Raw genomic sequence first — 72,089 nt, 5'->3', positions numbered from 1 at the left:
AAGATCTCGAAACCCTAATTTTCTCAGATCTTAACTGCACTGTTTGGAGTTCATACGATTAAACCGTCGCAAAGTTTTCAATTTTGGTCCTCGGCAGCCAAACGCGGCGGTTCTTTGTGCTTTTTGTTCAAGCCGAATAGGGATTTCAGTTTTCCTTTTGATTTTTTTTGGTTCAAATTTTGGCTTAACTCGGTGTGATTTAGGGTTCAAGTTGCTCTACTTTGTAATCAGTTCAGCTGGTTTTTGATGTCATAAGTCTAGTAATTGTATCGGAGTAATTGCATCTTGATTACGAAAATGAAAGTGAAATATTCCGATTTTTGTGATTTTTGGGGCTTTCTGATTGATTAGGATTTTATCGATGAGAGGTTGGTTTTAAATCGAAATGAAATCAATAAAGGAGAGGGAGAAGATAAGAAGAATTCAATGTTTTTGAAATTGTACAAGAAACGTGTGTGTATGCAAATGGACATTACTCTTCGCCATTTCCGCCAATGGGTTTCTCTTCCATCATTAAATGAGGATGGATTTGATTTTAGTAATGGAGACTGGTGTATGGAGTATGATTAGAACTGTTTGTTGGCTGAATGTAACATGTTTTGAGCCTGATAGGTTTGATAGAATTCGTTGTTGTCACCGAACAATTATAAAGAGATGCTGATGATTTTCAATATGTTTTTGGCAGGATATGGATACGTCAAACCCGTCTGTTTTTGTGAATGCAGAGCTGCTGCGGTTGTATGTTGGAAGGCAGGTTCGGGCGTTGATTCAGGTTGTGCAACTGGATGCTGGATCTGTCATTGGCAAATCTACTGATGAAATTCAGTTAATTGTAAAGGGCACCCCACCCTTTCCTCTTACAAAATTTGTTGAGGTCATAGGTATTGCTGACAGCGATAAATCTATCCAAGCTAGCATATGGAACAACTTTGGTGACACAATTGGTATGCATTTTTCCACCCTCCATTTTGCAATTTGTATCTACTAGTGGTTGACACAGATTTTATACTTGATGCCAATTTGTGCTTGGACTGAGTGAAGCTAGTTGTGAATGTTTTTTCTATTCATTGAGTGTGTAAAAGTACTGAGGATTGAAGCTTGTACCAAGGAAATACCAATAAAAGTGGGGTAGACATTAAAACACTGGGTGTGTTAGTTCTTCAAACTACACCATTGGACTTCCTTGTAATTGGTAGTCCAAAAGCAGTTCTTATCAAATTCAGGCTCTTTTATTGCAATCCCTTAAAACTACATTCGGAAGCAGAAATGTGAAATGTAACTCTTGTATGGTTTTATGTTGTGCCTTGCCCTTCAACTTTCACATGTCCTATGGTGTGTTAACGTTTAACTTATTGGTGATAAATTGTATTCGCTAATGCCATTAATGCTTGGTCATTTGGCCTTTTGTACATACTCTTGTGCTGGTTCTCATAGACCTCCATTTTTTCTTGACCTGTTGCAGACACACATGCTTACAATCAGCTTTGCTTGCTCGCAAATGGAGAATTTAAGCACTTGTTCATCTGAGCTAAAACAATCTCTCGTTGTAACCCAGGAAGTCTACAAGCCACAACCTCATCAGATTCAGAACAGGAAGGGGATAGTGTAATGTAGTCAGTCATGTAGCTTTAATACTGTCTTTTGGCAAGTTGGTGAATTTTGAAGAAGTGTAGTGATTAAGATCTAGTTATTAGACATATGCACTAGTCTGGAATGTTTGATCTTTTGTGAATGAACCTGCTGCCTCTATTTACTGGTCATTCAGGATTCAATTCATCATCTGCCTTATTGGTGCGGCTTTCATGTTTTGCAGATTCAGTAAACCCTTTGAAAATTGTATTGACTTGATTAGTTGTGATGCCTTGATTAGCCAAGTGCCTAATCTACTGCAAAGATTAGGAGCTGGGTGGGTAAAGGGTTTTGGATGTTGAACTCGAAAGTGTAGTCGCCTACAACTCCTGTTGCCGTAACGACCCCAAGTAATGATCAATTGATCATTAGATGTGTCTTCTGTCATTACATATATGAAATCTGTTACAACTTTTGGTGGGAAATACTCCATGATAAAATATATTATTTCCCACTGCTCCTAATGCTGGCAGCAAATGCAATGCTATGAAGTTTCTCATGGTTCTCTCGAAAATTATTCGATATGGGAAGCTAAATAATGGCCATCTTTGTGGTGCATTTCATTTTTTGCTCATTGCTAACTGAATAACAATCTAATAGCAAAGTAGAAAAGTGTATCCTTTTGTTCCACATCTGCTATTGTTATTATGATATTATCTTTATGAACCATGTAAACAGAAATAGTTTATTCTTGAGTCTCTACAAAACAAAAATCCTTCACTCATTGTCATTTGATTGCATAAACAAATAAATAGTTTTGGTGAAAATTAATTATCTCAAGATCAATTGTTCATTTGTTTGATGCAATTCAGTGAGTAAAAATTTTCTGTTTACATTGATCTTTTACAGAGATGATAATTAATAGTTAATTTAATTTTTTAACGGTTTGATTATAAATATGTACAGCCAAATTAATGCAAATAAAAGAGAATTTGAAAAACATATATCCATAAGAGTATGGACCTAATTATTTTTGGAGTGCAGCTATTGCCACCCTACATTTTACTTTGTTCACCCTACAACTTTTTGATTTATTGAAAGACTAAAATACCCTAATATAAAATTACAATAATAGACAATCTCTTATTAAAAATTACAATTTTTTTTTTTCTGATTACATCCTACAAAACACGTTCTTAACATTTTCATTCATCGTTAACTCTTTCTTTCTTAGCATTCATCATCTTCAATTGTTCTCATGCTATGCTGACAAGTTTTATGCCTCAAAATATATCATTTTAACGCTAATGGAGTCTGAAAACAACTACTTGGAGCCTGAAAATGAGGTAATCGAGTTGTCCCTTCACTCTCACTTTCACTTTGACATTAATCGATTGCTGCTGAAATATCTACCGTCTTCGATTAATTATTGTCTTGTAGACTTGAATTAAACTGCTCTTTTTTTTTTTTTTTTTGACTTTGTCAAGGGGAACCCAAAGGCTTCCTAGGCCCAAGATAAACCCCTTCGGTGCATGTGAAATGCTCCAACTATGCATTGCAGCACAGTGTCTGGCCACTTTGACAGCTTCGGGATTCGAACCTAAGTTGGGGAGCACACCCAACTAGTCAAGAACCACTACACCACTTGCAATGGTTTGCTCTCTTTCTTTTTACACCAATTCGGTAGACTTGTTGGTCTTCTTCTTCGCTTTTTTAGTTTCTATATTATTGCTGGGTAACTATAATGATCGTGTTTCGTTTTTCAAAAATGGGTTCTTGATTCAGTTTTAATTTGAGTTTGCGTTATAGAAGATATAGTGAGAGCCCATATTTATTCAATTTTGTTTATGTGTTTCCGGCTTTGTCTACTCAGAGGCTTTGAGGATATTTTCGACAGATTGAGGAAGGAATGAGCCCAGAACTTTGATTGGTTTTTTATGCAACTTCTGTTTCCTTTTTCTGCTTCTTTGCTACTGCCTTTGCAGTTTGCATCACTTTAAGAAATGCCCACCATGTCCATATCATTGTAGACTTGAAGTATTTAATATATATATATATATATATATATATATATATATATATATATATATATATATTAAATCCTTAGGACTGGTGGTTGCACGTGTTGATTCTTCTTGTATTTGCATGTTTTTGCTCTTTTCATGGTAACTTGGATACAAATCTGCAAGTGCAGTACATTGCTATTTGTTGAATTGGTTTAGTGGAAATAATTCAAATGTAATGCTTGCCTTGTTGGTATGACGTATTGGTGAGAACAAATAACAGAGATAAAAAAAAAATGTGAGAGTTGAGTTTTGTTTCGTCTCCAAATGTGTTTTTTTTTTTTTTTTTTTTTGTTCTGTAGATGTAGAGTAGTGTCGAATATTGAATAGTTTTTGGTGAATCTATATTGAAATATTGAATATTGATTGGATTCTTTTCTACATCTTTCTTGTAGGGTGAGGCTTTTGTTAAGAGTAGCAGAGTTTCCTAAAACTATCCATTAGACTCTACAAGCATATTCACAACTGACGAGGTAACTTGAAGTTTTAAATGTTGTTATATATTGAAGCCTTCATAGTATTTGAGAGTAGAGATGCAATAACTGAATGGATTCATGCACAAGCAATGCAAAACAATCTAGTAGTGGTTACTATGAGGTCTGATTCTGGAGGTGTTGGAAAAAGACAGAAGAGACCTCGAATAACATTTTGTTATGAAAGAGTGGTGAGTATAGGCCAAGAAACTCTAATCGTACAAATGATACAAATTTTGGTTCTGAAAGTAGGAAAGGGAAGCATCCACGCCCAAGGAAAACTGGTACAAAAAAAAGTAGATGCCCATTCTTATTAAGGGGATTGAATGTTGGCGATGGAAATGAATGGAAGCTAGAAGTTGCATGTGGAGTGCATAATCATAATGCTTCAAAATATCTCCAGGGACATAGTTATGTTGGGAGATTGACTCAAGAACAAAGTTTGCTCTTGGTGGAAATGTCTAAGAATTTCGTGCGACCTAAGCAAATTTTGACCACCATAAAGAATAAAGATGGGTTGAATGTGTCAACAATGAAGACATTATACAATGCTAGACAAAGGTACAAGACAAAAGAGTTGGCTGCAAGAACACAAATGCAGTAATTGTTACGTAAATTGTCTCATCACAACTATATTGAGCATCATAGAAGTATTGGACCCGATCAGGTTCTGTCAGACTTGTTTTGGACTCACCCCACAAATGTTGATATTTTACGTTCATTTCCGCATGTAGTTATAATGGACTACACCTACAAGACTAATAGGTACCGTTTTCCACTATTAGAGATTGTGGGGGTGACCTCAACTAACATCACATTCACTGTTGCATTTGCATACCTTAATTCACAGAAGGAAGATAATTTCACATGGGCTTTGTCTAGGTTGAAGGAGTTGTTTAATGATGATCTTCCTCATGTGTTAGTCACAAATAGAGACTTGGCGCTTATGAATGCTATACGTAAAATATTTCCTACTAGCCATCATATGTTGTGTACATGGCATATTAATAATGGGGTGCTTGCAAAATGCAGCAACATGTTTGATACCAAAGAAAGGTGGGAGATGTTTAATGATTCTTGGCAATTCGTGATCAATTCCAATAATAAGGAGGAGTATCTAGAGAGGCTAAAGTCATTTGAATTTAGATATAAAACATATTCAGATGCTATTACCTACTTGAAGGACACTTGGTTAGTGCACAAGGAAAAGTTTGTATCAGCATGGACAAATAAGTTTCTACATTTTGGTACTACTACTTTAAATAGGTAATTTGAATGTTTTTAAGTCTGTATATATAGTATCTTTTTATGGTAGTTTATTAACTTTTTTTTCTTTTTTTTATAGAGCGGAAAGTGCACATGCAAAGCTAAAGCGACAACTTGGCTCTAGCCAACTTAACTTTGATTCGTCATGGGATAGTATACATTATTTGATAGAGCTGCAACATACCGATATTAAAGCATCATTTGAGAAGAGTCGTTGCATTGTCCAACATTGTGCCAAGCATGAGGAGTTGAGAGAGTTGAGAGGCTTTGTGTCTATCACAGCATTAAACAAATAATTTACGAGTTAAAAAGTTAATATTTTCTTCTTATATTGATCATTTCATACATTTATTCAATATTATATTGATATTAATAAATAAATAGGGCTGGCAATTGTGAAGGAAATATGGATTCATGTCGCTGTACTCTTCGTTAAACACATCAGCTGCCAATGCCATGTGCCCATGAGATTGTCTCATACAAAAGTAGTAACAATCCCATTCCACTTTATTGCATTCATCCTCATTGGAGGAAGTTAGATTTCAGCATTAATCTCCCACCAAGGAGCAATAGCAACAGGTCAAATGTTGTTCATGTGAAACCACATATGATAAGATTTGAGAAGTGGTTTGAGGAACAGAGTGATGAGAATAAGAAACAACTTCTATTGAAGTTAGAAGAGATCATGAATCCGAGTTCTACATCACTTAGAGAGCCACAAGTGAAAATCAATAATCAAGGGCGTCCACGTAAAGAAGATAGTTCCACTAGTCGTTTACCTTCTGCCTTTGAGTATGTGAATGCATTTTCAGGCCATGATAGTCATTTATCGGATCCTACAGTTGGGTCTAGACCTCAAGGGAAAAAATTGAAGAAGCATTCACATAGTCAAAGAGAAGGAGGGACCAAAGAGTCGGCAACATCCATAAAAAGGCAAAACAAAGAGTTTAAAAATTCAAAACAAAATGTATGCACTTACTAACCTAATCCTATACATAGTTTATGTCACTTTGCCTACCAAACAATTTATTATTATTATTTAGGTGTCAAACAAAACTTGCTCAGCGATACCACCCAGATTGACGTACGAATATACAACACTATTTCCTACTATGTATCAGCAATACATTGCAAACCAAGCTGATGTTGATATGGATGAAAATTATGTATATAGAGTCGTTGCTATCTCAATGGGGTTTGGTCATGATGGTTGGCGTACGGTACGTAAAAATTTATTAGATGAGCTTAGAGGGAACCGCACTTTCTATGAAGACCACATTTTTGGGGCTAAACGGTTTCATGAACTAGAGAATTGCCTTGACTATTTTGTTGATGGGTTTGCACCTGAAAACTTTGGATGACCATGCCTAATATGGGACATATTATTGCCACATGTTATGGTGTGACAGTAATCCATTTATTATCCACCATGTGCATTACATTTCTTCCTTTCTATAATAGGAATGAATGTCGAAATGAATATCGTGGTGATTGCGAGGATGGTGAGTTTGCAATTGAATATGTTGGTCGTCATTTTGTTAAGGTAAAATATGGAACAGGTACCAAATTACATATGTTGTTGTCATTTTGTTAATTCATAACTAATATACATTATTGTTCATGCATGTAGGTAAATATACATTATTCCTCCAGTTACTCCTCTATGGCACAGGTACCAAGTTAATAATGGACAGTTGTACAACATGTATGAGCAACACATAGATGAATTCAAGAAACTCGAAAATATGGAAGACGTTGCCACCACATATACATTTGCAGACATTGTGCATCTTGATATCGATTGAAAACGTTGACATGTTGTTAAATTTGAGAGTTCGTTCTTATTCTTTTAGTTCGGATTTTGACCTTAGTGTGGACTTATTTTTTTAGTTGGGATTTTGACCTTACTATTTATTTATACTTTTTAGAATAAATGACATTAATTTTTGGTTTTATTCAAAAGAAACAAAAAGAAATGTAGAAGCCAATATCGATGGAGAATTAAGAATGGGTGAAAGGTTTGTTCATTTGATGATTGAAAGAGCCGGCATTGCAAATTTTATGTTGGAAAAGGGTGAAGCCAAATAGAAAAAGAATTAGAGTTAAACCCTATATTGGAAAAGGAAAATATATTTTGGGAATTGCAAATGGGTGAACAAGGTAAACTTGAAATTTAAAAAATATATGTAGGGTGAGAAAAGAAAGTAGGTGAACAAATTAAACTTGAAATTTAAAAAATAAACGTAGGGTGAGAAAAGAAAGTAAGGTGAACAAAGTAGTTAGTAGGGTGGCTTGAAAAAGGGTATTTTGAGTACTGTAAATAGGTAAACAAAGTAAACTAGAAATTAAAAAAATAATTATAGGGTGAGAAAAGAAAGTAGGGTGAACAAAGTAAATTGTAGGGTGGCAATAGCCGCACCCTTATTTTTGTATTGTTGTCCACACTTCAGCTCGCTTGGCCACTTAGTTTTGATGTAACATACGTTTAGTACTCATCTTTAGTTTCTTTTATTTTTTTTATATTATTTTTGTATGGTTGTCCACACTTCAGCTCGCTTGGCCACTTAGTTTTGATGTAACATGCGTTTAGTACTCATCTTTAGTTTTTTTTTTATATTATTTTTGTATTGTTGTCCACACTTCAGCTCGCTTGGCCACTTAGTTTTGATGTAACATACGTTTAGTACTCATCTTTAGTTCCTTTATTTTATTTTATTTTATTTTATGCTTGTACTTGTTACAATTCATTTGCTAGGCCAATAGAGTTTGCTAGGGTCTTTTCAAGAGAAGCACATTCTTCAATCTTTCGTGAAATAGATTGACAAGATGATCAAGTCTGCGTTGGTTGATGCTACATTGATAGACCTTGTGATCTCGTAGACTCAATGAATCATTGATTTTGGATGATGAACCTACCTTATTTGTTAATAGCTTTATCGACGACTTGTGAAGGTGACCATTTTCAAGGCACCATGGGTCTGAGGCTCCAATGGTCGTGTTCAAATTTGAGAGGTTTGCCTAGGTGGTTTTGCTTCGACCGTTTCTCATGATGGCATACTGTGCGGTGGATAGTGGCGTTTCGACAATCCATGATGGTGTTTGCTCCATAATCCATATGATGATCTCTTGTATCCAGCTCTGGTGTTGCTCAAGGAAAGTTATTCAAATGTTTGTAATTAGTGCAATAAAATAATGAGATGTAAGTAATAAATGTAAGAAAAGAAGAGGGAAAAATGAATTCTTGAGGGTATAGAAGGAATCATGTTTCCCTCTTATTTTTCTTTCTTTAAGAAAAATATTTACTTTCCCGATGCTTCAATTCCGCAAACTAATTGAAGCTTTAGGGTTTTGATCCAACTACATAATATTTATCTTACCCTTAAATTCGAGCTGTTTTGGAAGGATTATTGGCGATACCATAGGTTCAGTGTTTTGGGTTGATAGATTTAGCATGAGTGTTTCTATTGAGACTTCCAAATCTACTCAGTTGACCTCACTCTATTGTGAATTATTAAATGACATATATAACCTCTTATACAATGACTATTAAAGACAATATTTATACAAAAAAAAATATTATATTTAATTTCTCTAGACTTTCTAATTCAATAATATTATATTACATTGTTTATTATTTTCTATTATTTTCCTTATCTATTTTCATTTTCTAATTTCACTACATACTCATTAAAACATTTATATATATTTAATAAGAATTAAAACTATAATCAAGATCATGTGACATAAAAATTCCTATCATCATATATATTGAACGCATATTGGTGAGGGATAACAAAAGAAATCATATTATGACCTAAATCCCAGTCTACCCATTATATTTATATATATAAAAAAAGAGCTAGCAGTAAAAAAAAACCTAAAAACTTATTAAATAATTAATCATGTGTTACAAAAAATAGAGAAAATAATTAAATTAAACATTAAGAAAAATTACTCTTCATTTTTTTTTTTGCACATCTACAAGAGAAAGAAAAAGTAAAAAAAAAAAAAAAACAATTCTTTTTTATTAGAAATTAATTTTTAAAGCCCAATACCTTGTATTTGAGTTTCTTTTTTATTAGATAATCTAGTTAAGGAATGAATATGTAATTAATAGTTTGTTTGCAAATTATATGAGTAAGGTTATTTCAGGAACTTGAGTGAGGTTTAGTGAGTAAATTTAGTATTTGAAAATTTGATAGGAGGTGTAAAAAGTAAGGAGGTCAAGTGAGTAAATTGGAAGGTTCCAATAGAAAAACTTATTCAGTATCCTACTCAATACTCATAGATCTAGTTTTAGGGTTCTAATTAAGCTTCATATTTCAAGCATGGTAGTAAATCGATGAGGTTTAAATTTGCACCAATAATGAAGGTCGAGATTTGTTTATGTTCAAGTCAATTATGGTTTTGACTTCTGGCCTTTAAAGTAGCACCCCCTCAACATTATTTGATGGGGATGTCCTCAGCGGTTAGCCCACGATCTCATTTCTCTTCTCCATCAACTTTTTTTCTACTTTCATCTTCTTCTTTTTCTGTTACAATAAAGGCACAAGGCAAAAAAAAGAAGGGTGGTTCTAGTTGGACTTCCAAATTTGCTATTTGAACCTCTCATACTTAGTACACCTCTAATTTACCTTTTAGAATACTTAAAAAGCTAAGTAGTCCTCCTTATTTTTACTAAAACACTCTTGAATATAAGATACAACAATCTATTACTCGACCTTTTATCTGTATCTTCAACCATGAGAAGAAGAATGAATCAAAATCACATAATCTCTTATGAGTGAGACTCTATTCCACCAAAATTAATTAGAGGGTTGGTTCTCGATTTTGATATGTTGCTGGAATCCCTTTGAATTTGCTAAAAGAAGGTTAGAAGATCAAGTAATAACTATATCATAATATTCAATGAATTTAGTTTAAGGAAATTCCAAATCATATTGTTTTGAATTTACTTTTGTATTGAATGATGGGTCATCTATAGAAATTATTATTTTTACTTAATTGTCCATCTAAAGAAATATTAAATTTACTTAATTGTTTTAGGTAAATTATAAAACTATATAGGCAATATAAGGAAATTTCGGAAAGAAAAAAAAAATTTAATTGAATGTTATATTTGGGGTAGGTAAGAAGAGCATTTTTTTTTTCTTTTCATTTTTCTCTCTTTATCCTTACTTGTCTTTTCATATGACTTTTTTGAATCGAAGGAGGTCAGCTAATTTATAATTCAGCAAGCAGTACAAAAAACGATACACCCCTGAGGGGCCGACAGAAAGAGCCGTCTTTTAGGACATACAAAGGACCTATTCTAAAAAACAGAAACCTCGCACTCCCGGGTACACCCACCTTTGAAGGAGATTTACGCACCTTTATTCTAACAAAACCTAGAATCTCAGAAGAAGTTTAAATAAAAGTTACAATCGAGCACTAGATTTTGCGACCTATAACATTTAAGCACTAATATGGGCCAAAGAGACCCAAATCTTCCAAAACTACATCAGATGGGCAGTCTAAATCCGGTAGAGACTGGCCCAGGACAGCCCAACACAAGGAAACCCTAGCATCCTTTCCCATTCACCAGCCGTCGTCGTAGACCATCCCACTGTCGCCGACCTTGCCATCTCAATCACAGGCCCGCTGACGACGGTACAACACCAGCCAGCCGTCGCCAGAAAAGTCCATCCGGCCACCACTGTAACTAACGCAGCCACCTTGCATATCCGGACCAGCCAAATCGCCCTGACCCTCGCCACCAGGTTATCCCCACCACCACCATCGAACAGGAATCCCAACAAGAACAATGGTCCACCCGAAACCAAGTCAACCAAATTCCATGCCCGAGTAGAGCCCCACCACTGTCGACAAACCTCAGTCGCCACAGCCCAAAGCATCATCAAGCAGCAATCACCATCATCCACTTCAACAACGAACCCGCTTCCACAGATCCAGTTCTGGTAAGGCACCAGATCATCCCCATGGCCAACATCCGGGGCTTGAGAAAGGAAATTAGGAAGATGTCGTCGGACTACCCCGCCTTCACCACCACAGTTTAGATCACACAAGGAGGATAACCCATCCTGCCAGATCGTAGATATCCTACCTCCACCAGCCAAGAAGAGAGACGGAGGAGAAAACTCTCTTACGAGAGGCAGAAGCATAGCCATATGTAATGTAATGCCTAAGAGTATGAGTAGAACCACGTGATGATTCATATTTTCATATGACTTAACAAAGTCTATTAATAATTGAAAAAAGTTGGAGGTCCAAATATCAAATTTGAAGGTCCAACTAAAACCACCCAAAAAAGAAATTGAAAAAGAAATAAAAAAAAAAAAACCCAACCAACCGCAACTGTTACAAAAAATTTAGGTCTAACGTCTAATTAGCCATCAATGTCATCCAAAACTATTTGATTGATTGATAAAGATAGGAAGATTTGACAATTATCCATTTATATGTTTATCTTTGCTAAGGAATGAATCACTATGTTTGTCTCCCTATGAACATGATTGATAAAGTAGGAATCAAAATACAATATCTTTTATAGAGGGCCCTTCCACTAAATGATTTTTTTTCTTCCATTCTATGAGCATATTAGCTAAATTGCTAATCGTGAAGTTACTGAATTAGATCAAATTAATGGAGAAACCAAATCAATAAACTTGAACCGTTTATATTCATTTATGACTATGAATAGCCAAACTATCATCAATTTGGCTGAAAATTTAGAAAATTAATCTACTCATAAAGATCTGAAAACTGAACGGTCGAGATGTCAATATGTGATCAAAAAAGTGAATTCCACATATGATCTCTTTAAATGGCCAAAAAAAAAAAAAATTGAATCTCTCACTAAAACGACCCCTGATCTCTTATATAATGCGTCAGGGTTGATTAATATGTATAATTTCATTTTATTAATACAATTTCCGTTTTTACTAAAAAGAGAAAGAAAAAAAAAATTAATTCCTTGAAACAATTGATCAAGTTTCCGAATTTAGACTCTCGTAATTGTTTTCAAGTGTTTAATAATAAAAAAACAAAAGGGATTTGGACTTTGTAGGAGAAATACGCAAAAGACGACATCGAAAACACAGAAAGCGATTCCGAGAGAGAGAGAGAGAGAGAGAGACAGAGAGCTCCTCCTCCTACTAAGGCAGCGATTTAGGGTTTCCAAGTTCCGAACAAATTTTCCCAGCACCAATTTAGGTACTACTTCCTCTCTCTCTCTCTCTCTCTCTCTCTATATCAACCTTTACATTGCTTCCTTCAAATTCCATTCTTTCTTCCTCTCCTAATTTTCTTCACTTGGATTTTACACTAAAAGTGTAATCTTTGTGGGTACAGTTTCTGTGCAATTGCAACGTTCTGATTTCAAATGTTTAGGAGAGAAAAAAAATGAAGGAGTAAATTTAAATTTCCAAGGAAGGGAATGCTTAATGGGTTCTAGGTTATGGAAATTGGAAAACTTGGGGCCCTTTTGGGTTCGTTACATAAAGATTTCCGAGTTTGATTCTCAAATTGTAAAACTTGAGGGGTTTAGTTGGTTTATTTGGGTGGATTGGATTTTACCCTTTTTTTCAAGTAACCCAATTTTCGAAGAAGGGAGTTACTGTTTCAATGCTGCTGGGAATTACTGTTTCTCATACATGCTAGTCTCTTGGGATTGAAATTGGTTCAACTGATTCAGCTGTTTGTTGTGCAATATGTTTGTTTCTATGATTTCGACTATATGTTGTTTGGGTTCTTATTCGTGTTTTTTCCTTTTGTTTTTTTTTTTCTTTTTGGTTCTCTTTGTGAATGAAATTCTCCAGATAGATAGTTAAACGATTACACCAATCCATATACTGTCGGTGTCTAAATATTCGAGAAACTCACTGTGTCATGTATATTTGGCCTGCTGAGCATCATCATCACCCTCTTGATAATCATGCAGAAATCTTCTCTTGCCTGTCTCTATTACAAATTTTTTTACGATATGATGACCCCTTATTTGAAAATCATTGACTTTGCAAGTCCTTGAATCCATCATACCTCATGGCACAGATTCATTCGAAAAATTCTTACTCTGCAACCTCGTTTGGCCTCTCATGTTGTTTCCACCTTTCGCTATCTGTATTCTTTCTTCTCTCAATGCTTCTGGCTGCTGTGGTTTCTTCACAGTTGCCTTGCAAGCTTGTTTTTCTAGATTTATAAGATGCCGAAAACAAGGGAAATTGCTGCCGGAGATGCACCTGGAAGGCCTGTAGAATCCGAGGAGCGGGTGGACCTTGATGAAGACAATGATCCTGAGGAAACAATAGAAGAAGAGGTTGAGTATGAAGAAGTAGAGGAAGAGGAGGAAGTGGAAGAAGAAGAGGAAGAGGAAGAGGAAGATCCAGAAGAGGAGGAAGAGGATGAAAACAAGGGAGGTGATATAGAATCTAATGGGAAAAAAAGCGCAGATGGTGATGTAGAGATGAAAGTTACAGACACAGAGGAGGAAGAGGATAAAAAGAAACATGCGGAGCTTCTTGCACTCCCTCAGCATGGGTCAGAGGTGTATCTTGGTGGCATTCCTCATGATGCATCTGAAGAGGATTTAAGGGGCTTTTGTGAATCTATTGGGGAAGTGACTGAGGTAACTTCCCTTTGTTGACTGTAAAGCTTCTGTCTGCATCTTTTATTTTTAGCCGGTTCATATTTCTATTTGCTGTCAACAGGTTAGAATAATGAAGGGAAAAGATTCGGGTGAGGCCAAAGGTTATGCTTTTGTAACATTCAGAAACAAGGAACTAGCTTCTAAGGCAATAGAGGAACTGAATAACTCTCAATTAAAGGTAATATCAACTTTTGGGTCAATTATCTTCCCCAATATTTGTTACGGTATGAATTCTGGGTTCTGGTTGGCTGGTGTGCAACCACTTTCGTTTATGCCTTACCTTTCAGATTTATTGCTCGAATCCTTTTATGTTTTCCTCAGTTTTCTGAAAAGCTGAGTTTATCCTTGTTGTAACGTTTCCGTTGGTTTTTCCAGGGAAAAAAGATCAAGTGTTCTACATCGCAAGCCAAGCATCGGCTGTTCATTGGAAATGTTCCTAGAAATTGGGGAGAGGACGATATGAAGAAAGCTGTAACAGATACAGGGCCAGGAGTTATCTCTGTTGAACTGTTGAAGGTATAGATGATATTTAATTGGGCTTATTCATGTTTTTATCCATATTTCATTTTATAACCTCTGTTTCGTACTATTTGCAAATCTACAGTTTTCTTATTTGCATGATGATTTTTCATTGTATTAATCTAGTTGTTGGTTGCATGTTCTTGATGCAGGACCCACAGAACTCCAGTCGGAACCGTGGATTTGCTTTCATCGAGTATTATAATCATGCATGTGCAGACTACTCTAGACAAAAGATGTCAACCTCAAAGTTCAAGCTTGATACTAATGCTCCAACTGTGAGTTGGGCGGATCCCAAGAATGCAGAATCCTCTGCCTCCTCTCAGGTTAGCAAATATAGTTCTGTTACGGCTCTCTTTTTCGCTTTTCTTGTTTTCACTTATTTATTGTGTTAGGGACACAAGTATAGCCTACACCCTTCCACCACTTTCTGCCCAAAATTCATCACTATTCTTATTATCCTTCCCATTTTGTTAGACTTTGTCTTATTAGATGCATTTCTGCTTTAGGTTTCATCACACAGGTGCCTGGTGTTGTTGGCTGTTTATTTTATTGAAAAAGAAAAGAGAAGATTAGCAAACTGGTAGCTGTAAATGAGTATTACTTGGTCATAGATTACTGTTGCTCCTTTACAGTTTGAAATCTGAAATAAATTTGGGTCTGAGTATTCCATCCCATTATATTCCACCACATTAATTCTCTGGTTTTTATGTGCAGCAATATTAGGCCTGTCACTTTGTTTTCCAGTGTATTGTACGTGAGAGCTGTTGATGTTTGAGTTAAGTTAATTACTCAATCTTGATTGATACAGGTTAAGGCAGTGTATGTCAAGAATCTACCAAAAGACATTACTCAGGATGATCTAAAAGAGCTTTTTGACCATCATGGAAAGATCACAAAGGTCGTTCTCCCACCTGCAAAAGCCGGACAGGAAAGGAGCAGATTTGGTTTTGTGCACTTTGCAGACAGGTCCAGTGCCATGAAGGCATTGAAGAACACTGAAAAATATGAAATTGGTGGTAAGTGTCTTATGCACTTGTAGCCCTTCATTATCCCAAGTATACTTGTTTTTGGTATATTCTCCATTCCTAATCTTGTCTGTTTCATAGGTCAAGTTTTGGAGTGTTCTTTGGCAAAGCCTCAAGCAGATCAGAAATCTTCTGGTGCATCAAATCATCAAAAGTCAGCCCCACTTCCAACCTACCCACCACATATTGGTTATGGCATGGTAGGGACTGGGCCATATGGTCCCTTAGGTGCTGGATATGGTGGTGGTGCAGGATTTTCACAAGTAAGATTTAAACTGTAATTTTTTCATTGCATGGAATATCAAATATAGGTCTAGTTAGAGAGCCTGTTACCTAACAGGTCCATTCCTACTACCCATCTTGTTCAAACAGGAATTTTTCTTGTGTGCATTCAGGACCTGCAAACCCAACACCAATCATAGTAGTTGGCATATGTTATTCTGTTTCCCAGTGTTTAACTTAATAGTTTAGAGCCCATAACCAGTCTCTAATGAAATTATAATACTGGCACTTCCTTTGTCTTAAGGATAACATTGAAGGTTATTTCCAGGCTCTGTTACTGCATATGTGCCAATTACCAAGCTGAAAATACCAATCCTATGGAAACCATCTTATAAGCAGACAGGAAAGAAATAACTTATTGCTTATCAGGGAAAGATAGTAAATGCATTACTTGTAGCAACTTTTACTCTCATTACTTATGGATGCCAATTGCTTGCAGCCACTGATCTATGGGAGGGGACCCACTCCTGCTGGCATGGCGATGATGCCTATGCTTTTGCCTGATGGAAGAATTGGATATGTCCTGTAAGTATTATATCTTGCAATTTAGAATTTTGCATATCTTGCCTGATGGAAGAGGTGGTTTTCACATTTTGGAAATGGACATGGCCTGAAGCATTATAATGTTCCCTTACGGATGAAGTGGTTTTCTGTTAGTCCATTATTTATTGCTCATCAAACAGCCATGTTATACCCCCTTTGAAAAGCTGCTTGTTCCGTCATTCCACTGACTTTTAGTTTCCTGCCATTTTGAAGTGATGAATTGTTTGTGGCCCCTTGCTTTTGTAATTCCCATTCTCATTCCTCTAACCTAACCTCTGGAACAGGCAACAGCCTGGAGTACAACCTCATGCCCCTCCACCGCAGTCCCGAGGTGGAAGAAGTGGTGGCAGCTCAAGTGGTGGAAGGCGCAGCAATGACAGCAACCGTGGCCGTAGTCGTTACAACCCATATTAATCAAGTCTTTGCCTCTTGTTGCTGGTAAAGAGGAGGGACAGCGTCTGGACAAAACAATTATTTGTTTGGGCCTGGGAGCTATGTAGACATGAGGATGTTTAGTTCAAATGTAGCCAGTTCTGTAAAAGAAAGAATTGCTAGGAACTGATCCACTTTGTAGTTTGCCTAAACTAAATTAAACTTACTCTTTACTGTGGAATTGATGCTTTAATACTGACTTAAGGAGTTAAGGTTATGCCAACACTTCAGTTGAGAAGGGTGGATTTAAGTTCAGTCGAGATCATAAACATTAAATGGAAATAATTTTTTTATTTTAATAAAAATTTAGATTGTTATCATAGCACAGCCCCTTGCTATACATCTTAAATCGTACTGTGCTTCAGTTTTGTATTATTAATGTCAATAACGCTTCACATACGTTCCATCTCTCGAATGAGCTGGTGTAATGCTTAGGATAACTGCCTCATACACAATTCCAACGAAGAAATTTGTAACTTTCTACAAATTTCTTACTTAAAAGAATGCAGTCTGCAGCTCAGACGGACTAGACCCTAGTAGCATGGACAACTATTGACAATGAAGATTTTTCTTGATCGGAACTTGTTTATAGCTTTATTAGTTTAGACATACTAGCATCTTGCAGTGCTTCTGAAGATGTCAAAACACTTTTCTCCCTATCTCAAACCTGTCCTGGAGATTACTTGCACAAAGTAAAAGAGATATTCTCAGTTCTGAAAAATGGATTCTTTGCAGGGCACTGTTAGTGTCAAAGAAACCAGATAAACTGTAAGACAAGGATATAAAACTGTGTTGCATAGATTATATAACTCTGAGATAACTAGTACACAAAGAAACAGAAGTTTAAAACAAGTTCTCAAACGAGTACAACAAACAAGAGTTGCATAAACCATCTACAGCACAACATCCAATAAAACTAGCATACTGAACTTTCTATTAGAAACTTGATTGCTTGAAGCTTGAGAACTCTTTATTCATTGAAGCTTGAGAGTCTGCGTTAGTTGAAGCCTGAGAAGTCTTCAGGTGGTTCAATCCAAATGGTCTTGAAAGGATCTTGCTCTCCCCAGTCATGGCACTCATTGCGAGGATGATATCTACCATCTACAAGTGAGTATGATATGCACTGCCTTCCATAAAAACGAACTTTAGAGAAGTAAATACTGTTTCTCTTTATTGCAGGGAGGTCAATGTTTGTATGAGTTGTCAAGAAACTAGCAAAAACAGTCGCACCATCTAGGGTTTTCAGCTCTTCCCAAGCCATGTTCCTCTGGTCCAACTTGAATGCAATTGGGTTTTCAGTAGAACATGTATATATAACTAATATATCTCCATCCTTCTCAGTCATAAACTTACCTTTCCACCAACTTTTAGCGAAAAATTTCTCAGGGCATTTCGGAGGAGGAACTGAAAGGACACTCCAAGTTCGTTCATGTGGGTTGAATACACCCACCCAACCTGTGAGGCTTTGACAATAGAAGAGGTCATTACAGAAAACAAGCTTGTTCCAAATGCTACTCACAAAGGGCAAACGGTTTTGATACTGAACAGTAGTCCACTGTTCTGCCCCAGGATGACAAGTGCTAATAGCAACAACTGTGGGATTGACATGTTTTATGGTAAAAACCATGCAGCTTGTAGAAGTTGGGGCACAAGAGAACGCAACAATCTGATAATTCAACTCAAATCTTGGTAACTTGACCACCTCCTGAGTAAAAGGATTGAAAAAGAACACACGGAAAGTTTTGGGTCTGTATAGCAACAACCAACCATCTTTGGTGTAGCAAACCCTAGACCCAATCAGCTGAGGAATCTCCACAAAGTGGATTTTGCGCTGTGATGGATCATAGAATTCAAACAGGCTACCATATTTTGGAAAGTACATCAGTAGGGGTGCTCGGTTGACTACCCGCACAGAAACGGCAGCTGAATGCCATCTCTTGCATACAGCAGATGCTCGAATATTATCTTCTAGAGATAAACGAGATGCAATGATTTCCACAAGTTCTATGGGGAGCTCTGACCAGGTTTGAAGCTCCAAATTCTCATTCTTCCTGAATCTAGCTCTTCCTGTACCAGTTGACGCTGTTTCAGATAACCTATAGCATAAGTACTGTTAGTGCTGATAAAGAACATATAAAACTCATGATTGGGCAAATAATTCCAGAATGAATTGCCAAAATACAGATTACTTCATTTAATATAAGAGAACCATCATCATCTTCATATTAGAAGTGCTTACTATTGCAAATTCAAGAGCACAAATTAAAAATCACATGAATATAATTCTACACAGCTAAAACCTTTTAGTTCTTGATAAAAACGCATGGCATACTACATTTCTAGGAGAGACTAATCTAAAGATGCCCATGATCTTAACCCCAACTGTTAAAACTTCAAATTATTCCTTACCCCAAAAACATGTTGACAATATTATTAGCCTCATATTGCACCCATTTTTGTAATCTCCATTTGTCCAAGCAACAGCTATAACCCCTATCTCAAAAACCCATCCAAACTTTTCATGATTGGTTTAAAATTAACAACAATCAAATCCTAGTCCTGACTAAAAACATATCCACTATTCAGAAACCTTTCCCAAAACCCAAATTCTCTAGACCCCAGATTAAGTTTCATGCCGCAGCTATAAACCCCATTTCACAAACCTATCTAAATTCTCATGATTGAGTTCAATTCTCAACAATTAAACCTTATTCCTGACCTCAAAATCATACCGGGTATTCTAACAATCCTTTCCTAAACCTAAACCTGATAAAAAGTTATAGTATTTACAATCATTTCCTAACCCCATACTGAAAAAAAACAACAAATTGAAACATGCAAACTACAAATGTGAACTAACAAAGATCAAATCTTACAGTTTCAGCTTCCTCTTCCTGACAGTCATGATGAACACCCAGTTGAAGCTTCCCCACACAGACAGATTGGAAGACAGGAGATGAGAGAGCTGGGAGAGGTGGGACGCTATATATACCACTCGTCACTACTACACGTGGAAAATGATCCCCCAAGGTAAATCAGGTCCATTGCTTTCAACATTTTTTGACAGGGAATTTTTGACTGACTGGTTACTTTGGAAATATGAATCATGGTTGGCAGGTTCCTACTGGGCATTTCTTACTGGTCATGACAGGAAAGTAACTTTGAGGGTAAGATAAACTAAGAAAGTAAAAACGGCTTGACTGCACGAAACCCACAGTTCTGATAAAGCATGAATAGCGTGTTACCCAGATTCTCATTTAGATTTCTTCCGTTTTTTCTTTGCTGGAGCATGAAATAATTATGACTCTGGATTTCGTTACAATTTTGCATGAGCTTTTCTCAAAACAAAAGTACATGGCTTAGGAAAACTGACACAGAAAAGTGGATTATATCTACATTCATAAGCATGACCCTAGATTTCATTTCGATTTTGCATGAGCTTTTATCAAAACAAAAGTACATCATTTAGGAAAACCGACACAAAAAAGGGATTTATATCTATATTCATAAGTTTCTAATGCACTAAGATAATCTGAAAAATTCTTAGGTAGGACAAACGTACTAGCCACGTGGTACGCCCGACCAATCATATCTCTCTATTATTTAATTGATTCTAAAACTACCCATGTTTAATTATAATGAAATACCCAAAACACTCTCATGCATAGGCAATGATTGCCTGAGCGTACGGCCACGTGACACGCCTACTCTACCTAAAAATCTTTAAGATAATCCACGATCATATTTCACTTTGTTGACACCTAAAACACTTGAGATAAACAAGCTAAACAAGCATTTTGGCCCAGCATTACCCTTGGGCTACCGTAGCCCATGTCACTATCAAAAAGCCTGTTATACTAAATAAAGGCACTTCCATTTTCTTTTCTTTTGGTGGTACCTAGCCTTCATGTCCCAAATGTGGCTACTTCCACATTTGCTCATTTTTGGAGCTTATAAACATGGTGTGGTGTTAAGGGTAACAAAACCATGTAACGTCTATCTCAATGTAACTTTCGACTTTAAGCACAAAATTTAAGTCCACTATATAAATCCAACATATGAAGTGCATAAAAGAATCGGTCTCACTACCAATATAAAGCCTAAAATCAAACCAAACTTCAGAATTCTATTTCTAATGTCTCCCTCAGTATCAACATCAACTTCTTCCCATCGAAACCTAGAATGTTCTAGCTTCCCAGAATCCCTAAGTTCAAGGAATGTTTTTTTAGTTGGGTAGAAATTAGTTGGGTAGAAATAATGTTCATATATCTTGAGCGCTATAGCCAATATGTAGTTTCAGCCAAAACCGACTTACTCAACAAACTTATAGACATCACAACAACAACAAAATTCTATTTTTCATCATCCTTTACAAGTAAAGGTCCGATCCTTTGAGCTTAGGAGAAAGACAGGCATAAATTGGAAAATAAATAAGTAAATAAATAAATGTAAAGTCATCCCAAGGCTTTGGATTGGAGCCTATAGAAAGAGAGTAGTAGTGAAGAGTTTTATTCAGCAACATCCAAGCTTATAAAGAAACTCAAGCATAAACCAACACCCCAAAGTCTTAGTTATTTCGTAAATCCTAAAGAAAACCCATTTTCTTTCTAACCTACAACAACAGTACTCCCCACAACTCCCATTCTCATAGAACTTACTAACATTCTAATTCTCATTACAGATATAGGAAAATACTATGGTACATCAACGTATAGGTACATTAAATGTAAATCAATTATTACAGTAGACCAGCTCCATAGAGTCGTAAACTAATTCAAGATCAGATAAGTAAGTCTACTAATGGATGAAACTAGTCAACCTCTATATCGAATTAGTCTACTTTATGTATCGATACATTAATATATCGTAGACGAATATATGGATAATTACAAACAATTTTCTTCAAGTTGGTTGGAAACTAGTATGGATACCAATATATAATGAATTTTTTTTTTATCAAAATAATTTGTGATTTTATCCATTATGAGAATTTTAGAATGTTAATGAATTAAAGACTTATTCGCATTTTCGGTGAACTAGTACAAAGTTGACCTTACAATTTCATAATTTCACATTTTATTTAATAAATTATAATTTGAATATTATTAATACACAAACTCCATCATATCAAAAATCTCTAACCATTCAATTTTGTCAAGTAAAATGGACGATTCTAGCAACAATAAATATGTAAAAAAAATTGATGGAATTGCAGTAAAACTGGAGAGCAAAATAACATTGTAATATCGCTGAAAATACAAAGAACAATCATGATGATAAAATAGCATAAAGTTAAGAAAATTAGTATATGCTTTTTTATAGAAAACTTACCAAGTCAAGGCATGCAAAGCATATCTTAATAGAAGATTTGTCCTTTATAGCACGAGTGTTTCTATTGGGACATCTAAATCTGTTCACTTGACCTTACTCTATTATGAAATGTTAAATTACATATATAACCTCTTATAAAATGACTATTAAGGAAAATAATTATACCAAAAAAATATTTTATTTATTTTCTCTAGACTTTCCAATTCAATAATATTAGATTGTATTCTTTATTATTTTCCTTATCTATTTTCATTTTCCAATTTCACTACATACTCATTAAAGCATTTTGTTTAAGGATATCTCTATTTGTGTTTGGCCCAAACTCTAGGTTACTTGACCTAGTGGTAATAGGGTTGAATTAGAAGGATCTAGATTCCTATTCAATGTACGATTACTTTCCTTGTATGATTGAGATTCTATACATTGTAATCCTCTATATAAAGAGGCCCCTATTATCAATGAGAACACACAGCAAATTCCTCTCAATTTCAGTTTCTCTACAACACGTTATCAGCACGAAGCCCTAACCCTGAAACCCTAAATTTGTAGCCTTCAAATCCCAGAAACCACTACCACCCACCTTGAAGGTTTCAACCCCAGGAGTCTAGAACCGGCGGCACCACCACAAGAACCGGCCGGAAAAATACCGAATCGGCCCTCAGAAGTACCAGAAACCCCTCTGCCCGATTTAAGGCTTTTTCCTCCGCCTCTGACAGCCGTACTCCATCACCTGCAGCGCCTCAAACCCAGATTGCCGGAACCGGAAAAATAACCACCGGAACCGGCCTGAAAATCGACGAACCGGCCACCAGAAGGTCATCCACGTTGAACCGCCGCCTGAAATTCATCCTTGGAGTTTTCTCTCTGCCTCTGTCAGTCCAATCCAGAAAAAAGAAACAAGCCCAGCCCAAGCAACAGAGCAGCCCTAAGCCCAGAAGCAAAGGACCAGCCCACGGCCCAGAAGGAAGAAACCGACCCGAAGCCCAACCAGTCAACCCACTGACGTCAGCATAGAAACCTGCCACATCAGCACCCAATCTGCACTGCCACGTCAGTGTCCAGTCAGCACTAGCGTGTGCGTCAGCAGCCACGTCAGCAGAGGACCCAGCGCCATGTCAGCACCGGTCAACGCCGGTTGACCATTTCCGGTCAACTTTCCGGCCACTATTCCGGTTGCCGCCGGGCACTTTCGGGCGACTTTTTCCGCCATTTTCCGACGACTTTTTCCGGCCAAATTTTCCGGCGACCTATTCCAAGGTATTTTTTACTAAACATTCCCGTTTTTTAGAGTTTTTAAATTCAATTTCTCTTCTTTTCCGGGGACTTGCAAACTCCATTCTTCTACCCCCCTTTCTTCATCATAGGGGAGACCTGATTAAGCCGAACTATGGGGGTTCGTGCTCACTCCAAGCTTAAAGCTTGTAGAGTCCTCCAAACTTAAAGTTTGTTGAGAAGTTAAGATCGACCACAAACATATCATTGTTTCGATCTAATCCAACCCCTCTTGGAATCGAATTTCTTGGAAGCGACTATGCTCAGAAATTCCTAATTTCTTGGAAGCGACTACGCTCAGAAATTTTATATGTTTTCGTGGTAGCCTTTTTACTCTCCGAAACTAACCATAATTTCTTGTTCTCTTTCAGGATGAGTAACCTGAACAAATTGGACTTTGCTCCATTGGGAACAACTGACTCTGGATATCACAGGTGGGTTCGTGATGTCCGCCAGCATCCCAAGGCTGATGGAATCCTGGATATGATTCTCGAGCCTAGCCAGGATGTGCTAACTGTTGAGCAAGCTCAAGCTTTGGAAGCAAATAGAGCAGCTAAGGCGAAAGCCATTATCCTAATGACTCGTCATATGGATGATTCGCTCCAGTACGAGTGTATGAATGAAGAAGACCCCAGAAGGCTGTGGGTCTCACTCGAAGAAAGATTTAGCAACGTCCGTGACTCCCTGCTTCCTGACCTAGAAGTGAGATGGCATAGCCTCCGCTTCTGTGATTTCAAGTCAGTTCTTGACTACAACTCGGAAGCACTTCGCATTAAATCCTTAATGGAATTCTGTGGTAAAGAGATCACAGATGCGATGTTGATTGAGAATACTCTCTCTACCTTCCCCGTCTCTGCATTGATGGTTGCTAAGAACTATCGAATCGATGTTACTGGAGGACGGATCACAAGATTTCATGAGCTCATTGGAGCTATGAATGTCGCTGAAAAGCATGACAACATCCTTGTGAAGAACTATAATTCAAGATGCGTGGGAACAGAGCATATTCCGGAATCCAATTATAGTCGCTCCCCAAAGATAGGGCGCCAAGAGCGAAACCCTAATCTTAGGGATACTTTTGGACGTTCTGGTCCATATAATCGCTCTACTTGGGAAGGTAACCGCCAAAATAGGCGAACACGGAATCGAAGAGGTCAACGTGGAAAGAGAGAGGGAGGCAACGCCTCTGGCCATGTTGGTGGCGCCACCAACACTAAGAGCCATCTAAATGACGCTTTCAAAGCGCCTCAATCAATGGAGTTCGAGCAAAGAGATGTATGTTCTCGATGTGGAGTGTCTGATCATTGGGCACACATTTGTAGAGCTCGTGAAGAACTTGTCACCGCCTACAAAGCATATTGTGAAGCAAGAGAAGCTCACTATGTGGAACAAGAAGATCAAGAAGATGATCTAGAGTGAAGGGTTGAAGACTACAAATCTGGCTGGGATCAATAGATCGCCAATTCTGTTTAACTCTTTATTTTTCCAAGAGATGTAATAGGCAATTGCCATATATTTTTGTAGTAAATGCCAATGGTTTGGTCTTTCTTCAAAGTTGGCTCACCCAAAGTAAGTGTGATGTCTAGGAAGGTTCTGAGATTAGTGGTACTTAAGCGAGCCTTGCTCCACTGACATCTCTCTACTCACCTGGTCACATTTATTTTGGAATCACCGAAAGAAGTTAGACGACTACCATTGTTTTGCATTAGCTAGCATTTTGGATTAGATTTTCTTTGGTCAAAGAAACAATGATGTAACTCCGTTGGCTTATGAATAAAATTTCGAGTTCTTTTCATTATGACTCAATTTTGATTCTGAGCATATTACTTTGTGACTACGATGGCTGGGCCATCGGTAGTAATTCAAGGACATGGAATAGCCCAAGTTCCACTTGCCAAATGACACCTTGATTACTGTCACAGAAACTCTTTACGCTCTTAGGGCAAATCGTACCCTATAGCCAACGGATTCCATGCAAAAACGCATGTAGAGAACGGAAATGAGTTCCTTTGCAATACCTCTAATGATTGCGAACAAAAGCGCATCTTAGAGAAGTTTATGTGTCTCTCTAGTGGACTTTATGTCACTATTCGAGCTATTAATCCAATAAAAGTTATGAGAGAAGATCTCTTGGATTTAGACACATATTGGCTTTGTCACGACAGGATAGATCATCCTAGTCATGATATGATGATCCGTCTACTAAAGACTTCACATGGACATCATTTCTTTCGAGCGAAATGAAGCATGAATCAAAAGTTGATTTTTGGACTACGTGTGACCGACGCAGCTGCCTAGGGCACCGCCTCCGTCCACCACTAGCCTAGGGCTGGCGCAGTCCCTATCCATGACGCCATGGATGGCGTCCATCATGGTGATGGCGCCCTAGGTGATGCTACAATCACCAACTTGCTTCAAATAGCGTTTCAGACGCTCAGGCCTAACCAAAATTCTCATTGGTTGCTTCTAAAGCCTCTTGCTCGTTTTACAAAGCCTGTTCCTTATGGAAATTAGGACTGAGACCGTCCTATGCAAAGGATATGAAAATACTCATTATGTTCATACATAGAATCCGTGGGGATTATGTGGACTGATTCAACCAACTTGCGGACGTATAAATATCTCATGATATTGGTTGACATGCAAACACGCTGGTCACGTGTTGTGCCATTATCCACCTATAAATGCTACTTATGCTACACTCCTAGCACATATCATATGACAACGGGCTCACTCCCCGAATCATCCTATTCAGTCAATTGGATTTGACTATGCTAGAAAGTTTACATTGAAGACTTTCGATGGTTATTGCAATGGGACTGATGTTGGACATCATATTCCCAAGAACACACCCAAATGGTCTCGCGGAAACGACTACGATGATAGTCCGGACATTGGTAATGCGCACCAACCTCCTTATATCCTCTTGGGGTGATGCAATATCGCATGCAGTTATGCTAATTTGTCTACAACCCACCGCCACTCAATGTACCTCTGCGTTACAGCTAGTGACTGGGTACAAGTATCGTACTTTCGCATATTTGAGTGAGCCATTTATGTGCCGATTGCGCTGCCACAGCGCCCTATGATGGGTCCTTACAGACGAATGGGCAACTACGTTGGATTTGAGACTCCAACAATCGTCCGCCACTTAATGCCCTTGCAAGGCGATCTCATTACCGTTAGATTTGCGGGTTGTCACTTTGATGAGACAGTCTTCCCGTCGTTAGGGGGAGATAAGAACACAGATGTTCAGCAGGAACGACAGGAATTGTCGTGGTCTGTCCCCACTATGTCTCATCTCGATCCCTACTAAAGTGACGAGATCACACATCTGCTACTAAAGTGACGAGATCACACATCTGCTGCAAATATGCCTGCAAGGAAGTACGTCCCTAAGAGATGACGTAGCGCCACCCTACACCCTACACGGAGGTAGGCATGGCGCCAATGCCAAAGAGAGTGGCACTCTGGAGTTACAGGCCATGGCCCCAGCTAGGATGCGTGGGAGGCCCGTGAGTTCGAAGGATACTTTGGCACATTTCAATCCTTTGATCATCAATACTCAAAATCTGTCTTATGAGAATCTTCCGGGTTATGGTTATCATTAGGGGACGTCTCAACGTCAGAACCTATTCCTGAGAATATAGAGCTCTATGAAAATTACACTAGTGTACATGAGACGTGGGATAGAAACTCCATCATAATTGATGATGTAGCTGCGTATTTCGTTGCGCATGAGTTTGTTGAGTCCGATGATATCGAACCACGGTCCGTTGATGAATGAATGCCAACGTAGAGAAATTTGGCCTAAATGGAAATATGCGATCCAGGTTAAGATGGATTCTCAAACGAAGAGGAAGGTTGATGTGCTCATATTTTCCTATATTTCTTTGCCTCTTAATCTTAGTATTTATGCTTAGTCCTCCTTATTTCGAGTCATTTATGTTGTTATAGTGTTTTTGTAGGTTTGTCTCATAAAGAGAAGAAAAGAAGCTAAAATGAGCTAACTAGGATTGAAAGACGCCCAGGTCCCAGAATCTGCCTGTGCAGAACATCCAACTTCACCGAATTACTGGGAAATTCTCAGATCGAATCAGACAATGAGCCTTATATCATTGGAAAGCTACGGATGTCAACTTTCTGTAGAATTTTACGGATCTCGATTTCGATTCTTCTAGAGCAAGTTATGATTATTTGAGTGAAGATAGGTCGGACAGGAAATCTGCTCGGGAATTTACAACCATTCGTGGGGAACTCAAGTTCCATGGCACAAGATCATCAATCCTAATGTTTCAAGGAAGTTAATTCAGATGAGTATTCAATGAGGAACTTATTCCTACTTTTACAAGAGATATTTCAAGCTTTTCCCATTCCAAATGAAGAAAGGAATCTAAATCCAAGTTTTACAAGGAAACATGAAGCCAAAGATGAGCAGAAATCTTCCCTATATAAGGGAGCACGAATTTACATGAGAAGGGAGTCTCGGGAGCACAATGTAGATGCCTATGGAGCGGAGACCACTCATCCATCTTTCCCTTCTTTTCCCCTTCCATTCTTTTTATGTTTTTCCTATGTTTTACTTAGTTATCTTTTGTTAAACCTTTTTCTAGGGTTAAGATGATGCCTTAGCATGATTGTTTATGTACTTTGATGATTTATTGATGGATTTATAGTTTCTTTATGATGAATTCTTAGTCACTATCTGAATTGATGCTTTATGTTTAAGTTCTTTGATTGATCACCTTAGGGCTTTGCATCTAGTAATTAGAAGATGAATTTGAGGCGTACCTGCAATATAATTCAAATTAGCTTCTTGTGATTAAGAATTGTGAATTACATTATTGTCGTACCTGAAGTAATGGTTTGCATGATTCTCTTGTTTTCTAGAACGTAATGAGTCCTAAGTGTTAAATTTATGCCGTACCTGGATAAACTGCATGTTAGGATATACGACCTCTGCCGTACCTGGAGAGAATCATACACTTAAGGAAAGCTACGGTCTAAGTGCTGTACCTGGACTTAGATACGGGAATTGTCATCAAAAGGAACAAAAGAATCTGTTAATTACATTGAAACATAAATAGAATTGTTAGTGGTTGATTTCGAAACCCTAGGTTTTATCATTAGTTGTTTGATTCTTTAATTTTCAAATTATTTGTTTATTGAAAAAACCTTAAAACCATATCTTCTTTAGTTTGATTGTTTATGTGATTTTGTGTTTGGATTAATTGAGTTAGGATTTAAATTGATTATCAATCCTCAGTTGGAACAACCTCGTACTTGCACACTATACTAACGACGATTCGTGCGCTTGCGAGTTTTGATTAAAATTTCACAACAAAGGTTTTCGAGCTAGTGATGCCAACACCTCCTAACATAAAACCTATTGAATAATGGGTCTTCGTTAGAAAGCGTGATGAGAAAAAGAGATGGCAATCTCACCTTATGGCGCAAGGCTTCTCACAAAACGCCTTGGAATCGACTACGATGAGACATATTCTCTCGTAATGGATGTAATTGCACTCCACTACCCTGTCAGTTTGGTAGTTTCCGAACAATTGAACATGCAGCTTACAAATGTGGTCACTACGTATCTCTATGGGATCTAGATACGGAATGTACATGAAGGTTCATGGTGAACTTCATTTACCCAAGTCAAGTAGCTCTAGACCTTGGAGCGCGTTTACAATAAGGTTAAAACGCTCACTAAGATGACTACTTGATTGGGAAGGGATATGCCCGCGAGTTTCCATAACAAGTTTCGGATTCTATCGCGGTTCGTGTTGGATATGATCTTCATTAGAAGCCCTTAAAGAGTTAAGGGAAACCGCTGAACACTTGAAATCTGAGTTTGAGATGAAGGATTTTGGGAGAACACGATTATGTATCGGTTTGGAACTTGAGCATCGTGTTGATAGATGCTTAGGCATTTTGACAAGGTCAAACCTTCAAGCACCCCCATAATCGTTCGTAGTCTTGATCCTGAAAATGATCCTCTTCGTCCAAAGGATGATGACGAAGATGTGCTAGAGGCAGGAGTGCCTTACTTGAGTACAATAGGCGCATTATTGTACTTAGCTCAATGCACAAGACCGGACATCTCATTTGCAGTGAACTTGTTAGCTAGATATAGCTTTGCGCCAACGCGACGCCATTGGATTGGTGTAAAATATATCTTTCGATACTTGAGATGTATGATTGATATGGGCTTGTTCTATCCCTACGAAAAGATGATGGATTCGGACCCATCACACACCAGGAACGTCGCCAACACTGGCCTGCGTCCATTATCCCCATCCCAAAACAACATGTGTTTTGGAAGGTTTTGCTGATATTGGGTATCTCTCTGACCCACACAAAGGTCATTCCCAATCCGGTTAAGTGTTCACCATGGGAAAAGACCGTGATATCTTGGAGGTCTACAGAATAGACCCTAGTCGCTATATCTTCGAACAATGCAGAGATCATTGCTCTTCACGAAGTGGTTCGTGAATGTATATGGATTGGATCCATAATTACGCATGTTCGAACAATTGTGGTTTGAAGTCTACCACAGATGAGCCTACGAGCATTTAGGATAATGCTGCTTGTTTTGAACAAATGAGGCAAGGCTACATAAAAAGCGATAACACCAAGCATAATCAACAACAACAGACTCTCCTCGAGATCAAAGTGAACTAGGTTCAATCTGAGGACGGTGTGGCAGACTTACTCACTAAGTCATTGCCTAAATTCCACATTCGAGAGACATGTTGGTAGCATCGTTTGCGGAAGTTACCCTAACTCCCATGACCGTAGTCATCAGGGGGAGATGCAGACATCAGGGGGAGATGTCTACATGTATGGTCTTGAAACGTGAAGGGTGTGTTGTGCTCTTTTTCCCCTTCGACCGAGGTTATTTTTGTCCTACTGGGTTTTTGTTACTCGGCAAGGTTTTTAACGAGGCAACGAGAGAAGCACCGCGTTTGGACAACACAAGGGGGAGTGTTTAAGGATATCTCTATTTGTGTTTGGCCCAAACTCTAGGTTACTTGACCTAGTGGTAATAGGGTTGAATTAGAATGATCTAGATTCCTATTCAATGTACAATTACTTTCCTTGTATGATTGAGATTCTATACATTGTAATCCTCTATATAAAGAGGCCCCTATTATCAATGAGAACACACATCAAATTCCTCTCAATTTCAGTTTCTCTACAACACATTCATATATATTTAATAAGAACTAAAACTATGATTTAGATCATGTGACATAAAAATGTATGATATACATGTTGAACGCATATTGGTGAAGGAAAACAAAATAAATCGTATTATGACCTAAATCTAAGTCTATCCATTATATTTACAAAAAAAAAAAAAAAAAAGAGCTAGCAATTAAAAAAAACCTAAAAAAATATTTAAATAATTAATCATGAGGTACAGAAAATGGAGAGAAACAAAATTAACGTTAAGAAAAAAGATTAATCTTCATTTCTTTTTGCATAGCTAAAAGAGAAAAAAAAAACACATAATAGTTCATGTTATTTTCTTGTTATTAATTTTTTTTTTTTGATCAAATTGTTATTAATTGTTAAAAACTCAATATATAATTATATATAGCTTGTGTTTGATTTCTTTTTATTGGATAAGAGATTTATATTGTCTAATTATGGAATAGACATGTAATTAAGATTTATAGAGTAATTAAATCATTTAAATGACTAAGTTTTTATTATAAAGATATTAGTTTGTTTGCAAATTATCTGAGTGAGGTTATTTGAGGAACTTTAGTGAGGTTTATGAGTAAATTTAGTATTCAAAAATTTGATAGGAGGTGTAAAAAACATAGAAGGTCAAGTGACTAAATTTAGAGGTTCCAATAGAAAACCTCTTATAGCATAGAGTTGAGTAATGATATTCCCTCAAGATTCAACAACTCCTCAATCTTCGTTGTGGTATTTGGCCAGTACGATTATATAAGAGAGTGTTTATAAAGGATTGCCTCATCTCTACATCTTTTATATCCACATGATCCGACATATAATTCAGATAGCCCACAAATATGTATCATTGTATGTCATCCAAATCTCTCCTTCATCCATTATATAGCTAAAACTACTAAGCTTATTAAGGTCATCATTAGCCTCATTACTCATAAAAAAACATAAATAATAACGATATAAAAACATAAAACCATTAAAAATCATAAATAAAATTTAAAATTACTCTCACATAAATGAAGAAAAAAATTAAAATAAACTTTAATCTTAAATCACAAAAGTTCCAACAACAAGATCATCAAGATAAACCCACCAATTTATTTGTCACACATGGATGTGGCAAAGATATCTAATTCCATTGATTAACACACACACACACACACACACACACACAGAGTCTTGCTCATCTAAGAGACAGTTTTAAGGGACTGTGAGGGAAAACGCTTCTCAACTAGAGGTGGCAAACGGGCCACTAAGCACGAGCACGGCACGGGCCCGGCACGCTTAAAAGCGGCCCGGCACGGCCCAAGCCCGTTAGTGGCCCGGCACGACCCGAGCACGTTAGAATAACGGGTCGGGCTGGGCCTAAGAATATTGGCCCATTGGCCCGGCACGGCCCGAACACGACATATTGTGGGCCGGCCCGTTACAAACACAAAATTTCATTTTGTTTTTAAAAATATTTAAAAACTACAATGATGAGATTTGAATATGAGACCTCTTTATTTAAAATCTCATGACAATTTCACTAATGCTTTCTTTTATATTGTCAAAATAATGAAACAACACATTATATCCTTGTTTTGACATAAGTATTTTTTCGAAATATTAAATATATGTTTATTAATAAAGACTAATCTCATAATAATACAACTATAGAATGAAGGAAATAATAATAGATACTAAATCTTCATTATATTAATAAAGATTAATCTCACAATAATATACTAAAAACAATATATTTTGAGTTTTTTCTTTCTTTCTTTCTTATAGTGGAATATAAAAAATTATTAGAAATCTAATCTTAAAAAGCTAAGATTAAGAAAAACGTTGTAGAACTTAATTTATTTTAATTTTCTAAATAGTTAAATAAAATTAATTTTTATTTGTTCAAATTAAGATTTTAAAATCGTGCTTTATAGTGGGTAGGCACGAGCACGGCCCGTTATTGACCCGGCACGAGCACGGCCCGGCACGATATGGGCTCGGGCCATAGGTCGGACCGGGCTTAATGTTTAAGTAAATGTGCCGGCACGAGCCCAGCACGATAATAAATGGGCCGGCCCAAGCACGGCACGAAGCACGACTAAGCCCGCTTAAAATGGGCCGGGCCGGCCCGTTTGCCACCTCTAATCTCAACCATATGTATCAATTTAAAAGCTGAAATTATAACAACTTAAAACTGTACATTTGTTTTCAGCCGTCAGATTCACTTCTCTTTCACAGTCCCTTAAAAGCTGTGGGGCTCTACTGAGAACCACTAAAATGAGGACTTTCTAATCAACGATTGTGGGACTCACTTTTTTTATCACATTTCGGCAAATCAACCGTTAGATATTTAGATATTCATGAGTAGATCATTTTTGCACATTTTCAACCAAATTGAAAATCGTTAAGGCATTCATAATCTTGATTTATCATTTATAAACATGAACGGTTCAGGTTTGACAAATTTGGTTCGTCCATTGATTTGATCTGGTTCAGTACCTTAACGATTAGAAATAGGAAAGAAAATTTTCAGAAATGATCTACTCATACATACTAAAACATCTAAGGTTGATTTGCCGAAATGTAATTGACAAGTGGGTCTCCAAAACCGTTGAGCAGAAAGTCTTCAAGTAGTCATCATTTTAAATGTCCTCATTAGAGCCTCATATATATAGATATATAGACACACACACACACACACACACACACACACACACACACACACACACACATATATATATATATATATATATATATATATTATAAAGTGATGAGTTGATGAGTTAATTAAGACATGAATTGATCAAATTAATTAGGACTAATTTCAGTTTACCCCCCTGATGTTAGGGGTCGTCATCATGTTAGTCCCTCTAGTTTCAATTTAATCATGTTAGTCCCTGTACTCTCAAATTTCATCATCCGTGTCCAATTTCTACTATTCCGTCCAATTTGGACCGTTAAGTCTGACTTTTGAGGGCTAAAATGGTCATTTCAAGACAAAAAAAAAACTAAAAAAAAAAAAGATTTTTTTTTTCTTTTTTTCGTTTTGTTTTTTTTTGCATTTTTTTCTGTTTTTTTTTTTCATTTTTTTTATTTTCTAGTTTTTTTTTTCTTTTTCTTCGCTTATTATTATTATTTTATAATTTTGTCTTCAACCTATACACCACAAGTTATAATAGGTTTATAAAAACAAAAAAAAATACTCTAGGTGGTTAAAAAGCCGCTCGCTGGTCTACGATATTTGTGATATATCTCCGATAAAGCAAAGAATTTTAGGATATATATGTAAAATATAATAGGTTTATAAAGTGAAGAATAATAGGATGAAGAAATATCTATAAAATATGATTAAAAAAATAAATACAGATATTTCTTCACTTTATTGGGGATATATCCTAAAATTCTTCGCTTTATCGGAGATGTTCCACAAATATCGTAGACCAGCGAGCGAAGAATTTTAGGATATATCCCCAATAAAGTGAAGAAATATCTGTATTTATTTTTTTAATCATATTTTACAAATATTTCTTCACTTTATTGGGGATATATCCTATTATTCTTCACTTTATAAACCTATTATATTTTATAGATATATTTTACAAATATATCCTAAAATTTTTCACTTTATCGGAGATATATCATAAATATCGTAGACCAGCGAGCGACTTTTTAACCACCTAGAGTATTTTTTTTTTTTTTATAAACCTATTATAACTTGTGGTGTATAGGTTGAAGAAAAAATTTATAAAAATAAAAAATAAAAAAATAAAAAAGAAACACCTAGAGTATTTTTTGTTTTTGTTTTTATAAACCTATTATAACTTGTGGTATATCTCCGATAAAGCGAAGAATTTTAGGATATATCCCCAATAAAGTGAAGAAATATCTGTATTTATTTTTTTAATCATATTTTACAGATATTTCTTCACTTTGTTGGGGATATATCCTATTATTCTGCACTTTATAAACGTATTATATTTTATAAATATATTTTACAGATATATCCTAAAAATTTTCGCTTTATCGGAGATATATCACAAATATCGTAGACCAGCGAGCGGCTTTTTAACCACCTAGAGTATTTTTTTTTGTTTTTATAAACATATTATAACTTGTGTTGTATAGGTTGAAGACAAAATTATAAAAAAAATAATAATAATAATAAGCGAAGAAAAAGAAAAAAAAAACAAGAAAATAAAAAAAATGCAAAAAAAAAAAAAACAGAAAAAAAAATGCAAAAAAAAAAAAACGAAAAAAAGAAAAAAAAATCTTTTTTTTTTTTTTAGTTTTTTTTTTGTCTTGAAATGACCATTTTAGCCCTCAAAAGTCAGACTTAACGATCCAAATTGGACGGAATAGTAGAAATTGGACACGGATGATGAAATTTGAGAGTACAGGGACTAACATGATTAAATTGAAACTAGAGGGACTAACATGATGACGACCCCTAACCTCAGGGGGGTAAACTGAAATTAGTCCAATTAATTATGTAAGCATAAGGTGAAAGTATGTTTATCTAGGCCTCATCATTTAGCCCTTCAACCCTAAACCTGCCCTAAGCCCGACCCGGCCCTTGCATTAGGGCGGGCCGGCCCTACCCTTTCTCAAATAGGATAGGGTAAGGGTTATGCAAATGAAGCCCGGCCCTACCCTACGGCCCGACCCTTTTGAGCCCATTAGGGCCAAGCCCGGCCCTTTAAGCCCTAATAATTTTATATTTTTTCTATTTTTTAAATATGTTTCTTTTTTTTCTATAACATACAACTTATCTCTTTTTTTGTAATGATTTCCTAAGCTTTATTTTCTTTAATTTTTATTTCCTTTGTTAAACAACAATTAATTTTGGGAGATTTAGAGAGATAGTTAATTGAATATAACCATCTTAACTAATATTTATAAATGTTATAACTTATAAGTTCATTCCTATATATATATATATATATATATATATATATATATATATATATATATATATATATATATAGAAGTTTTAAATACACACCCCTAATTACTTAATACAATACACCACCCATTAAATAATCATAAGGAAAGGAAATGCTCCGTATCCTCTGCCCAATTCTATCAAACCCTAGCCACCATGGCTGGGGATCTAAGCAACGCCGGTCGGCGCTATCACCAAGCGGAATCTCCCTCTCCGCCTCTCGCTGCCTCATCGCGGCAACCCAACGACGATGTCGTTCGATGATCTCTCAATTGGAATTCCTCTCCACAGTTTGTGGGGGGAGAGGGGGTTTTGCAGTAGCCGGACTCTTGCGCTGGAGTCTCGTGATTGGGAAGGATTTCGATCAAGATCCAGATCGGATCCGACCGAGCAGGGCAAGGCTTAAGGCTGGTATGAAGCTGGCAGCATTGGTGAGGATGTCAGCAACGCAGATGCAAATGGTCCAATCATGGCAGAGAAGAGGTTTCAGTTCCCAATGGACGACGGCGACGGGCCTCGTGTCAGTTACAGCGGTGCAGGCGGCGCGAAGCTGGGTACTTCCAGGTGCGCCGGCTATGGCGTCTGGCGACAAAGCAGGGGCCGATGCTGGTTGTTTGGGATACAGACCTTCCGTGCTCCAATTTACACCCCAAGCGGCATTCCGGTTTGTGGGTGTTGTGACGGGGGTGGCAAAGGCTTGGACGTTGGTGACCGAAGTCGAGCTGGGCCTATGCTCGATCAAAACTGGTCTGATGGGTCAGAGTGGATCGACAAGGGGTATGGCGAGGCTCGCGGTGGCGAACGGAGGTGAACTGGAGAGGCGAAGGCGCTTCTGGATGTTGATCGTCGATCGCCGGAGCCAAGCTTCAGGGACTATGAGTGTGAACGGTGCAACAGTGGGCCAACCCAATCTGGGTTGGGTGTCAAGATCAGTTTTGTGGCCCAAGTCTTGTTTTAGGCCTAATTCTGTTTGGGTGCCCAAACCTTCTTGGGTGTCCAAACAAAGTTGGGTTCAATTCTTGGGCTCTGGATCTATATGGTTTCGAATTTGGGACCCGGGAGGATGGAGCCAACTAAACCTCGTTGTCCTTGCTTGGATAACAAGGAGAAATTTTAATTTTTTGTCGAACTCTGCCTATTTACTATGTCCTAGTTTTGTCATAGTTATAGGTTTGCTTATAATAAGTGAGCACTGGTTGTCTAATGGGTGGTGCTAGCATACCACGTCCTAAACTTGCCCTAGAGTTGGCAAGGGAAGGTATGTATCCGTGTCATTCTGGCTTGAGATTAATGGAATTAATTACCTTGAGATCAAAAAAAAAATACACCACCCATTTAATTTCTCATTCTAATAATTTACTAAATACACAACCTAAAGTACCTAAAACACCCTTAATCTCAAAAATCATGAAATATCCTACTTTTTGACTATATTAAGGTTACTATTTAATATGATTAGTATATTCTAGTATATTGACATTTTGTAAATGACCATATTGATTACTTGTGTTAGTTATTGAGAAATCCATAAAGATTTATTATTGTTCCCTTTAAATAGATGCATATAAAAAGGTTTTGTGTTATTTGAGCTCTCATCCACCAAACATCATGTTAATTAAGTATAAAATTATGAGTTGAACATTCAACCAAAACTATACCATAGTGGCGGAACTAAATAGTTGTCATTAGAGGGGCCAAACAAATTAACAATTACAAAGTTTTTTCACGTGTGATGTTTTATATTAGAAAATAAATTGATTAATCATAACTCTTAGAACAAAAAAGGAAATTAACTAAAAAATGGGTGTAAAGCGATATGTTTAAAAAATATTTAATGCCATTGATTTTGAAATTCTAAATATTATGGTCTCTAACCTCATCTAATTACAATTTATTTAAGGAAAAATTAATTTGTTATGTTGGAGAGGAAAGATCCTACATTGGAAAAGTGACAAATAAAATATAACTTATAAGTGGGTGGCTCTTATCCAATTATACCGAGGCCTTTTGTGATTAAAACCCAACACTTATCGGGTGGTTAAGTTGGGACAGTATCGGTACAATGGTGGGCCACGGGCCACGCTTGTCGCTGTTTAACATGGTATCAGAGCGGATCATTCTCCAATTGCGTCTCCACGTAGGCACGTATCATGAGCTCAAATTGGGGTTCCTTGTATTGCCATCGAAATTACCAAGTGTCCAATGTGGGCCTTGGATTGTATTGACCAAGTCTCCGATATGAGACTTGTGTCCCAATTTCCAATGTGGAAATTGGATTAATTAATTTCACGTGCAGACCTAGAGTTAGGTTGCACGTGAGGGGGCGTGTTGGAGAGGAAAGATCCTACATTGGAAAAGTGACAAATAAAATATAACTTATAAGTGGGTGGCTCTTATCCAATTATACCGAGGCCTTTTGTGATTAAAACCCAACACCTATCGGGTGGTTAAGTTGGGACAGTATCGGTACAATGGTGGGCCACGGGCCACGCTTGTCGCTGTGTTTTTAACTTTATTCTTGTATTAAATTGAGAGGCCATGTATAGAAATTTGTTGTGTTTATCTAACTATTTATACATATATTTAAGGAAAATATGACTATTTTTTTCTTCTTCTAATGCATAGATGTCTGTTTTGGTCATTTAACCTACCTAGAAAATCTAATTTGAAATATAAAATAATAGGGATGTGTATTAAGTGATTAGGGGTGTGTATTTAAAATTTTTCATATATATATATTAAATATGATCAACAAAAAACAATGAGTCTTGTATTACCTATAACCTATATAACCATTGAGCCACATTTTGAGATAAAAAATAAAAAGAATGTATTTTTTTTTGTTAAACAAATTAAGGCCCATTTCGGCCCTATTCGGAAGGCCGGCCCTAGTGGCTCGGGCCTTTCGGGCGGGTAAGGATTAGCATATTTAAGCCCCGACCCGACCCTACCAGGCCCTAAATTTTGTTGACTTTGACTAGGCCCGGCCCGGCCCTAAGCCCTAAAATTAGGGGTAGGGCCGGCCCTAGCCCGGCTCATGATGACCTCTATGTTTATCATAAGGAGGTGAACAAGGAGATTCACCTATGTGTGAAACTAAGAATTTTGCTATTGAAAAGCAGTAGATCTAATAAAAAAAATGATACAAACCCAATTAATTTTCAAAATTTAATTTTCAGGCTATTGTAATTTAAAATCTCATAACTTGAATCCATAGACAAAAGCATTCAAAATTACTATATAAGGTAAAATATTGGAATAAAGAATGATAAAATTATACCAGGAGATGAAGGTGACAACAACGACGGAGATGGAGAGAGGATGATTGGGGATTCCATGGGGAAACAATGGATTATCATCTAGATATGACTAACTTCGACGACAATCAAGAATTAGATTTTACTTCTTTTGATGTCTGGGTGGATTTCAGGGAATTAAATTGAAGGTATTAGGGTTTGAAAATAATACGATAGGCGGCGACTACAAGGCCAATTAAAGAACAATCAGATCTCAACCTTGATTGATGAATAGCTTTGGTTATTGCTAAAGGCTTGAATCAGATCTCAACCTTGATTGATCAATTTGGTTTCAGATCTAGCTATTCTGGAATTTCGAAAATGATCAACATTAAGTTGAATACAGAGGGCAAAAGAAAAATTAGAGAGAAACGGAAAGACAAAGACATATGTTTTCAGTAAAGTTTAAGGGATACGTTTCACAAACATGGTTCTAGTTTTGGCTCATCGGACACGTTAGTCTTACATTGCTATACGTGGCAAGCATGATTTACGATTATACATTTGTATACCAATTTAGGAGAAATTCTTAGGTAGGGATTGTCATACTAGGTGGCGGTAGGACAGCCCAATCAAAATTAAGAAAGAACTTTACGTATCCCGAAATTAGCACTGCTTTATTAAAAGCAATATACGCAAAACACCCCATGCAAGGTCCTGATTGGGCAGCCCTACCGCCACGTGGTACGGTTGCCCTACTAAGAATCTCTCTATTAGGGTACAACGTCATATTTACCAATAAAACAGTCACACGTGTATATTGTTGCCACATGTATTATTCCTACTACAGTTGAAACTTATAAAAAGATTATTTAAAATAATAATTAAAAGAAGTAATGAAAAACTTGAAATTAGTTTCTATTAAATAAATGATGTTGTTTTTTGAATGGAAATAAGTGGTGTTGTTATAAACACTAAAAAATGTCAATCTATACACTTTCAAGAGTCATGTTAACCTACTCAATTAATTTCTTACTCAGTTGTACTCGACTCTATTAAGTTTAAATCCAACGGTGGAGACTGATAAGATAACTAAAATTTATTTAATTGTCTCACTATTATTCACTATTGCATTTGGATCCAATGACAATTCACAATTGACACAACTAAGTAAGTAATTAACTGAGTAGGTGAACATGATTGACAATTTTAATTTTTGAAATGAATTTGGAACTCAGCTTAACTGGGAGGCTCAGCCCCACGCCTGGTTCTATTTATTGAATTATAATTTTGCATCGGGGGGGGGGGGGACATATAACCTGAACCTCGAGCTACAGAAGAAAGATTGCATTGATCCTCATAGAGAACGTCTAAAATAATATCAGGCGCCTCCTCAACCCACAGATTATCTAATCTACCCTCACTATAATGAATTCTTCAAAACAATAAAAGTGTTTTATGGACAACCTATACAATAAAGAAAAATTAAGAGTGTCTAGATTGAAATTTGCAATAACAACACTATTTGTTTAATAAATCATATTATTTTAACTAGTTTATTTGTGAGTTTCAGTTGCCGTAAGAATAATACATGTGTCAGCATTATGACACGAGTCATTGTTTTAATGGTAAATTTGGTGGACTCTAAATTGGTTACAAATGTATAGTCAGAGATCATGCTTGCCACTTATGGCAATGTAAGACTCTAAACTCTAAAGTGTCCGATCAACCAAAACTAGAACCATGTACGCTTGTAAAACTAATCACTAAAATTTTACTAAAAACAAACATCTTTGCCTTTTCCTTTCTCTCTTATATTTTCCTTTGCCCTTTCCATACAACTTAATGTTGATCACTTTCAAAACTGCAGCACAACTATATCTAATACTAAATTAATGATAAGTGAGCCACATTTTGGGGTATCACATGCTAATGTACTAGAAAGTCTACCATATCATAGAATTTCATTAAATGACGTGATTGAGCTACATCAGCTATCATATAAAGTGAAATACAAGTGATACCTAAAAATGTGATTCACATAACATTATTCATTCATAAAATTAAAGTCTTTGTTAAAGTTGAGATCTGATTTTTTTTTCTCTACTTTTGTACTCGCGGCCTATCATATTATCCTTGAAACCTAATACCTCAAATTTGATGATTCCTTGAACTTCACACAAACATCCAAAGAAATAATATCTAGTCATTATCATTGTCAAAGTTTGTTATATCTGAACGATAATCCATCATTTCCCCTCAAAATTCCTAATCGACCTCTCTCCATCTACATCGTTATTGGTGCCCTAATCGCCTTTATCTCTTAATAACTTTTTTTTTATTACATTACAATTGAGAATACACAACTAGTCATATGTCTATCAAATTTGCAACCTCCCACTAATAAGGGGAAGACTATTGTCGCTAGACCGGGCCAGTAATCTAGTATTTTATCCTTCCTTGTTGTAGTATTTTATCTTATATATTAATTTTAATCACTTTTATCTCAATGATGATCACACGGTTTGCAGGTGATACCAAGAATTTTGTAGTTCCCCACACTTGGATTTAATTTCAAGTTTTGAGATTAAAACACTTTAAATTCAGTCTATTAATCTCAACTCTTGATATTAAATTCAAGAGTGGGTGGCCACAAAATCCTTAGTTACTAATGACCGTGAGAACAATACTAACTTAGGCCCATGCGACATGAAACATGTAGGTCCTTCGTGCTTAGGCACAAATAGGAGAAGTGGTGCTACCACCATGCTTCTCCTTAAAAGTCGAGCTACTTTTTTTTTTGGGAAATTCGTCCAAACAGTGTCTGAACTTTTCCAGACTATTAATTTTCATACCTATACTTTGAAAAATGTCATAATGGTACCTGAAGTTTTGGCCCCGACCTAATTTCTGTACCTAGCAACAGTAAAGTCGTCAAGGGTGTTAAATTTTGAGGGGTAAATCTGGAACTTCAGGTATTCTCAAGGGAAAATCTTCTAAACAGTGTCTGAACTTTTCCAGACTATTAATTTTCATACCTATACTTTGAAAAATATCAAAATGGTACCTGACGATTTAAGCCTGACCCAATATTCATACCTAGGAACAGTAAAACGGTTGACTCCGTTGAACAGTACCAGAAAAGTATGCCAATAACTACCATGCCCAATACGAGATTCAAATACCAATATCAACATGGTATACCTAGATCTAAATATTCATATACCCGTATCCAGAAGAACTCAGGAAGATACGCGTACGATGCCAGACCACCGCCAACAGCCGTGCTCAGACCCATACTTGATCGGAACCCGACCTTCATCTACATCGACGACCTGAATTCGGAATCGTCCTCCGACACCCCAGAACCTGACTTAGGGTCCCGCGTCAAGGCTTTCTAGCAGATTGCCCAAACTACGACATCCCGTTTTGACAGAGATCGGAATCGCTTCGCCATTCCATTTCCGACAGAGATCGGACCCAGACTTGACCCAAAGTGGAATTACCAAAATTTCAGATTCCTTTGTTATTAGACTCGTCGGATTCCAACCTAAAGCATTGAAATTTCCTTGTGCATCCACCCAAATAATCTCCATGATTCCAATTATCTGGTGAACTAGGCTTAAAACCGAGCAAACACTTGCAAACCAAACCATTTTTGCTGTTATAGCTACCAAAATTTCCACATGCATCTACCTAATCACGACTTTTCTTTCCTTCTTCTCTGTTGTCTTCTCCCAAACCCATCAAAAAAAGAAAAATTGAAATTGATTTCAGCTGCAAATAATTGAATTTGATTTTTTGGATTGTGGGTTTTGGGATTTTTGATTGAAATCGAAGCAGAGAAGATGCTGGAGAAGATCGCGTTGCCGGCGAAGCCATCACTGAGAGGGAATAATTGGGTGGTTGACGCCTCACATTGTGGATTCGATCTGTACTAGCGAATTCCAACATATCTTCTAGTACCAGAGCTTCTGTTAGGAGTAAAGAACCCGAGTTCAATTTTTTCTCCTGATAGAAAACTGAGGTAGGTAGCTGAGTTCTGCGGCTCTCAACTGCTTTGGAATCAACTCCCATATTCGAAGTTGCGATCGGATCATACATCTATAGATGTAAGACGAAGACCTTTGACTTCGAGGTCTGGGGGGCAATGTTTGAACCCAACGGTAGTTATTGGCATACTTTTCTGGTACTGTTCAACGGAGTCAACGGTTTTACTGTTCCTGGGTATGAATATTGGGTCGGGCTTAAATCGTCAGGTACCATTTTGATATTTTTCAAAGTATAGGTATGAAAATTAATAGTCTGGAAAAGTTCAGACACTGTTTGGAAGATTTTCTCTTGAGAATACCTGAAGTTCCAGATTTACCCCTCAAAATTTAACGCCGTTGACGACTTTACTGTTGCTAGGTACGGAAATTGGGTCGGGGCCAAAACTTCAGGTACCATTATGACATTTTTCAAAGTATAGGTATGAAAATTAATAGTCTGGAAAAGTTCAGACACTGTTTGGACGAATTTCCCTTTTTTTTTTTTTTCCTTTCAGTTAAATTCATTTCACCCTCATAAACTTTACAATTAAAATCCTTTACAGCTAACCGGTGCAGAACTAGTATAAAACCTTCTTCACAAAGGGATCTATTTCGTCTACAAAACTAACCTGATGTGGTAAAATTACATATCATCAAGGTACAAAGGCTTGTTATACAAAAAGTAACGTACCATCCTCAAGTCCCAAAGGATCGCAAATGGAAATGATTTCACTTCTCAAGAGGAAGAACAATGCATGCCAAAGAGGGCTAAACGGTTTCAATTTCTTCCGTTTTGAGCATCATTTTCTATAAACTTATAAAGCTCCATTACCAACCATTAGAAATTATTTTCTCTTTCTATACACTGTAACCGTTAATATCTCTCCAGAGTCCAGACCCAAGTCATCATCATGCTCAAATGATCAAGTTCCTAGAAACCCAATCAAATGACATTTCTTTTGTTGTTTAATTATTTGCCCTTGCTCTCATTGAGGTTGAAACTGAATTTCGTAGTGCTACATGCTAGTCCAAGACTCCATTTTCTTATGTATCTAAAAACCAATCTCTTATTAGTTATTACTGTCTCAAACTGTGGATTCTAAAACATTTTATTCAATTTAAGTACCATACATATAGTCTGCACTTCATTTTGTCACGAACAATTATTAACTGGTTCATGGAGTCCTGCAGAAACAATGTCTGCCTCGAACATGTTGAGCCAACTTAACACCAAGAGCTTAGCAATTTTGAGTACTACTTTTTGTGTGGATATATGGTCTAGTAACAAAAAAGCTATGATTTCCATAGAAAGAAGGTGACATACACACCAAACTCAATGGAGAAGAACACTTTATACCCTAGAAAGAAGAGGTACTTAACCGATCGAGAGGTTAAAACCTGGTGTTTATCCCCTTATGAACGGCATGGTAGAATTTTCGTGAGTACACATTAGGAGATGACTGATTTCAATTTTTCAGTTTGGGTTGGTCTCAGTTGGGTTCATCGTAGTTTCAATTTTTCCAACCAGGTTACATCATATGGAGACCAAAATTTGGGTTCTGTAAGCGTCTGGCATGGTAAGAAGTTATTCATCTTTCTTATGCAGATAGAACAAGGGATTCTGGACAACTCATTCGCAATGAATCCGGTGAAAGAGAGGCAACGGGAATCAATTATTTGCTACTAGATTGGTGACTAAAACAGAATGCACATAAGAACCAAAGGAGTTGATTTACATTTACCAAAAAGAAACCAAGAATCGTATCCATTTTGTTCATCAAAAATGAATAAAATATATAAAGAAGCATAAATAAAGGTACAATTGTCATCAATAACATTGCCATGTGTACAGAACACATATCAGTCCTAGAGAATTAAAGAAACCAATCCTAAGAATTACAAGGGATACTGCAGAAGAGGCCTAAAACCCACTTTAGAACCCCTATTTCCTAAACTGAAACACCCTGCTGATTCTTAAATCAAAATCCTTGTTCTGCCCTCAGAAACCAAAGATCATCATCAAAACCCGAAAATCCTAAAACCCGAGCAAGCACTACTCGATTAGTCAATTCAATTAAATACATTTAGCAACAAAGTGGGCAATGAATCAAACCATTCTCATTGCACTCACCACATTTGGCCATCTTCTTTTGCCCCTCATCCAAAACCTTGCAGCTTCCATTGCACTCCACGCACATCACAAACCTCATTCCAGCACAACCTTGGCACCCAACAAGCGCTTTCGGAATCCCATCGAACAAAACCCCGAGCTTTCCTTCCTCTTCCAACTTCACAATCTCATCAGCACCACCAATCAACCTCCCCTTCACAAACACAAGCGGAACCCTAACCTCTTTAGTCCCCATTAGCCCCCTTATCTCCTCCTTAAACCCCGAATCCATCGATATATCTCTCTCGAGCACGCGAACGAGGTGAGACTCCACGATTGACCTCACATTGTTGCAATCCTCAAAAGTCTTCCTAATCCCCCTCAATGTAGTCGTGTAAATAACAACAGCATTCTCGCCACCAGGAGGGCATTTCTTCTCAAACAACTTCAGCACAGATTCCGAATCTCGGTTAGAATACCTCACTTTCCTGGTTTTTGGCGAAGGCAGCACCATCCTCTTGATCTGCACTTCCTCTTCAGACATTTCCTTCTCATAAGAAGCAACCAGCTCTGGATCAAACAGGGGACTAAAACTCTTCCTCCTGGACGAATCGCTCCCAAAACTCCTCCGTTTTGCAGAAATCGGAGACCCTTTAACCGCCGGACTCAAATTCAGCGCTTTCTTGCAAGAATTCTCCGACCCAATATTCGATTTCGGCACCCCTTTGGGACTATACCCCAACCCATTCACTCTCCCCTTATTCTCCTTCCCCCCAAATCGCTTCCCCTTCATCGGCGACCCGAACTGGTTCAGCAACTTCAACGGACTCCTCGCATCGAAATCCGCAAACCCCCGAAGAACAGAGCGCGACTTGGGACTCCTCTTGACCGGCACCGCTTCCTCCAGCCCCTCCATCAGTTCCCAAGCATTGATAACCTCCGGATCTTCCTTCCTCGGAGAAGATTTCTTGAAGTTATTATTCTCGGAAACAACCGGTGGGTCATTGTCGAGATTTAGAAGGCCGTAAGTGCTGGAAGTGAGGGAGACGACGTGGTTGAGGCACTGGGCGCCGTGGGTGATGGTGACCTCTTCTTTGAAATCGTTCTTGAACAGTTTGGAAGATACGCAGCCCATTGAAGTGGGGTTTGCTGGTCTTCTGTGTATGTGAGTGGATTAGATTGGAAGGGAAAAGAAGGAGGAAGAGGATGAAGGTTTGGGCATTGGGGAAGGAGAAGGAGATTAAGTGGGAGGTTACTGTTTCTAACGGTTACCTCTTGTCTGCCAACGGGCTTCAACGGTCTGAAAATTCGAATCCTGGTGAGGGGGATTTTTGTAAGAAGCCCGTGTCGTTTTTTTTTAATTCGGTGTTTGTGCCCGTTACTTTTTATAAATTTTAATCTGACCCCATCTTCATTGTGTTTTGCTCTGTGTGCACCTTTTGTTTTGATCGTGTTTGTTCTTTACTTCTTTTATAATGGAGAAGACCACGTAAGAATCCATTATCTTGCTCTATTAGGAACATTTTGCTTCCATTGTTACTACACGTTATTAATAAAAATCTCTTATAAATACGTGGCTTGACATAAACACACATATACACACTTTCCTTTGACAGTGATGTGGACTTCCTCAAGGAGTAAGGGCGCGTTTGGTAGGAGGGATTGTGTTACCCGGTCTTAATTTCTTCTACAGTCCTGCACTCTTCAAACCTGGCTTATGCTAGGTTGACCCATGTTTGGTGCCAGCAGGACTATAATTAAAACTAACACCATCAACACCACCAACTTGCAAAACCAGCGAAGCTTCAAACAGTGACCTGATCAGAACTTCACTGTCAGGCCACCTCCGGCCGCCGCACTGGTCGGGTTCGATCCGTCTTGTAGTCGCCGACGTGCCTCTAGCCACAATTGGTCTCATTGGTGGGTGTGGAGAGAGAATCGAACGCCGAAGTTTCCAACGATGTTTTGAGGTACATGAGGTATGAAAGTTGATCTACTCTTCATGTTCTACAAGCTAGTTTACATGGTTTTTGAATTTGATAATGTTTTGGAAGAATTGGTTTTTGGGTGTTTCAGCCACCATCTGGTACAACCGTTGGGGTGGTGGTTTCGGGTTTCTTTAGGCTAATTTTGATTCAATTATGAATATTGGGGCTAGGAATGAGGTCTGTTTGTGCTTAATTTCAGAATGGGTGAAGGTTGTGGAGAAGGAGAGCAGAATGAGATTGATTCAATTGTTGTGTTCTTCGTCAAGGTCAGTTAGGTTTAGGGAGGTAACCATAAGAATGATATCAATGAACTGAAGCACTGAAGCAAAGTGTAGAGTGAGAATGAGGCTTCCACAATCCCATGACTTTTGGTGTCTCTATGGTAGAAGGTGTTGGGGGGTTTTGGGGACTCTAGAGTCTCATTTAATATAGTGCTTGTTGTTACCAAACATGGGATGGCTTATCTTCCACTAGATATGCATGTCCAATCCCCCCTACCAAACGCGCCCTAAAGGCGTACAAATACTCCTAGAAAGCGATGGATTAAGATGAAGATGGAGAGGCTATTTTTGATACTATAAGTACAATTAAAACATAAGAAGTTTTTTAATGGCCATTGTTGGAAGCGATAGAGAAATGTAGATTTAATACTGTAAGACAAGGATAATAAGGAAAGGTTTAGTTCAACAGTTTCAAAACTCCCACTCCGATTAGGATTAGTTTGACAGTTTGGTCCTCTAAAAAACTTAAAGCAAGTAAAAGTGCAACACCTGAAATTTAATCTTTAGAAGATTAACTTTATGCATAAGTATGCGAGATAGCTTCATAAAGGTTTATGCTTGATCATAAGAAAATTATATATAAGTGAATGAATGATAGGAAAAAAAAAAGTAAGATTTTGAGACTTGGCTGTAAGCTAAGAGCAACTCCAACAGTTTCCCCATATTTTGATTTTTCTCTATTTTAGGGAAAAATGAGTCTCTTTTGCTCTAACAGATTCCCTATAACTATCCCTATTTTAGGGAAAGTAAGGAAAGAGAAAACCAAATTCCCTATATTTACAGCAATCTCTAAAATTTTTGGAAGAATATGGAGATTTTTAGAGATTGCTGTAAAATAGGGAACCTGTTGGAGTTGGAGAAAAAAAAAATGTTAAAGCTTTGACTTTTGCTTCCCTATTATACAGAAATTATAGGGAAACTGTTGGAGTTGCTTTAAGCGAGATTGAGATAGTTAGAGCACAAACACAGTGTTTGTTGGGTTGTAGAAACTTCTAAAATACAGTGTTTAATTTGAAGTTCAGCACATGGGCTTAATTATCCTTATTTAAGTCTCAAGTTTTCTTACACGAAAAAGACTTTATTGTTTGTAATACCTAAAAGAGCTACTCTTCCCGAACCAAGAACTCTAAAATTCATTCAAAGAGATTAGGAATTAAAAATATTTCTAGCAAAGACCAAAGTTTCTCATCTTTACCAAGATTATTCGTATAGATACTCATGAAAGTCTCAACTAAAGAGTTAACATGACATCCTCAATATTTCTAGTCTTAATCCCCTATAAGGAGGAGCTTGAAACTCAATATAGTTTTCCAATCTAATTCTTGTTGTTCGAGAGAATATATATATATATATATATATATATTTTTTTTTTTTCTCAGGTGCGGACGTCCGTACCGAATTTTCGGTACGGATTTCCTGTTTTCGACCACTTTTCGGCCACATTTTTAGATCTTAACCGTTCAGTGTTTAGGTCCTAGTGTATAGATCACCTCTACAAAAATTCAGCCAATTTGGTGATCGTTAAGACATCCAAAACTGCATTTTACACGAACGGACCGAATCTGTCGAACCGAAACCGTTCGTATTTATAATGGTAAATTGCAGTTTTGGATGCCTTAACGATCACCAAATTGGCTGAAATTTTGCAGAGGTGATCTATACACTAGGACCTAAAAACTGAACGGTTAAGATGTAAAAATGTGGCCGGAAAGTGGTCGAAAACAGGAAATCAGTACCGTCCGCTCGGTACGGACGTCCGCACCTGAGACGGACTGTATATATATATATATATATATATATATATATATATATATATATATATATATGGAACGGATTTACTGTTTTCACCCACTTTCCGATCACATTTTCACATCTTAACCGTTTAGTTTTTAGGTCCTAATGTATGGATCACCTCTGCAAAATTTAAGCCAATTTGGTGATCGTTAAGGCGTCCAAAACTGCAATTTACACGAACGAACCGAATCTGTCGAACCGGAACCGTTCGTTTACATTGTTGTAATTTGCTGTTTTGGATGCCTTAATGATCACCAATTTGGCTGAAATTTTGCAGAGGTGATCTATACATTAGGACCTAAAAACTGAACGGTTAAGATGTGAAAATTTGATCGGAAAGTGGGTGAAAACCGGAAATTCGTACCTAAGAAAAACTAAGGACATTCTTAGTGTAGCCGGACTGTATATATATATATATATATATATATATATATATATATATATATATAAAGAAAGAATATAATTAGAAATTATCATTAAATGATTACATCGGATTGAATTCAAACTTCTACAATGTAAGATTAATTTTAATTTGTCCTACCATCTGACTGTGCTTTAGGCACGTATAATATAATAGCACGTACACAACCCAATAGCTTCACATGGGACGAGACTCAACCGAAAGACGTATATAACTCCTCGATCCCGTTCCAATGGTCAGCTGCTGACCATGGAATTTTTGCTCAATCACCGTCCGATTTCAATCGGACGGTTCACAGCTAAGTGATGAGAGAGGAGAAGAGAGTTGTGAACCGTCCGATTTCAATCGGACGGTGATTGAGCAAATGATCCCTGGTCAGTTGCTAACCAGGTGATCAGGACTGTATAACTCCTACTCTGATGACATTATGCATTCTAGTTGTTGAGTCTCACAAGTGGGCAAACGCTTTATGATACTTGGATGAAATCTAGACATACGAAGATCACTAGGATGAAGTTGATGCCTAACACAGTTATTTTCATGTTTTCTTTTTTGTACGCCTAGATTTCTTGCAAGATCAATAGCCTATCAAACATCCAACACATTTATTAATTGTCTTTTTCTTTTGTTGATGTCTTGTTATAAAATTGAATTTGCAATATCAATATTGAATATGATTCTGAGTTCGAAATTCGAATATCAAGTTTTTTCAAATTTTTCAGATAAAAAATAAAATATATTGATAGTGCACAACATTACTAATATCTCAAATTCAAATCTCAACTCTCACTTTTTTTAATTTTATTATTTTAAGATAAAAATACCGATAGCATATAGAATTAATGATTGAGTTTCGTATCTTGATTTAAAATCTTAAATTGCTTGACATCGCAATGATGATTATGATGATGTTGGGAACGTCATTGCTCCTAGAGTTGGTACAAGCAATAATTAAGTGGAAAGATAGGCAAACAAAAACAAAGGGGAAAAGGGTTTAAAGAATTAATCCTATGTCACACGAGTCTTAGGTTTTTCACGTATAGGTCCCAGCATTGCATGATGTTTAATTCTCTCCAAGAATCTCTTTCTCTCCTTTTGGGAAAAGCAAAACCATTGTCATGGGAAAGTCATCCACAATATATGAAGTGGATCATCTAGAAACCTTTATAATACATATGGCCTGTACCTCAAAGCTTGAGGCGACTGTATGACCAATGCCCTTCAAGTGTAGTGGTGCCACTACTTTTGACGTCGGTGCCTGATCGAGAAACAGCAAATTTGATATTCTCCATTCGTAAATTACTTTCCCTAAGGTTGACAAAATGAACCTCGCTTGAATTTAAAAAGAGTTACTATATTAGTAGGGTGATTTTAAATTGTAACACTGCACTAATTTAAGTTATATTATCATGTCGTATTTAGAACTTAATGTTACTTTCATATAGTATGAAGATAGAAGAACTACCCTCTATATTATTTCCTTTATTAGAATATAGATGATTTCACTTCTTACCGGTGTTTTGAGTTATGATTTCACTTTCTATCTGTGTTTTGAAACTCAATTTTTTGAAATTAGTCTTAAACTAAACAAAATCGAGCTCGAATATCCTAGTTAAATAACTTAACCTTTGGGCTCATGCATGTCGGCCATGCAATCAAAATCGATGAGTATAACATATAGTACTTGGGTTTTCATAAAAAAAATAAAAAGTGGGCAAGCTCTTTTTTTCTTAACTTTCTAATTATATATTCATGTGTTTCAAATGCACAACATAGAACCATGAGCAGTCTAAGCAGACAAACACATTGCTCCATATTCCTGTTTCTTAAACTGAGGTCAAAGCAAAGTAATAGTTTTTGTTATCGTGTTTGTTCTTATACGGAGCAAAGTAGAGTAAAAAAGTAGATTAGATATTTTTTTTGAAAGGGATTAGATTAGTTTATAAATAAATACAGGTAAGCTTCGAATTTATCCATCCTCTAGAAGCTTACCAAAAGAAGATGAAGACGAAGCTTCATGAATCATGATCATGACTTACGTATAACAACTCAGTTCATATATGGCGGCGTCTTCTGCTTTACTCAGATTAGGGCTCATAACCCGGAAGAAACCATTACGTAATATCTTAATCTTTATGTTCGTCTTCATCATCTCCAAAACCAGGACTTTCTTCTCGGAGTACTCCAAACAGTAGCAACACTACGTACCCCACATTTTCAACTTTCCATTACTTTAGTTTACTGGCTCGGCTTCGTTTAGTGCAGCTCTGCTAAGCCCTGGTCTTAATCCAGGCACTAATTAATGATTAATAAAACTACAATTAGTCATTGCTTACACTAGCTAGGGTGATTTGGTGCTTAATCATTGTGTACATGAGGTAGTTAAGCTAGGGTTTATGGGTTGCTACGTATTCACGTAACTAACAAATTCCCTCCATTTTTTTATATGTGTGTCCATGGATTATATTCCAGAGATCCATCAGAGTAATCAATTTTTGTTTCTGGATTTATTATAACAAATTAGTTAATTAGTAAGTTCTTGATACTTTTAGATGAGAAGTCCCAATCCGGCCAGGGTTTAGGTTTACCTACCAGCTCACTCTCTCCCTAGCTATATATGGTGGTTGTAATTCTATATTTAAGTAGTACTGGAATTAAATTTTTCATCTTAATTTGTAGTTATTCCTCTGGAGAAGAACAACTTCCTTCAGTCTTATTTTAGAGGGAAGATTGTTGCCATTTTAAAGCAATATTAGGAATCATGATGTAGGATTTATTATTAAACCAATCATGTTAGCTTTATTTGGTGTTGAAATATTTGAGCACCGTGATATTTGGTAGGTATATATTGCATTATCTCAAACCAATCTTGTGATCGATATATAATTATTACATAAAGGAATTGGGTGGTTGGAAACAGTTCATGGTTGTTAAGTACTGCTGGAAATAGCTACAACATTCTCCGATCACTTAAAAAGCTAACATTCTCCTGTATATAATGTTCAAAAAGAAAATAAACACTAGCACATGAAATTTAAAAACCTTTGAAATTATGATTATACTACTGATCAGCCTGCCAATCAATTGGATGATGGATGACTATATCTTTCAAAACATATCATCAAACATATATCTTGACATAGCTAGAACTACATTATTCACTTAAAAAATTGAAACTCTCTAAAAAGCACAGTTGGCTAAAAACCCTAGAAGCTTGTTGTTATTGTTGACTATGCATGGTCAACCTCATTAGCTTCATTTTCTTCTTCTCTTTTTTTTTTTTTTGTAAATGATTGTATGTGTTTTATGGTGCTCGGTATTTTAAATTAAGTATTGTTTCTTGTTATACGTCAAATACCATTTAAGTCTTTTTACCCTAATCAAATATCATTGTAGTAATTTTCCCACTTCTTGATCACGAAGTTTTTGATCAATTACTGAGTAGCTGAACAAAATTGGATAAGAAAATATTATGAATGTATATATAGAATAAATTGGATAACTGTAAACTGTAATTTAAAAAAAAAAAAAACTGTAAACTGTAAAGGAATTATTTGACATACATAAAGAAAAAGAAATAAATTACAATGATCCTTATATGTGTTCCTGATGTGATAGATCGATCATATGCGATTGACATGGCAAACTACATGATATAAGTGAAGAGCAGACATGGAAACCTAAACACATGCAATCATGCACGGATGCTTCCGTCAAGTCAATTGGTTATACTATGCTACTACTTCATGATTCTGTTTATTCCCTGATTTTAAGGCAACTAAATAGAGATCCATGCCATTATGCTACAAATTGACCAACCACCTGCATGCCGGCCTCACTTGATGTTTAAGAGATTTGTCTGTTCATATTTAAGTTTCATATGATTCGTACCCTAATATGTTAATTACATACTATGCCTGTTTCTTCTTTCACTCTCTATTAAAGTAAGAGTAAGACATCAATTCTAGCTAAGTTTAAGTAAGGGACAATTCTTAAACGAGCATATTCACCTCTATTATCGATTAACATACTTGTACTTAATAAATTTATAATTCAACGGTCCATATATTAAATTAACATTTAAAAATCATTTTTGCAAAAAATCAATCCAATCGAAAATCGTTTAATTATCTAATTAAATCAAACAAATGAATGTATGTATGCCTCTCAAGATGCTCTAGCTCGATCAACAATTGTAATCGTGATTAATTTCAATATACACGTTAATTTTTTCTTTAATGATAATTTGCTCTTGGAACAAATTGTTCTTTACTTTACTTTATCTCTACTGCATAGTATTAAAGTGGGCATAGTACGTATAGATATTACTATACTTGTTAACTTTGAGAACAGATTGAAGAGAGCAAAATACAACACTTTGTTATTGATCTAATTGTCATGATAAAGAACATGTTCAAGTGAAGTGATGCTCGAGCAATCCAATTGTCATTATCTAGAAGAAGGCGGTGCCATGTCCAAGCAGCTCAAATCTATTGGAGTTGGCCCTGGGAACAACTGGACAAGATTGCACATCTGACTTATTGGATCACTAGAGCAGTTAAATAAAATATATATTGCAACTAGTTGTCATGGAATATTACTAATTCATCAGCATTTATTTACTAAAAAAAAAAAAAAATTATTTTGTTTTTGTTTGTTATTGTTAGATTTTGTTTTCTTTTTTATTGTTAGATTTGGTCATCAATTCATTTGAGACATTCGTTTTTTTTCTTTTTCCTTCTTACATGATGTATAGTACATATTTTTTCAAAATTTTACAACATGTGAACTGCACTGAAGAAATGCAGTCTAACTAAGTGTTTAGACCTAATTAGTTTGTTGGAGAGGAAAGATCCCACATTGGAAAAGTGACAAATAAAATATAACTTATAAGTGGGTGACTCTTACCCAATTGTACCGAGGCCTTTTGTGATTAAAACCCAACACCTAACGGGTGGTTAAGTTGGGACAGTATCGGTACAATGGTGGGCCACTGGCCACGCTTGTCGCTGTTTAACATGGTATCAGAGCGGGTCCCTCTCCAATTGCGTCTCCACGTAGGCACGTATCATGAGCCGAAATTGGGGTTCCTTGTATTGCCATTGAAATGAAATTACCAAGTGTCCAATGTAGGCCTTGGATTGTATTGACCAAGTCTCCAATATGAGACTTGTGTCCCAATTTCCAATATGGGAATTGGATGAATGAATTTCACGTGCAGACCTAGAGCTAGGTTGCACGTGAGGGGGCGTGTTGGAGAGGAAAGATCTCACATTGGAAAAGTGACAAATAAAATATAACTTATAAGTGGGTGGCTCTTACCCAATTGTACCGAGACCTTTTGTGATTAAAACCCAACACCTAACGGGTGGTTAAGTTGTGACAGTATCGGTACAATGGTGGGCCACTGGCCACGCTTGTCGCTGTTTAACATAGTTTAGCAAAGTTCACATGGTAGACAAGAGGTTTTGTTCCTGTGTCACGTTTAATTTTCTTTTCCTAGAAATATTTTTCAAAAATCAAGTTCTTTTCTGGGTTTTACGGGTCCTCCTCAAATGCATGACTTGGTCCAAATTCCAATATATGTCAACCTAAAATTTCAGCAAGATTAGAATGAGAATATATATAATATTCGAGTTGAATTAATTGTTGTTTTTTCTTTGGAGTTCAAATGAGATAATTAGTTTCCTATTATCACTTATAATTATGTACTCCTACTTTTTTTTTTTTTTAATATGGTTGATTTTATTAATAATCAAGTCATGATAAACATACCAAAGCCTAAAGAACTTACATAAGAAATTTCGGGACAAACTGGATAAACTTATCTAAGCCACAATTAAACTCATTAAAGTCTAAAGAGATGGTCGCTGAACAGCAAGCCTAACCTAAACAAGAATAACCTCGCCCTCTAAGGAAAAAAAATATTCATCTAGTCTAATCTGCCAAGCACGCAATTGTGGTACAAATATAAACTAGAAACGTCTTAGAAAAGCTTATAGAAATTACCCCTACTGCAAGGGCTCATGTCTAGAATGTTTTATCTTGTTGAAACCCTAAACATGTACCTTCTCCTTCCCCTTGGGGTCAGAGTTAGTACCTGCCACAAGCTCTTCAACATCCAACAACCTCGGCATCAGGTTGGTCCTCTTGCTTTCCAGCTCTCCATCTTGAGACTTAGGCTTGTTCCGACGACCCTTAGGCCGACCCTTCTTCTTTAGAGTCTTCCCAACAGTAACCGAGACCTCCACAAGTTCACCAACATGAAATTCATGAGGTATCACTGCCAAGGTAGGTTTTTGCCGCTTCTCCATAGTCCATTCACCATGGCTGAATTTTCACACCCCCAAAATTCTTGGGTAAATAGCAGCATCAGGCCCATGTGCCACCTCAAAAGCTTGCCCACCAACATTCTCATCCACCAGCCCAGCCAACTCACCACCCAAGTCCAAAGTCAGTCCCCCAGACCCTGGGACCTGCAGGCCCACTACGACCCGACTCAGCAGAAAACCCTATTTTCAAAATAGGGTTTCTCGCCTAGAAATTTCGATCGGCTGCACCCTTCACCCCAGAACCTGAAGACGCCAACCCAGCAGCCCTAGCCTCCTCCGTCCAGAACTCCACACCAGAACCCACCGCCGGCAGCACCTCAGACTGACCTGGTGACCCATCTCCGGACGCGTCAACTGGCACCAACACTGCTGCCAATGTTGGAGCAGTGCTCCCCGATACCGCCGCAGTTAACACGTTGCCAGGCCGTGGTCGAAGAAGCCACAACCCCGACAAATGCCATGGCATTTCTCTTATCTCAGCTCCAAGTCCACCGCCACCTCCGCCGAAAATGAGTACGTACGTCGAGCCCATACACAACAGCGTATATAGTGCACAACCTGGATCCTTTGCACGGGATCTTTCTTCTGCAGCGCATCTTGGTCATACCTTACAAAGCGCCCCAAGGTGTTCCCTAGTAGGGTCAGGGCACGATCATTACGCATAGCCATGCACAACCCTTTCACCGCCACCTAAATCTCCATTGAATTCAGCGGAACCTCCGCTAGATCACATATGCCGTCATAATCCGCCAAGAGAAGCATCGAATTGTTAAAGAACCACGGTCCTCCGTTTAGGACGTGATTCTTCATCTCCTGCTCCTTGAACTGGAAAACAAGGATCCCTCCTTCCTCTTCAAGAATCAGAACTCGCTCTTTCAAACCCCAGATGCCGAAAATCGCCGCGGAGAACGATGGAAGCAACACCTGTTTCTAAGAGAGCAAGCGGCCACATACATAGAAAAAAGGATCTTGGATTGCATCCTCGCCCCCAACTAAATGCACGATAGTCTCCTCCGCCGACATCAGATCAGAGCTCGATTAGTTTCCCCGCTAGAGAAAAAACCCTAGTAGAGAGAAAAAGTCGACTATTCTAACTCATACACCTACTACCCTCTATTGCGGAGTATTTCTGGGACCATTCATGATTTTTACTTTTCTAGCCTAAAAAAAAAATTACATTCTACGTATGGTACAAATTTCAGACAATCTTGTATACAAGAAAAATGAACATATACCTGCCTTATATATAAAAATCTAGATTATGTACTCCTACTGTGATTAAGTTTAGGAAGAAAATAAAAGAATGACTTTCCTTATGAAAACTCCTTGATGGATTATATCAAACTAACTAATGAGCTTCTAATTCTACTAAAGTCTATGCACATTCTATTCTTAGAGATCACGATGGCGATGCACTTATGACCTAGGGTTATCCAATGTAAGCCTTATCCTTTGAAATAAATTTTCTGGGGTTCATAGATGTGATTGGTTTGTTATGAATTTCAAGTCTCCTATTTTTGTAAAACAGTAAAAGAGAAAAAAAAAAAAAAATCAAGGACCGGTGAAATGGGTGCGCATTAGGCGATGGCCTACATGTGTTAAGAATTGGGGTTTCGGATTAAATCGTAAGAATTAATTTAAGTTCAACATTCAACTCAAAGCTTTCGTAAGCAAACCTTAAATAAGTCAGAATTGATTTCCCCAAACTTGGTACCAAAGTCTCTGATATCTGCTGAAATTTCGTGGTAGATGAAGTATGAAACTAATGAAAGCAATGGAATTAAAACCTGGCATTTGTTTTCCTCAGTCTATCCATTAATCATTTATTAGAAGATGAATTACGTACATTCTTTAAAATGTCCCACAAAGTCCACCCAGATTCAAGGGATTATGTCTTTGGCAAGTTTGGAACCATTTGGAGTCTTATAAGATCCGTAGGGTCATGGTTAATTGTTTGGAACTTAATAATTACCACGGTATATTGATTTGTTGAGATTATTTCTTATTTCTTAAGTAAAACTCATATGGGTGCTATATTACTATACATCTTAATTTGTGTTTCATGCACCCTTCATATTGTCTTGCTCTCTTAGCTTCAGTCACTAGTTAAAAGTTTATCTTTTGTTACGAGAAAATTATCAATTAACTAAGGAGAAGAAAACTCTTCGTATTCAAATTAATAAGTTATTGAGGAAATCAAGTCATTGGTAATTAAAGCCGTAAAGGTTGCAAGGTACGGCCCTCCAACCTCAGGAGTTTGGGCACAAGGAGAAAAAGTGGCATCATAATCTGCTGCTAATCCCAACAAAATTATGAGATTTTTTTTTTTTTTTTTTGATGGGAGAATATCATAAATGGTCACTCAACTTTTACTTATTCGACACTTTGGTCACTCACCTTTTAAATATATCACTTTGGCCACTCAACTTTAACTCTGTTATTCACTTTAGTCACTTCTTTAATTTTTTTCATTAAAAAAAATTATTTGCCACAATATTAATAATATTTTCGTCCAATCAATTGTGAAAAATTGAGAAATATGTATTAGAATGATTGGGAGAAGTGATCAAAGTGAGATAATTGTGACTAAAGTGATTGACAGTGTAATAGTTGAGTGACCAAAGTGATACATTTGAAACTTTAGTGACCAAAGTGTCGAATGAGTCATAGTTAAATGACTATTTGTGGAATTCTCCATTTCTTGATACATTAATGTACCAAGAAACAATCTTCCAAAAAAAAATAATCGAGTGAAGAATAGTGACACTAGCATGAGTGATCAACAACTAAGAATTTATTACTAACTACTAACTAATCCCGCCAATCTTGCGCATGAGTAGCAAATCAACATGAAAGCCTCTTTCAAGGCTTCAAGCCGAGCCGAGCACGAGTAAAACAAACATTAAATTCCATTAATAAAATTTAAGAGTTAATAAACAAGTTGATTAGGGAAATAGAAAGAACCCAATGCAATCAGCTCGTACGTAAAAAGCAAATCGGGTTGTGCACCGTCTGCTTTGCTTTCGTCTTTTTTTTTTTTTTTGCTTTCGTCTTATTTTGACGAACCAAAAAAAAAATATCCCTGTTTCTCTTTTCCCCACAGGACATATGGGGTCTCTCTAAAGTCTAAACCAAACCACCAGGTAGAAGAGTCAACCGGTTAAACTGTAAAAAACCCTAAATATTTACCACTCTTTCAGTTCTAGGAGACTTAGGGCTAGTTTGAGATTGCTGTGACTTTTAAAAAAAACTGCTGCTGCTGTGTTGTGAGAATAATTAGCTGTGAATTAAAACAGTTTCGTGTTTGGTAAATAATATTTTTAAAAGTGCTGTCAGTACATAAAATAACTGCAGAGTGTGTTTTGATCCACAGCAGCTTCTAAAAGCAACCTCTAGGCTGCTTCTAAAATCTGCTGCCAGTGACCTATAACTTTCAATTAAAGCTGCTTTTTATTTATTTACCAAACACAATAAAATCTAAAATTTTGAACAAAAGCTGATTTTTTTAAAAGCGAAGCAATCCCAAACGGGGTCTTAAGATTCCACAAAACACATCTACCTCTCTCTTATATAAGCTCCTCTCTTTCACACCCACCTTCATCTTCTTCAACCTTCTCTCTCTCTCTCTCTCAGATTTTCTTGCTCTTCACTTCTTCCGTGACATGCCACAAGTCGATTTGGAAACCCTAGTTGCGGCCTGCGCCGGGGGCTCAATGGATCGGAAAATCGCCTGCGAGACGCAGGCCGATGGCGGAGACCATGACCGGCCGGAAGACGAAGCCGCCGACGCCGACGAACCGGTTGTGGCGGCGGATTTCCCGCCGGAGTCGTTCTGGCTGTCGAAGGACGCCGAGTACGACTGGTTCGACCGGAACGCCTTCTACGAGAGGAAGGACTCCACCAAAGGAAGCAACTCCAACTCCACGAACCTGCATCCGAATTCGAACAACAATTCGCAGCGGTTCTCGAAGAACTTGAAGTCCAAGGCGGCGATTATTGGCCTACCGAAGCCGCAGAAGACGAACTACGCCGATACGAAGCACCGGAGGAACTGTAAGGTCGGGAACGGGAGGTTGTTTCCGAAGCGGTCCGGATCGGTCGGGAAATCGACGGACGGGTCGATGATCGAGCCGTCGTCGCCGAAGGTTTCGTGCATGGGGAGGGTCAGATCGAAGCGGGACCGGAAGCGGCGGTGGAGGAACCGGCAGCGGTCGAGCAACGACGCGTCGTCGATGGAGAAGTCGGTAAAACCGGTCGAGAGACGGAAGTCCGGGTTTCTAGCGAGTTTTCGGGGGTTGTTTCGGCACGGCCGCCGAGGTAAGTCGAAGAGTGACAGCCACGCGCCGTTTGGTGCGGCGGAGTCGCCGCCGAGAAGGAGCAGCATGGCGAGGAGAGCGGCGTTCGACTACGAAACGGCGTCGTGCGACTCGCTGCCGAGGCAGAGCACGGAGAGCGAACCGCCCGGTCTGGGCGGGATGAAGCGGTTCGTGTCGGGTCGGAAATCCGGGTCGTGGGTCGGGGAGCACGGCATCGACGTCGCGTAAAAGCGGCTCCGGGGCTCGGGAATCGAGATTTCTTGATCCGACGGCGATCTGTGGGGGGCTCCACAAGCGACTCGGGAAAGGGGAGGACGCAAAGTGAGTGCGTGCGTGGCGGTCGTGAATGGCAGTCTAGAATGGGACCCGCTTTTTCCCTCTGTTTCAAAAAAATCTGTCGTTGGGATGACGTGGCACGTTGAATAAAAACGGTTTTCCCTCCAAAACGGGGTTTTTGAGAGGTAAAAAAAAAAAGTCTCATCACCACTTTTTGCCGTTTTCTACATTTCGTTGTCGTTTGTATTTTCATTGTTTTAGAATTTAGGCGATGAGGGTGGGTATTTGTAAATAGATATGTTTTTGCGAGTGAGCAGTTGTAAATTTCATTGTAATTTTGGGTAATAAGGTTTTGACGAAATTCTGGTTAATTTAGATGGGTGTGAAAATCAATTTTGAATGCTGTGAATTGAAATTTACCGTAAAGATTAATTTGCGACACAGTTGTAAAACCTGTTCAAGCATGTGCGTTCTATCACATTCACTACATGTTGAGGGCCTTCAATGGAGGTGTTCTCGCCTACCGCAATATAGAAGTTGGGTTGTCTTTACTCACTTTTTCAGATTTGGATACTTTTCTTCATTATTGTACTATGGAGATATGCCGAGATGGAGATGGAGATGGAGAGGGAGAGCAACCTTTGAAATTAAATTTAAAAAAAAAAAAAAAAAAAAAAAAAAGATTATAGTTGGTCTCTTTTAAGATAAGAGTCAAAGACACAAAGTTAATGCAATTTTATACAAAACTTTCGGCGAGTCCGACACAAATCCTTTAAATAAAAATGAGTTCTATAAATGGTAAGAAAAGCAAAAACTCTATTAGTGTAAAAGATCACAGTGATGAGATGGCTCTGTAAGCTTTAAACTACTCCAATTAGAGAAGTCAGTCATGATCAACTGGTCACCTACTGACCAAATATTATTTGGTCAGTAGGTGACCATGTGAACGGGGCCGTTAGAGAAGTTACACTCATACCCTAAGATAGAACTGGTAGTTATATATAGATATCAATAATTGGAACCTCCATCAAACCACCAATTAACTATCGTCACTTCTTTGGGAAAAGAAGTAAACATCTTGCAGCACATCCCAACTCAAAACAACAATCATCTCCAACTTAAATCGCGCTTGTTTGATTCTCGACTGAACTAGCATCAATACCTCATTGTGTTTTTCGAAACCTAGGTTTTCTTTGAAAGATTAACTTCGCAGATAAATTAGTTTGTAAATTGGAACAGGTAGTAGTTTGATCTACATGGCTCGTAGTTTTAGTTTGGGGAAATGATCATTTACTTAATTTTGGGGTTAATTAACCCCACTTACCCAAACACTCTAAGAGATTGCCCACTTACCCAAACACTCTAAGAGATCATTTCCCTAATATCTAATTAAGTATTTTTTTATTCTTTTTTATTTATTTTTGGGACATTTTTGCCCTCTCCTTTTTTGTTACTTAGAGAGAGAAGTGATCGGAGACCTTGCCGGACTCCGGTGACCAGTGGCCGGCCGCGGACTCCGGCTACCGGAATCCCGAATCCGGCTACCAGACTGGTGACCGGATTCCGGTGTCTGATTTTATTGCCCCCTAATAATACCCCGTAATCATATTATTACCCCGCAATAGACATGTATAACTACTCAATAATTTTTTTTTTTCATTCTTCTTTCTTCTTTCCTTATAAGCCTTCTGCCAAATTTCCCAAAAAAAAAAAAAAAAAAAAACAGAACGACGCCGTCCAACAGAGTGACGTCGTCCGAGCCCTGCCAGCGAAGCCCAGACCCGAATTTGGAGAGTGGAGCTTCGGAGCTTCCCGGACCTCTAACGAACAAAACCGGCGAAGCCCAAACCCGAACTTGGAGCGTGGAGCTTCGGAGCTTCCTAGACCTCTGACGAACAAAACCGGCGAAGCCCAGACCCGAACTTGGAGCGTGGAGCTTCGGAGCTTCCTGGACCTCTGACAAACAAAAACGGCATCGCCTCTGTCCAGATCGGCTCCGACGAAATGCCCTGTGCGTATATTAACCTCCGCCGTTCTACGTCTTCTGCACTGCGATCCAAAACCGAACGCAGTAGTCGCCGATCCGAATGCAGTAGTCGCCGAGATCTTGGAGATGCAAGACTCGTCGGGGGTCTTGGAGGCCACCAGAAATGGAGGAATTGTAGAGAGAGGTTGGGCAATTTAGGGTTTGTAGTTTGGGATATGAGTACGAAGCAGTGAGAGAGAGAGAGAGAGAGAGTCGAGAGAGTATGAGGGCAATACTGTCAAACACTGTTAGATTGGGTAAATGAGGTTAAAAAACTCTTAGTGGAGTAAGTGGACAATTTTTAAGCTAAAATTGAGTAAGTGGTCACGACCCATTTTAGTTTTAGAGTACATTGTCAAATTGTTAACGCATGGTGTAATCATGATTACTGTTCAATGGACACAAATTGAACCAAAAGCTTTATCAATTTTCTTTTATCTTAAAAAGAACAGACATTAATCAGGGTAGCCCCCCCTTGTAATCAGGGGTTTAGGCTCAATGTCCCCCCCATTGTATTCGACGGTTTCATTAATCAAGGCTTGAGGGCAGCCGCACCAGCCATTTCTTCAAAAAAAAAAAAAGAACAGACATTTGAACTTAAAAATTCATTGATCTTTGTCAAGAGAAATACGATTTGACGAACTATGTTTCACTATATTCCAAACATACTACTGCGTAAATGACTTCTTTAAGCAAATCCCCGCCTGCAACAAATAGCCATCATCATCATTCATCAAACAGTAACACAAATTGACGTTTTCCAATACAATGCTTAATTATTTCTTCTTTGACCTTAAAAGAACAGACATTTAAACATAAAATTTTATTAATCTTTATTAAAAATTATTATTAGACCAAAAAGAACAGACATTTAAACTTAAAACTTTATTAATCTTTATTAAAAAATTATTATTGGACCAACTATGTCTCATTATTTATTTAAAATGCACTACTGAAATGAATTCTCTAAATATTGACGTGAGCAGCTCTCCACACATATATACTGAAACAAACAATTCCTCTAAATCTACATGTGAAGGTTAATATTTTGATGACTTTTGTCAGAAGGGACCAAGATGTTTGCATCATCCAGTCGTAGAATTTTAGAGTCTGGTCATCTATTTGGACATTGTGTTCTGTTGACTCGGAATGTGAAGGTGGAACAATTCTGTGAAAACTATATATATATATCATTGAGAATATGACTGGATTATCACTCTCATAATTTTTTGATGAGGAGAATATCACTCTCTTTGAAAATGTCCACCTTGCCGATTAGTATAGAGAGTTATGTCATTGGAAAAAGTTGATCCCTAAACTAATTAAACTAAACCTATTCACACGTTTTTCAACCCTTTGAGTCCTCCAACCCACATTTTTTTCTCATTGTAATCATTCCACTTGCTTACCAAACCTTACATTATGTTTGTTTGGGTTTTCGTCACAATACAGTTACCCAAAATAGAGTTAATAACTCGTCCCTCAAATTATAAAAAAAGTCACAAATAGTATCCTAATTGATATTTCTGTTAAATTTTTTATTCGTTGTACTTGGTTCTAACACAATCCTGCCAGTCTGTTCATCCATAAATGATCAGATCCAGTTGCTATGATTGTAAGAACAAAATTAGGGCGGATATTTAGGAGAGAATGAAGCTAGTAGTTGTGAGTTGTGACTTGTAGGGTTAATGAGCCACACAATTAGTTGTTTTAGGTCCTTGTGTAATCTTGATATGCAACCTTCTCATTATCAAAACTGAAAGGGAAAGGCATCGACCCCAACTATACATCATCCCAATATCATACATTTCATGCTGAAATTGATGCATATAGATGAGGTTGATTCCTTTCAAACATGAATGTTCTAGCTAATCACCCTTTCATAATGTGATATACATAAATTGAACTGTCTATTCATAGAATATCTTCGCAAGAAGTCAAGCAAATTTTAAAATATGGTCAAACATACATATAGTCAAACAATTATCACGATAGGACAAACATAATATTTTGGATAAAACACTGAATTATATGTGATACAAAATAAATAGTTAAACACAATTATTTTTATCTAATTTTTTGCTAAAATAATCTTTCAAAGAGAAATTAAAAAAGAGATAAACCGCCCAGCACCATTTGGTCTAGTGGCATAGTCTCCCCTTTATAAATGAAATGTTGTTATAGCTAGCATTTAAGTTGTTTATTGGATAAAAAAAAAAAAAAGAGATGGACTCCCCTTATTTTCTGCCTCCTGAAACTACTGTGAAGAGGTTGATGTCACAACCAGGTACGTGGGATGCTTGCTTTATTAATGAAACTTATGGAGAGCTTGCCGCTCGTTTTTGCCTTGTGTTGAGTGTTTGTTTAAGCGTAGAATTTGTTCCCAATCGGGGTGTGCTAGAATGTGGAGGTCCGAAAAGAAACAGTGCTTCATTGCCTTTGGGAGTGTCGTGTGGTTAAGGAAATTTGGAAATTGACTTGGTTATGGCCAGTCTACAAGATTTGGAGAGAGCCATATTTTGTTGATCTGTTTGCACATGTGATGGCATCAGGGGAGCTTGAAAAAGTGGAACTTTTTGGCCTCTTAACTTGGTGGATCTGGAAAGACGAAACAATGAAGTTCATAGACAAACTACTATGGATCCTGGTGAACTGGTAAGGAAATGTTGAGACTGGCAGGGTGAAATTTTGCAAGCATTAGAGAAGCAGCAGGTAAGACAAAATATTGATAGAAGGGATGATGAGGAGGTTGTGGTTTGGCAGAGACCTCAGACACATTGGTGTAAGCTGAATTTTGATGGAGCTTGTGACCCAAATGAAGGAGGTTGTGGTTTGGCAGAGACCTCAGACACATTGGTGTAAGCTGAATTTTGATGGAGCTTGTGACCCAAATCAGGGGTGGGTGCAGTGATCAGGAATGATATAGGAGATTTGGTGGGTGCGTTGGCTGTTCCTATCACTGCAGCATTGAAGCCTATTGCTGTTGAAGCTTTGGCGTTGGAAGAGGGACTGAGGTATTGGAGGCTGCTGGGCATAACAATACTAGAAATTGAAGGTGATGCGTTGTGCATCATTAGTGCACTTTCAAGCAGAGTTAAACTTGTCTGAGATTGGAGCAGTGTTAGAGGGAGTCCATTTGCTGATACAAGATTTTGAAATGGTGAACTGGAAGCACATGTGTGAAAAAGCCAACCAAGTAGCTCATGGTCTGGTGAGATCAACTTTGAAGATGGTCCAGCCTATGTTTCGTAAGGAGGTTGGTCCTCCGTGGCTTGGTATCAATATCAACTTAAGAGAGCATAGACAAAAAGACTTGAGAAAGGCATACACAAACTTATTTTTCTCTTCCATTCATAAAAAAAAAGTACACTAATGTCGACAAAATATCAGCTAGATGGTGACTTATACTACTCTCTTCTAGTTGCTAAGCTCATGGAAGAGCTCAATTTTGCGTCCATTAAGAGGCTGCAGCGGTCTTGAGTTGTTCTTGTAATCTGCTCCCAATGGTGCTTTTATAGCGTCTATCTGAGCCTTGGAAATGTACCTCACCTGCACATATGCATTTATGCTTCATCATATGTTCCATCATTTTCATCAAGCAGATCGATATATAAGAACATAAGATGCTTATGCATGTTATCTGCATTCAAGCTGCCACGAATCTAAATCATTCATTCAAACAAATATCAACAAAATCAATAGTCCAGATTCACGGTCTGTGTTTATGTTGCCGGATTCTCTGTAAGTGAATATTTCCAATATATACAAGTATAACAGGGAAATGAGTGATTAGTAGTACCTTTCCAAGGATGTTCCAGATGACATTCTCAGTGCAAGGAGGAGAAGAGAGAGAGCCAACATATCTCCAATATTTGCGGGTTCTTTTATCGAACTCTTTCATGTCTATATTTCCTAGGGGAATATGTGCATCCTTATCTCTTCTGCATACCTCCTCGGCCAACTCCGCCAGCTTGTCCTTGATCTGAAAAATCATAAATTGTAGTTATATATGTCAAATTATTCCAACTAATGTAATTTTTAAATAATCCATTGAATCCTTGAGCTAATTTGGCATGAGGTTTGGTGCATTGGAATTAAGTTTGTCATGGAATTATCTGCATTCACATATAGAATGGTATTCGATCATTTGATTAATACATATTTGTATTTAATGGTTTTTTCCCCTCATGTTAGACACCCATTTTCCCCAAAAACTTAAGCTACCAGGATCATCCCAGCAGGGAGAAGGGAATGGCTCAACCAGGCGAAGCTACATAGGGCCTGAGGTGGCCCCAGCTAGAAACCTCTATATATACCATGTTAACCCACATCTTGAGACTCCTCGCTGCAAACCCCCAACTCGGACTAAGGGATCATATACTAGTTCTTTGGTAAATACATGCATGTAACAAGAAACTAAATATATGTACCTGAGAGATGAAGATGTCATCTTTGCCATATTGGAAAAGATTTGCCACAACTGCGATGCTATTATCATCTGCCAGGTGAACTAGATGAAGCTCCGCTGGAAATCTGTAGAACTCAATGAAATGCCAATAAGCCCTGCAGCTTTTTTTGTAATTAGGACACACACAACTCTTTTTTTTTTTTTTTTTTTTACAGAGAATTCCTGGCTAGATTTCATCTCAGTTTGTAACATTCATGTGCTAATCTATTCTCCTCTGTAATTTCAAGTGTCATCAGTAAACCAGAAAGAGGAGTATATTGGCTGAGAGAGAGAGAGAGAGAGAACACATACTGGACTCCATTAATACGGTGTTCAGAGGGAGAATGCCAGTGCAGCTGCTTCAAGTTGTAATTCTTACCATCTATGACTAATGTTCCGGCAATTTGTCCATCGAAATGCACCTGCATGGTGCATACAACAAAATCCGTCCCAAACTTTGAGCTAGCTCAGTGGTTAAAATGAATGACAATATGTATATCAAGCTAATTACTTGACATTAATTCTCCCTCACTTGCAGCCTCAACTGGCACGTGGGTGCAGACAGTACGGGGGAATGGGGTACGCAATACAAGACCTTTTGTAAATTAGGGCGCTCATACCATGTTAGATAATCACTAACCTCAAACGTTTAATGGAATGGACAAACATTATACATCAATATCAAGCTAACTAACAACTTATGGATCGCATAGAAAACAAGAACTTATATATATATATATATATACAGCCCTTCTTGGCTGCGGACGTCCGCACTTTTTGCTTAGGTGCGGATTTCCGGTTTTGACCCACTTTCCGATCACATTTTCACATCTTAGCCGTTCAGTTTTTAGGTCCTAATGTATAGATCACCTCTGCAAAATTTCAGCCAATTTGGTGATCATTAAGGCATTCAAAACTGCAAATTACAACAATATATACGAACGGTTCCGGTTCGACAGATTCGGTTCGTTCGTGTAAATTGTAGTTTTGGATGTCTTAACGATCCCCAAATTGGCTGAAATTTTGCAGAGGTGATCTATACATTAGGTCCTAAAAACTGAACGGTTAAGATGTGAATGTGTGATCGAAAAGTGGGGAAAAACACAAAATCCGTACGTTTTTGCTTAGGTGCGGATATCCGCACCTGAGCAAGGTTCTATATATATATATATATATCCAATCCAGAGCGGAGCTCCGCTTTGAAATTAACGTGTGAAGTTCGAGTTTTGGGCCATTTTTTGGTCGCATATCCACATCTCGACCGTTCAGTTTTTAGGTACTAGTGTATAGATCATCTCTGCAAATTTTCAGCCAAATTGATGATCGTTAAGGTATCTAACTCGCTTAAACCAATGGACGGACTGAATCTGTCAACCTGAACCGTACTAGCTTTAAGGCAATTATCAATGCCTTAGCGATCATCATTTTGGCTGAAAATTTGCAGAGACGATCTATACACTAGTACCTAAAAACTGAACGACCGAGATGTGGATATGTGACCGAAAAGTGACCAAAAACTCGAACTTCACACGTTAATTTTCAAAGCGGAGCTCCGCTCTGGATAGGATATATATAGCCCTTCTAGTGAGGGATCAATTTTTTTGGTCTTTTCTAGGGATAGGGCATTAGACCAACTTTTCGATCATATTTTTACATCTCAACCGTTTAGTTTTTAGGTCCTAATGTATCAATCACTTCTGCAAATTTTCAGCCAATTTGATGATCGTTAAGGCATCCAAACTGCAATTTAACATTATAAAAACGAACGGTTCCTGTTCGACAGATTCTGTCCGTTCGTGTAAATTGCAGTTTTGGATGCCTTAACGATCACCAATTTGGCTGAAAATTTGCAGAAGTGATCTACACATTAGGACCTAAAAAATGAACGGTTGAGATGCCGAAATATAATCGAAAAGTTTGTCTAATGCCTATCCCTATAAAAGACCAAAAAAAGGGATCCCTTAGTGGAAGGGCCCTCTATATATATATATATATATATATATATATATATATATATAGCCTTTTTGGTGAGAGATCATTTTTTTGGCAATTTTAAGGGATTGCTTATTAGATCGACTTTTCAATCACATATCGGCATCTCCACAGTTTAGTTTTTAGTAAATTTTTAGCCAATTAAGTTGATGATCGTTTAGGTATTCATAATCATGATTTACTATTTAGAACATAAACAGTTCAGGTTAGATAGATTCGGTTTGTCCATTGATTTGATCTAGTTCGGTACCCTAACGATTATCAATCTAGCTGAAAATTTATAGAAATAATCTGCTCATAGAGACCTAAAAATAGAACGGTGGAGATGCTGATATGTGACTGAAAAGTCGGCCTACCTAATAAGCAATCCCTTAAAATAGCCAAAAAAAAAAAAGATCCATTAGTGGAATATATATAGTGGATCTCCTTACTCTAAGAATTATATGATTTTTACTAGTTTACACTAATATATGACCTAACTAATTGATTTCAATAGTTGATCATTTAGATTCCTATGCAAGAATTGTGTTTACAAAAAATTAACCAAATCCTTAATCATTTGGTCATTCAAAATTGTGTAAACAAATGTAGTATGTTAGATAAAATTAAAACAAATGTTATGCTAATCCAATGGTTAAACGGTTTTCGATTTGGCTGATTTTTTGTAGGATTCATATGAACTAGAGAATAAATGATTTTCATTATTAAAATACATGCTAAAAATAAAAACATTATCACATTTAATTCAAGTTTAAGGAGGTTCTTTGTAGATCCTCCCTATATATTGTCAACTCACCTTAACGGAGTAGCAAAAGAAGTTTCTTACGTAATCCTACCAATATAATGATAGTAATAACATGAGGACTATTATGACTATAAGATGCACAAAAGTGTGGAGGAAGTCAAGGAACGAGTACCCCAATGTTAAAGCCATTGTTGTATAATGTGGCATTCAACGCAAGGTAATTTCGGGTTAATGGCTTGAAATTCCTGCTACGAATAACCTTGTCCTTGGCAAGGTCCAGAGGAGATTGCTTCTTTCCATTACATGCTGAGAAATATGGACTCAAGCTTCCCCATCTCTGAGGGCCAGTCGCACCCGAGTAAGTAAATCCAAGCGACTTCAGCTCTGGTACATAAGCGGATATGTTTGTTTCAAACAGAAATGATTAGCAACAATTTCAACCATTTTATGACAAGAACTAATCAACTCAAACTCATAGCGGATAATTGTAAATGCGTGGAAGATAACTAACACAATTGATAGCAGAAAGAAACCCAGCAAGCTTAGTCTGCACTTTACAATGAGAATTGGGGGAGAAACTAACAGAGAACATTCAAGAAAACAAACAGGGGAAAGGTAAAACAGAGTTATAGATTAGAAAACATCATCTAAGAGCCCAAGAAGTTGGACATGAACTATGAACATATGTATATGCTAAGAGGATCTGAGGGAGATAGAGATGTCATACCTTCCACAAAGCAAGCTGAAGAACCAACAAGCAGCAATGTCACCATGAGGATCGACACCGAAATTCTTGGAGCCATTTAATCTGTTCAATGTATTCTAAGCTCGTCCAACCTTAAGATTCAAAAACAAAGAAAGAGTGGATGTGGCTAAGTTTTGATCCAACTTGAGGGGTTTTGTTCTTTTGCTGCTGAGGTACCTAAACCACGCCTGTGCTTATATAGCCGTTATATCTCGACACTCTTGAGCACCTTAGCACATCTGTCTCTACCTATTTATACACTTTCTGCTAGCCCAATATTCCATTATTTACAGTTGATGATTGGCTTTCTAATTAGTGCTACACTGCTAATTATGTGCTTATTATGATATGTCCGTCTCTTTTGATGGATCAGTTTATCAATAGGGGCCTTAGATGTTAAGTGTCAAAGTAGCTTTTCAAGGTTTGATAAGGAATTGACAAGCAGAAAGTGGAGACACACAGAATTGCACTATAGCATTTTTTTTTTTCGATAGAAGTTGCACTATAGCATATTGAATATCATTTCAGCCTTCAGCCCAGAACAAAGGAAAGGAGAAACGAGCTACCTCCCTCATCTACTATTGGGTAGGGGTTAGAACATGCTTGCCTAATCGAACACTTTGCCTCCACCTCAGAAATATATAAAACTGAGAGGTGATATGTCCCACTTGCTCCAACATAGATCCACCGCCCATTGAAGCCATTGGCTTCTGATCATAATCTTGAGATTTGGTTTCTTTGGTTGTCTCAGCATTGCAAAATGTAACACGAGTTTTGTGTCACAAATTTTTGTTATCTTAGATATTTTTATTATTATTCTTAGATATTAAAATTATTTTATCGCTCTGAATTTTACACTTAAAATTAGTTGTTCTTCTAAACTTCTAATTTGATCGCATGTGCCATTCACTAATCTATTAATTTATTCATATATTGTTGTTCACTCAAACTAGTTTTTAGCCTTTAATCATGCAAGAAACACACTATTTACATTATCAAAGCTAAAAATTGACCCTAAGTGGGCATGCATTGTTACTAATTTATGAAGAAATTAAGGAATTAGTTTACTAATGATTATGATTGATCATATTAGAGAGTATAAGGGCATATGTGATTAAATTAAAAGTTCGGGGGCACAGACGATTTTAGGCATAATGCTGAGTTGAACTGCTGCATCGTGCTGAGTTGAACTCAAAACTTTTCATTTTTAAAAAACTGATGATACTAGACTAAATGGTTGTAGACAGTTTTTTTTTTTGCCGGTACGACTGCTCTCAATTCTCGATTAATGAAGCTTCTGAATACAATGTGAAAATGATACTAAACGATAGAAACATGCACAAATTAACAAAGAGTGTCATATATATTGAAATCATTCAATGATAAAACATTCGGATTAAGTAATACCAAACCGGAATTGGCATGTCTATTCCATCTCTTCATGCGTAAAAATTAAAGGTGATTGAAGCAAACATGGTTTTGTGGGGGACTAATAGTTGAACCACTACTCTTAGATCTGGCCGGCCTATGCCTCATCATCCACCATTCCACCTTCACTAACGTGGGTTAAAATCACTCTTCAATATTCATCATCACGTCAAAATTGATGCCTTACAAGGAAAGTTTGCAGGCAGCATAATCTTCTTGAAGAAATCCTCAGGCTGATATGGGATATGAAATCAAATGGGAATATCCTTTAACCCTATAGATAGTGTTAAATCCCTGTGCAAATTGGTTCCATAGCTCAATTTATTAGCTACTAAAAGAAGGTTCAGTGCTTAACTCTAACCA

General features: G+C 37.4%; 6 protein-coding genes across 7 annotated transcripts in view; 3 read left to right on the top strand and 3 right to left on the bottom strand.

The window, feature by feature from the left end:
- LOC133721564 (replication protein A 14 kDa subunit B-like) overlaps positions 1-1,860 on the top strand; it is a 2,021-nt gene extending 161 nt beyond the window's left edge. The window contains exons 2-3 of the mRNA XM_062148215.1: positions 686-944; positions 1,463-1,860. Coding sequence (XP_062004199.1) covers positions 689-944; positions 1,463-1,527 — 321 coding nt within the window. The 5' untranslated portion in view covers positions 686-688 and the 3' untranslated portion in view covers positions 1,528-1,860. The remainder of the gene's footprint in view (positions 1-685; positions 945-1,462) is intronic.
- Positions 1,861-12,421: 10,561 nt separating this feature from the next.
- LOC133721080 (heterogeneous nuclear ribonucleoprotein Q) lies at positions 12,422-17,139 on the top strand. 2 transcript variants are annotated; one of them, XM_062147597.1, is made up of 9 exons: positions 12,422-12,583; positions 13,538-13,994; positions 14,077-14,193; positions 14,391-14,531; positions 14,687-14,860; positions 15,346-15,553; positions 15,644-15,825; positions 16,284-16,369; positions 16,672-17,139. In XM_062147597.1, exons 2-9 carry the CDS (start codon positions 13,572-13,574, stop codon positions 16,799-16,801), a joined length of 1,461 nt encoding a protein of 486 aa, XP_062003581.1. In that variant the 5' UTR covers positions 12,422-12,583; positions 13,538-13,571; the 3' UTR covers positions 16,802-17,139. The 2 variants fall into 2 exon arrangements, with proteins under 2 accessions (XP_062003581.1, XP_062003580.1); XM_062147596.1 differs by having other exon boundaries at positions 12,423-12,583; positions 13,189-13,994.
- A 449-nt stretch (positions 17,140-17,588) lies between these two features.
- On the bottom strand, positions 17,589-19,852 carry LOC133723454 (F-box/kelch-repeat protein At1g57790-like). The gene is made up of 2 exons (XM_062150281.1): positions 19,696-19,852; positions 17,589-18,915 (listed from the first exon to the last, which is right to left on the bottom strand). The coding sequence occupies exons 1-2, from the start codon at positions 19,722-19,724 to the stop codon at positions 17,817-17,819; spliced, it is 1,128 nt and encodes a 375-aa protein (XP_062006265.1). The 5' UTR covers positions 19,725-19,852; the 3' UTR covers positions 17,589-17,816.
- Positions 19,853-44,569: 24,717 nt separating this feature from the next.
- Positions 44,570-46,289, bottom strand: LOC133721588 (uncharacterized protein At3g28850). The gene has a single exon (XM_062148241.1). The coding sequence runs from the start codon at positions 46,068-46,070 to the stop codon at positions 44,910-44,912; it is 1,161 nt and encodes a 386-aa protein (XP_062004225.1). The 5' UTR covers positions 46,071-46,289; the 3' UTR covers positions 44,570-44,909.
- A 13,053-nt stretch (positions 46,290-59,342) lies between these two features.
- On the top strand, positions 59,343-60,714 carry LOC133721727 (uncharacterized). The gene has a single exon (XM_062148418.1). The coding sequence runs from the start codon at positions 59,414-59,416 to the stop codon at positions 60,293-60,295; it is 882 nt and encodes a 293-aa protein (XP_062004402.1). The 5' UTR covers positions 59,343-59,413; the 3' UTR covers positions 60,296-60,714.
- Positions 60,715-65,690: 4,976 nt separating this feature from the next.
- On the bottom strand, positions 65,691-70,694 carry LOC133723673 (alpha carbonic anhydrase 1, chloroplastic). Its single transcript, XM_062150555.1, has 6 exons — positions 70,281-70,694; positions 69,726-69,937; positions 67,129-67,238; positions 66,800-66,902; positions 66,169-66,351; positions 65,691-65,918 (listed from the first exon to the last, which is right to left on the bottom strand). The coding sequence occupies exons 1-6, from the start codon at positions 70,354-70,356 to the stop codon at positions 65,787-65,789; spliced, it is 816 nt and encodes a 271-aa protein (XP_062006539.1). The 5' UTR covers positions 70,357-70,694; the 3' UTR covers positions 65,691-65,786.
- Positions 70,695-72,089: the final 1,395 nt, after the last annotated feature.

The sequence above is a fragment of the Rosa rugosa genome, chromosome 7, assembly GCF_958449725.1.
Source record: "Rosa rugosa chromosome 7, drRosRugo1.1, whole genome shotgun sequence".
Lineage (NCBI taxonomy): Eukaryota > Viridiplantae > Streptophyta > Magnoliopsida > Rosales > Rosaceae > Rosa > Rosa rugosa.
Note: the sequence above shows the minus strand (reverse complement) of the source record. Positions and strands in the feature narration are given on the sequence as shown.

Coding starts and splice junctions, on each gene's coding strand:
- LOC133721080 (XM_062147597.1), top strand. CDS start 13,572: ATGCCGAAAACAAGGGAAATTGCTGCCGGAGATGCACCTGGAAGGCCT. Junction 14,861..15,345: donor AATCCTCTGCCTCCTCTCAG/GTTAGCAAATAT, acceptor TGATTGATACAG/GTTAAGGCAGTGTATGTCAA. Junction 15,826..16,283: donor GTGGTGCAGGATTTTCACAA/GTAAGATTTAAA, acceptor AATTGCTTGCAG/CCACTGATCTATGGGAGGGG.
- LOC133723454 (XM_062150281.1), bottom strand. CDS start 19,724: ATGACTGTCAGGAAGAGGAAGCTGAAACT. Junction 18,916..19,695: donor AGGAAGAGGAAGCTGAAACT/GTAAGATTTGAT, acceptor CTTATGCTATAG/GTTATCTGAAACAGCGTCAA.
- LOC133721588 (XM_062148241.1), bottom strand. CDS start 46,070: ATGGGCTGCGTATCTTCCAAACTGTTCAAGAACGATTTCAAAGAAGAG.
- LOC133721727 (XM_062148418.1), top strand. CDS start 59,414: ATGCCACAAGTCGATTTGGAAACCCTAGTTGCGGCCTGCGCCGGGGGC.
- LOC133723673 (XM_062150555.1), bottom strand. CDS start 70,356: ATGGCTCCAAGAATTTCGGTGTCGATCCTCATGGTGACATTGCTGCTT. Junction 69,938..70,280: donor TTCAGCTTGCTTTGTGGAAG/GTATGACATCTC, acceptor CTTATGTACCAG/AGCTGAAGTCGCTTGGATTT. Junction 66,352..66,799: donor ATGACATCTTCATCTCTCAG/GTACATATATTT, acceptor ATGATTTTTCAG/ATCAAGGACAAGCTGGCGGA.